We start from the raw sequence: 59,462 nt of genomic DNA, 5'->3' as shown, positions 1-59,462 counted from the left end.
CCGTCGTGCCGATCGTCTTCGCAACAAGTACCGTGAGCAGTACATGGCGTGGAGTCGTGACTCGGTTTCATCTAGTGCTTCCGGCGTGTCATTCATTCGTCCCGAGTTGCTTTTGGAGCCGTCGAAGCCGTGGTACCCCATTGAAAACTTGCCATTCGCACCTCAGACATCTGACTGGCTTTCCGAAGTTCCGGCTCTCGACGCTCGTCAGCCATGGCGTACTGGATGGATGAATGCGCCGCATCAGCACCCGTACAACACCACGTACTTCTCGTGCCAGCGTAATCCGGAGTTCTTCAATCCTCGTGGTACGCGTTTCGTGGATGTGTACCGAAGCGTGATCGTTGACCCGTCTCTCGATTCAACCGAGCTTATTTCGACCTGGCGTTCGTTGTTTGACTCGCCACCGGGTACTCCACGTCCTGCTCTGGCTGCTGCTCCTGTTGAAGCTGGTACCGAGGATTCGCAGGGTCCGGCTTCAGCTCCAGCTGCCGAGGCTCAGGTTCTTGATGAAGAGGAGAAGGAGAGTGGTGACTCGGCTTCGTTGACACTCTTGGCCACCGCGGCCAGACACTTGGAATCGATTTGAATCCTCGCTGCACGTTCTACGACGTTCTCCAGCATCTCAGCTAACTGTTGAGGTGTCCCGCGTGACTTCGTTTTCAGTGATCGCTCCGCGGTCGGCATTCATGTTTTCTTATTCTTAATCCACTTCCACAGCGTAATCATGTTCATGTTGTTCTTCAAATGCATATACAATTTGTTGTTGCAGTAACGTTCTTCGTCGGTTACCACAGGCTGCATCGCCCTGTGGACAGTACATACGTGATCAAGTCACGCTAGTCTTCGTCCGCCACTTGCGCCATCTGCAGCCGATTCTCGCTCTTCTTGGCTCGCAATAGTCGTACAGCAGACCTCCACATGACAAGTTTGATGAAGGTTCCCAAGTTGTATCTTAATAGCTCACCCACTTGACTTTGAACTCGCGTACAGCACGCTCCGTGCTCGTCGACAGGGGTGTTCTGTCGTCGAGGATGGCCTCGACCTCATATTCACCGGCAACTTGATCTGGTTCCCAGCTGTCCTCAGGCAGTAGTTCCTCATCGAAGTCGAGTCTTGCTTCATTAGTCGCGTCAAGTACCAACCGAGTGTTCGGTCGACTGTTGAATTCGTTGACAGCCTTGAGTCTCGACACATGCACTACTGGGTAAAAGCGATACCCACTTCGATCAGGCAGTTCCAGCTCGTACGCAAACTCTTCCACCTTGCGCTTGATCCGAAAAGGTCCATGCCATCGGTGAGCTAATTTCTTCGTCAAGCCCGGTTTGACGCGCTCCATGTACAACCACGCCCGGCTCCCAATCTCGAAAAGAGATCTCGGTGGGGCTCTTGCAGGATCTTCTATCTCTTCTGAAGCTTCTAGAGGGTCTGCCGAGTGTTCGTTTCCACTTGGTTGAGGTACAGCGGCTTTTTCCAGTCGACTCAGAGCATCATTATGCTTTTTAGCCCTTCGCTCCTTTTCTACAGCCTGATAATCCTTGGCCATAGTGAGGGCGACCTCATGTTGTCGATTGATCTCACGCCGCCACGCCAGTGCGTCTGACTGCTTGCCGAGTCCTCGTTTGAGTGATGACGACATTGCCCGCAACGTCGACTGCGCATCCCAACCATGAACGAGGTAGAACGGCGTTTCCTTCCTCGTAGTGTCTTGAGAAGTATTGATAGCAAATACTAGCTTCTCCGCGATTTCGTCCCAATCTTGTTGTAGAGGGTCTTCTGCGTACACCCGTACGGACCCCATCACTGACTTCACCGAACGTTCCTGCTGTCCATTAGCCTGTGGCCGATAGCTCAAAGTCGCTCTTGATCTTGACTGCATCATCTCTGCGAGCGCTTGGAACACCTCGCTCATGAAGCGTGGGTCGCGCTCATGCCTTATTAATGATGGGGCTCCGAACCGTCGGTACACACATTCTTCGAACACTTGGGCAACACTCAGTGCAGTCGTATCTGACATAGCCTTGGCAATAACGAATCCCGTGAACGAGCACTGAAATAGGAGCAACGCCGTGTTGCCCCTACGAGATTTCGGTAGTGGGATCACAAAATCCATCGAGACGATCTGGAAAGGTCGTTCGGCTAGCACGTTACCAGGTGAGTATCCACGAAGTTGTGGACGGCTTTTACTCGAGCTGCAATCTGGACATGACTTCACATGCTTCTCCACGTCAGCGTACAAGCCGATCCAATAATAATCGGACTTAACGCGTTGGAACGTTCTCACCACACCTTGATGTCCTCCTTCCAGCGAGTCGTGACAATTCTGCAAGACCTCTTAAATCATCGTTGTTGGGATCTCGAGCTTCTTTGTAACTCAGCTCTTGTGCTTGGCCCTGAAGCACCTTCTTGATGTTAAACCACTTCTGTTCCTCGTCTTGTGCCACTAGTATCCGTCTGCGTCGCTCCCGCTGTATCGCTACCGGGTCAACATCTTCCGCATCGGGAAATGCCGCTGGTACAGTCTTGTGAGGATGGTCTGGCAAATCCTGGCCGATTGAATCTTCGGTGGACGTCTCTCGTCGTTCTTCATTCTGTTCTTGAGCTTTTGAGACATCCTCCGAGTGTTCATCTGCAAACCTGACTCGTTTGTTGGCTTTCGTCTGTCGCCGAGTCATCACTGCTATATTACCATAATCGCACTTTGGTAAGCTGTAATCAACCACGAAATTTTCGAAAGTTTTCCACTTTGAAGACTCGCTGCCTGACAGTACATGTACTTGACGCTCTGCTCCTTGTGACGATTCATCTACCGAGTCTTCATCCGGCTCGTAGATCATTTCCTGGATGCGGTTCAGCGATGCCAATTCCGACCTGCGAGTTTCAGCCAAGATTACTCGACTGACCTTCGATTCCAGCGCTTCAGTGGCTAACGAATCCGCGGCCGCGTTGTATTCTCGTACAACGTGAAGATATTTAACTGATCGAAGCTTGGCCGTGAGCTCCTTGTGAGTATTCAGCAGCACTAGCAAAGTTTCCTTCCTGCATGCGATCACCCTTAGTGATTGTTGAATCGCGAGCCTTGAGTCACCAACGATGACTAAATCCTCGGCACCGTGCGCAATAGCAGCCTTGACACCGTTGATCATACCTTTATACTCTGCCTCATTCACCGTGGTAGCCGAGAGGTAAGCGTTTGCAGCAATCACTACCTTCCACTCAGGAAGGCTCCACAGCACCCATGAACAACTCCCGTAGCCACCGTACTTCTCTGTCTTCGCTGATCCGTCAAAAGACATGCCGAATCCGCTGTAATTACGGGAAAGCCTGGCGTACAGCAACGCGGGGTCCATTCGAATAGTCGGGGAACCCTTGTTTGGAGGCGCCACCGGCGCGAGCGAGTCTTCCAGGTCAACGAAGCTCGTGATGCTTGACTGCAGTAGCTGCGCAAAAGGCGACATCCTTCTCCTTTCACGCGCTGCACCTTTAAGGTGCCACTGCGATAGCAGCACTGCGAACTGGACCGGCGCGTTCCGAAGAGAGACCTCGACTTATGCACCCACTCTAACGTCGAGAATCGTGTATAGACATGTAGCGTCTTTCCTGCCAGCTGGACGTAACAGATCTTCAACAGCAGAAGTAACGCCAAAACTTCCTTCTCAGCAGGATGATAGTTCATCTCGGCCTCCTTGAGCACCCGACCGAGGAACCGTACGGGGTGTAACTTGCCGTCATGTTCTTGCATTAGCGTAGTGCTCAATGCCCATTCATTCGCAAAGAGCATGACGTGAACTTCTTTTGACCGATCGACGTGCCTGAGGATGGGTGAATGTGAAACACTCGTCTTCAATTTTTTGAAGGAACGACGTGCCACAGAAAGGCCACCTTCAACGACAAAGTCTTCATCCTTGAGCTGGTATAGCGCCGCACCGTAGACCGCGAAGTCTTGAATGAAGCGGCTGTAGTAATTAACCGCTCCAAGAAACGACTGCATGCCCTTCTTACTCGTTTGAAACGAAAGCTCGGTGATAGCCGCAAGCTTCTTGGGGTCAGCTCTGATACCTTCTGGCGAAATTTTATGCGACAGAAAGTCCACCTTGGGTTGGCAAAAGATGTTCTTGGTGAAGCTAATGCTGATCCGACACTGTGCAAATCTTGCCAGCAATCGGTCCAGCGTCGCCAGGCAGCTGTCGAAATCCTCGCCACCGAAGCAAATGTCATCCACAAACGACCGTCGACCAAATACAGGTATCAGCGATGATTCATCTGATTCCCCGTTCGTAAACATGTCAGCGACGGGGCTGTTGACGAGTTGTAGTACAGGGTCGGTCTCTACCGGTGCTTCGCGGTCTGCCGCGAACTTCGTTTGAAACGAATTCTCGGCGCTTGGCCCACGACGTTCCTTGGCCTGTTCTTCAGCTAAACGCATCCTCTCCGAGTATTCAAACCAACCTCCTTTAGGTTGAACGAACCCCCAGAGTGCGTTGTCAATCATACGCTGGTAGATCATCGGCGCGTTCTTTAACCCAAAGGGCATGCGTAACCACTCAAAATGTCCTAGTGCGCAGACGAACGCCGATACTTTACGCGCTCGCAAGGTCATCATGACCGCCCAGAAGCCGCTTGCTGCATCCAGCGAGCAGAACCATAGGTAGCGCTCGAGATCTGCTAACAGGTCGTCGACTAGCGGCATTGCATATTCCATGATCGCGGTGATAGCATTCACCATCTTGTAATCAATGCAGAGCCGGATGTCCAGCCCGTTCTTTTTCATCACAATCACGATCGGCGATGCCCATGGACTGTCTGAAAAGACGATCAGTCCTGCACGCAATAAAGCGCGCAGCAGCTCGTACAGCCTGCCGAGAAATCGCAGCGGCACGCGCCGGGCACGCTGTTTAATTGGGGCGTGCCCCTGTGTGTCGATATCGCATACCGCTCCGTAGGCTGGCGGCGGCAGTGCGTTACCACTATCAATCAGGATGTGCTCGTGGTTCTTTAGCGTCGCGACTAGACGTTCTCGGCGTTCAGTCGACAGCTCAGGATCAGCAACATTAGGCGCAGTGTAGTCAATTGTCGTGTTGATCTCTTCGCTCAGGTCCGGCAGGAATGCCAGCTCCTTCGCGTAGTCGTCCAAGCCAATGTTGTTAGCTGGGTGTTCGTAGAAATCATTTCTCGTATTCTCCGTTGCTTCGTTTCCTTCGGTCGTTAACACTCGAGCAACCGAGATGTATGTTCCGTCCAACGCCGCTACGGATTCTTCCCTTGACTCAACATTGGCATCCGCTTTGATTTCAACAGTCGGTACTTGGTCCATCTCCTTCCCATCCTGGTTTCCCATCTCTGGGCCATCTGCCGAGTCGTCGTTCGCAATATTGAATGCGTGGGCCGCCGACGTATTGGGTTGTTGACTTTTGTTCAGCTCCTCGTTCTGCCGCTGTCTTGACATTTCGGAATTCGCACCAATCTTGCAATGAATACTCGGTGCCGTACTCAACACCTTCTGCGCGATGCCTGTATCCTCTGGATCAACCACCGATGGCCCGTTCGCAGATTTGGTGACACACAAGGCCGGGACAGCTTCGTCAAAACGGGTGACTCCATTCATTCCAGTGCCGTTGCTTCTCGCTTCCGTGGTCACCCCTGACTGGACACTAACACTCGTTGGCGTATGTACCACGTTTACCGGCCTCAGTAGTTCGTGTGTACGCACTACCGAGGCTTCGTTCGCGTTATTGCCTCCGCCATGGGATGTCGTGTACGTGTCCAAAGGTTCTGCGGAAGGCTGACCGTCGGTCGAATCCCCGGCTGTCACCCCAGACGCCAGACAGGCTTCCACTTGTTCACGTTCTTCCAGGATCAGTGCCCAGCGCTCTGCACATGTCAGACGATCACTAGAATCCACTAGCGAGTCTTGTAGAGGTCGTGGTAGCACTCCACTGGGCTCTGGGTAGTCTGGTCGACCAACTGCCGAAGGCTGAGTTGCAAGCCATTGTTCGTAGATTTCGCATTCACGCTGAAAGAGCTCGCGGTCTCTACAACCTTCGTAGGCCAACACTTGCCAGTCTTGGTACTTCTTGGACTCCAGACGCACAAAGCCGTCACCTCGTGGCAAAACCCCCATCTGGAATCCACATCGCGATCGAGTCGTGTGCTGGTAGGTACACAGTTCGATCAGACACGTTGGTCAATCGAATGCTCTGAGGCCGTCCACGTCGAAACCTCGTCACTGACGGGATTAGCTTGTTCGTTCGACGAAGCCACAGTACGTGTTCTTCCAGCCCGACTTGACGCTTCGCTAGTCGATATTCTCGCCACTCGTGCGCTTGAATGTCCAACCGCTCGGTGGCCCGGCGTTAACATGGGAGCCGTATTCCTCGCTATCGATCATATTCTTGGTCTTGATCAGTGAGATTTGAGCTTCGTGCGGTAATTGCGCCGCGCCGTGAAACAGGTCCAACCGGATCCCAGCTGGGATCATAAAGTCGGTCCCGAGTACCACGTCGACGCCTGCACTATGCGCCATTACCCACATCTCGAACTCGTACACCATCTTTCATCCAAGCGTAATCTTGACGTACGCTCGTCGCGTCGTAGACACCTTGCCTTCGTTAATTCCTTGAATGTCAATGCGGCGTCCGTGATCGGGTACATCTCGGAGTCGCAACTTCTTGGCAAAGGCGTCAGTGATCACACTAACGTTCGCTCCCGTGTCGAGGAGGATCCTCGTTCGCTGGTCGTTCACCGCGCCTTGCACCAGAGCTCTCATTCTGATCCGTCGGTCGAATTTCTTGGCCGACCACCACCCCTGTCTCTCGCCAGGGTTCAACTTCATCATCTTGGAGTGACCCTTGGGCTCGTCTCGCGCTGCACTCGAAACCAAGCCGAATGAACCCTCGCTGGTGCCCTCATCAGCATCAGCACACTCCACTCTCTCTCCAGCACCTCCACCGAGGATCCTACTCCTCTCCTTTTCATTTTCCGTCGCGTTCACACTTGTTACGTAATTATCAGGCCATTCACTCTGCCCCATGAAAGCAAAGATACACTCTGCTTCCATTGAAGGCTCGGTTAACTGTGGCAGCCCGATAGGGACCAACTCAGTTGTAGTTGGCGGGCTGCCTAGCTTAAATGACGTTCTTGAACGACGGCCTTGAGCTCTGGCGGGAGTTCCTCCTTCGTGCCTTTAGTGCGCACGAATTTGGCAAGGTCTTGGAAGTTGCGGAGAAGTTCGCATTGTCCAGCATCGTAGAGCTGCTTGCAGAACTTGCATCGCTTGTTGCAGTAGTGGGCGGAGTGACTCATGCCACCGCACACCGCGCATGGTCCGTACTGTGGGCGTCGGTTGTCGCGGTTGAAGTCACGTCGACCGCGTTGGTCCTGATTGAACCCACGGTCACCACCTCGGCGATCTTGATTGAAGCCATTATCGCGATCAGGCATGTTTCCACGTGGTTGACGGTTGTCTGAACGTGCGTAGGTGCCTTCAGCAGCTGCACGGCGCTCATTTTCGTTAGCAGCGGCGAGGTATCGGTCGTTTTCGTCCAATGAGAAATCACCGTCCGTATTATCAGGCTGAAAGTCGTTGTACTCATCTTGGACATCGTCGTAAGCGTTCGGATCTTCGTTTGAATACTCGGTGCCTCCCTGAGCAGCTTCACGACCTTCTAATTTAGCTAGTAGGTCGTCCACCGTGGCTTCGATGAGTGTCACTCTTGGTTTGTTGCGGTTGTCATCGCGGCGGCGGTCATCACGCCGGTTGTTGCGGGCGAATCCATCGTCGCGTCGCGTATCACGACTCTTGGAGTATCGGTACTCACTGTCACGCTTGGCCATCCTCTCCTTGCCCTTGAGAACATCTTCGATGATCTCTTCGAGCTCGTGAATGTCGGCGACTCGAGCGTGGTAGAGACTCTCCGCCAGCTTGTCATCATCGCATGTTGCCAGGAACTGCTGTACGTGTTCTTTCGCGTCGCGACCACTCTTCTCGAAGTGTAGACGGGCGGTACGAGCATAGCCATTCAGCCTGTTTATGTAGTCGCACAGATTTTCATTACGTTCCCGCTTGGCGGAGTAGTAACGCGACAGTGCCGTCTGCGTGAACTGCGAGCAGTAGTAGCGGATGAACGCGTCGCTCAGCAGCTTCCACTTGCGCTTCGTCTTCCTTGGAAGTTGACGGAACCAATGAATGGCTCCGTCCCGGAGACTTAGCTCAAATGGAATGCACCATTTATCGGCATCTGTGTGGGTTCCAGTCATTTCATAGACGAACCCACGGAGCCACTGCATACAGTTCTCGCTCTTGTTGCGAGAGCCTGAGAACGGCGTGATGCGATCCAGCGGTCGGTGCGAAGCCATTTCAATCCTCGGTGTTGGGTCCACGTCGTTCAGCGTCGCTAGCTCATCATCTGACGCATCAACTCGAGTTGAGGATCTTCCTCGTCGAATGTACGCACCAAAATGTCATCGTCACTGGACGAACCATCGCTGTCGACTTGACGACGTCCGGCACCACCTTTGGGAGATCGCGCACCGCCTCGGCGACCGAACGAGCCCTCGTTACTTGCGTAAATACGTTGCATACGGCTCTCCGAACGTGGCGTAACCATGTGCGAGTCTTGAAAGTACGGTGAAGCTTCGGTAGTGCCAAAGGCACCACGCTCAGCTCCACGCTTGGTCGGAGGAGTACGAACGAGTCGTTGGGGCGTCGGCGGCAGTGGAATCTTAGACGGATCTTCATCTTGAATCATCGGTCGACTCACAGGCTGCTTTCCGGCATTGATGCCAACGGCGCCAAACGCCTTCCGAAGCTTCTTCTTCCATTTCTGGAGAGCAGCTCCGGCTTCATGTGGACTCCAATCCTGGAGCGACATCGTCGATGGGTACGTCTCGTTCTCGAGCCCCAGCGACAACAGTAGCGGAACTGAATCCTCGGCAACTTGACTAGTCGAAACCGAGTTGACTGGGTATTGAAGTTCCTGCGCAAGCGCAGGCCAGTCGGCTTTTTTCTTGGGGATGGGCTTGAACAGCTGCATCCACTCATCATCCTGCATCAGCGCTTGTACGCGGTCGAAAACGCGCTTGGCGGCTGGTGTATCACCGTTGATAGGTGGGCGAGGTGCCTTTAGCAGTGCTGAATGCTTTGCACTCGCCACCGAAGGTTTAAAACCCTCGGTCCCATCGTTATAATCATCATAGGCCGGTTCCGGTCCCGCAACATCATCGAGCTCGTCGGCGAGGTTCCTCGAAAGGGACTTGGTCGCCCCGCTCAGCCCCGATAATAGCGTGGCCGTCTCCGGCGTCGCTGCGCCTGGCTCAGGAGCCGGCGTCTTATCTTCGTAATCTTCATAATCGTGGGCGTCAGGACCGATGTCCGCTTCGTCGTCGAAGCTCACTGAAAGCTCGGTGGCGGCTGCAAAGCGCGCAGCCGGGCTTGAACTCTCGTTGCGAGCCCCGCCAGACTTGGCAGGCGTAACTGGTACCGTCGGTTGTCCTTTCGCCATATTTCTTGTCTTTTTCTTGTTCTTCTTCTCTTGGTAGCTCGTAAACTGCAAGGCCATACAAACAGTTCACAATGGTCACAATCTGTTCCCGGGTCGCGGCACCAGTTGTGGTGTTGGAAATCCCACGTGAACTCTAGCTACAGATGTAGTTAGGATGTTCCCACAACAATACGTCTACTAGGATAGTAAACGATCGTTCGGGCGGACCTGAAGATCCCAGTTCTGCCCTTGCACCGGGACAAACTGGACCTTGTAAACTACTTATATAGGCCAACCAGTAAAATAAGAACACGCTACTAGCACGAGCAAAGCTAGCAGGTGTTTTGAATCCTCGTGGTCCCAACAGCGGAAGGGTACCAGGCACGGGTAAGCCTTTTACGAGATCACCGAGTGTTCAACACTCGGCTGGAAGAAATAAAGGGGAGGCAATTAAAGCACTCCCAGTCGTGCAAATAGGCAACAATAAGCCGTCACGTAAAACCTCCCGATAATAATCGGCCAATACACAAAGTCTCTTGGCCTTGCCGGATGAACCCTCGCTACAGAGCTTCGAGTTCACCGACAGGCATAACACACTCAACAAGCTTGACCTGACGCTTACCTTGAAGCCGGACGTCGCTCTGTGTGCTTGAGTGGAAATTCTGTTCTGTATTTAAGCTTACCCTTTCGGGTCTATTCCTAATAAGAAGTCCTAATCAAGTATACAAATATCAAGTGAACAATGATCCGTTATGGATCTTCTTGCATGCCAAGCGTCGTCTGCACTGTCGCATGAGCATCTTTAACGGTCCGCGCCCTGTCCCAGACGGTGAACGTGTCTTCCAAAGGTCGCTGAGTATTCCGCGAACTCATCCCAACCGCCACTGAGGGTTCGTACCGTAGATGGTTCGCTGAATGCGAATCCGGCCAGTCCATTATTAATAATAAGGACAGCCTGGATTCAGTGACATAAGGCCGTATCCGATACTTGCTGAAAACTCGGAGGTGACGCCGTCGAGTCCCTTGCACCTTGGCGTCTCCGTACATCCTGACCGAGGGTTCGTCGCTTGAACATCTTGGGCGGTGTCACGTCTTTGTCGACGGGTGATAATCCGCAACTACGGAGAAATCACTACACCACAGTGCTGATCTGTATAGAGGTAGATGTGCTCTCTTTGGTGGCAGAACTACTAGTGCAATTGAGGGGCAGAATAATGCTCTGCTGCTGGAGGGTATTTTTGATTGCCAAGTTTTTGGTGCATTCAAACTCTTCTGTGAAATGGTCGTCGAAATTCTTGCTAACAAGAAGACCAATGCAAACAACGGGATGAGCGAAAAGCACACTGTCACTCTGCGAGCCAAGGACATGTTTGTTAGACGGTGTGGAGTGCTGATGTATGCGGCGTGCGTAAGAGTACAGACTCGGAATACTACGTCAAACTAGCCCCAGAAATCAACAGATCGCCCCAACGGTAGCCGTTTGCCTCATCTTTTCACTACACCGATACCGACCGCAGCTTCCATCCTTGACACGATCGATAATATCTAAAGCAAAACTCCAATATCAGTATCGCTTGGCGAAACATTCTTTCTTTCGTTCATAAAATTAGTAGCCTTGACAGGTTTGCCCTGCATGGGGTGTCCACAATCTCCGGTCGCAACAACTTACATCCTTCTCATACATCGCATTCTCGCACGGCAACCCCTTCGTCACGCAGCGTCTCGCTTTTAACGAGCCCAGTGCGCAGATTAGGATACCGGTAAGTGGGGTATAGCATGGCTAGTTAGTGAAAAATTTGTAGTGAGAGAAACTTGTAGGTCGTCAGCGATCTACTTGATGGAATAAGATTCATGCACAAAAAAGCGTGCAATATCCTGTCGCACAGTATTCGCGATCTTTCTGTATCCTGTCCCGGCCTAAGCAACTTTTACGGCGAGTCATGAAAATTTTGATGTTTTTAAGGTCGGTAGTGATAATAATCCTCAATCGACCTCTACGTCTGACTTTCATGTTAATATTCACCCTATGATTCGTTTTCGCTTTAGCAAACTGATCGCTTTTTGTAGTCCCTAGAGTCCAAAAATGTTTTATTGGTGTCATTTCCAGCGTATCCCGAAGCTGTCTGTACTGCAACGAGTGCCGCTTTTGAGAGTTTGTTGGCTAAAAAAAAACTACCAATCGTCTAACATGATTGGAGAAGTCTAGAGCAACAGAATATCCACACTACAGAAACAGCATATTCGGTTTGGTTCTGTATGATTTCGGTATTTTTCAAAATACACGGAGTAACAGATCCCCAGCTGCTATAACGCAGTTGCGCAAGACAAATAAATAACTTCGGCCTGCCGTGTCAGCAAAATTGAGACATTCAAAAATTTGAAAGTCTGTGAGGCCGTTTGGACCGCTCATTCGAAGATTTTCCCGCTCCCAGACAACCCACTCAAATCGATGGTAAGCCGTGATATATGGCTCCTTGCAGTGCTCTTAACTGTCTAACGTATTGTTGTGTAATGCACAGCCACCAGAAGAAGAGCTTCTACCTTATTCTGGCCACAGCAAGCAGCGCAAGACCCCTTCCCGGGATCCCGTCGTGCTGTCGCGCCAGCAGCAAGCGGAAGCAAACCGCGTGAAGATTCGGTCCGCCAGTCGCGCTGCGCAAGAAGACGTTGAGCCACCAGCGAGACGACTTCCCCCTCTCGCTCAAGCCGTAAGACACGGCGGGAAGAAAATGAAGCCGCGCCAGGAGCGTGTGCTAGGCGCGAGGTACGGTGATCGCTTTCCAAATTAACGCAAGACGAACTCACCGCTTGCAGCCCCGGGCGAAGAATTCAGATGGGAAGCGGAGGTTATGAAGACATTGCAAGCCGATGAAAGCACGCATTCGGACTATGTTGCCAGCGAGGAGATAACGGACATGGATGCTTTGGGCGCAAGTTTGGATGGTGCTGGAAATAACAATGCGCTGGCGGAGGTGCTCGACCAGCTGGATGAGGAAGATGAGCTTGCCTCGGATGGTGACAGTAATGACGGCGACTACGAAGAAGATGGTGCGATGGAAGACGTGTCCAGTGAAAGCGCAGAGTCCAGTGTAAATCACGAAGAGGAAAGACAAACAGAATTTAATACAGAAGATGAACCAAAACCCACTAGATGACATCGCATCTATGCTTGGAGGGCAATTTTTCTAATTCGGAGGATATGCCGGTTGCTGGGTCTTTCCTAGAAGGTTTTCCCGTCTTTTGGAGCTCGTGGGATAAATTTTACGAGGTGTTTTCAGAGTTCCAGGAGGCTACATTCCAGCTTTTTTCCTGCCGTACGAGCACATCAGTCGCTGCAAGAAACCGGAAGATTTCTGCCGAGCAGAAGAAGGCGAAGAAGAAAGACCCTAAGAAGACGAAGGGAAGGCGAGCGACTGACGGCTCACTGCTTCCTGATGATTGGGAATTGTATAGCAGAACATACCTATGTACGCATGGAATGCCGTTCGACAGCAAGGGCACTGGTCAACGCGAGCACACTACTGTGCGTTCAGCAGGCTGTACGGCGCGTGTGAATGCTCGTGTGCGACTTAGACCTGGTGGAAAAGGATTTTATTTGGTGGTGAAAGCAACTGGCATCCACAATCACAACTTGACACACCACCAGTGGTTTAACTACGCTGAGAACCGACGTATTGATAACCCGCAACTTCGCGAAGACGTCGCTGTGATGGCCAAGGCTGGTGCAAAACCAAGAGGTATACTAGAGTATCTTCGTTCAAAGACATGTACCGTATTCGTTTGTAAATCTTCGGTGTATATTTTGTTGAACTAACTCTGATTTGGCTGTCTAGGCAAGCGCACAACTTTGAAAGACGTACATAACATGACTCAGACAGCGAAGCAGGTTTTCCGCGGTGGAGAAAGTGATGCAGAGCGCGCGCTGTCGGTGCTGGATGAATTCATTTAAAGCGCCCCAGGAAAATACGGCTGAATTCATAGTGGACAGCGAGAGTAACGTGGTTCAAGTCGTGACGTTTCAGTCTGCAAGGCAAAAGCGGTTGCTTGCAGCGTTTCCCGAAGTTGTTCTGGTTGATGCGACGCATGGAACCTAACGCAAACCGCAACAAACCCTTTAGTTTCGCAGTTTCGGGAAGGTAATAACTGAGTGAAGAGTACTACCAAAAAAAAAAATTAACTTATATTCTGTTTTGTGTGTTGGTAGGGCCAGTATGTGCAGCATGCGCTGGTACTGACAGAAGAGAAACCAAATTTAGCTCTAGCTGTGAGCGTTTTCAAGAAAAACAATCCGGATTGGCCCAAGATCAGAGTGGTAATGACGGACAAGGCTCTCCACAAAAAGGAAGTGCTAAATGAGGGGTGGCCTAATGCAACGCTGTTGCTATGTCGCTGGCACGTGGAAACTTGGTTGAAGAAGCAGTGCTCTCGTTTGGGTGGAGTTTGCAGACTGGAGACTAAGCAGTTGGAGGTGATCATGAAAGGACTGGTAAACGCGGAATCTCAACAGAAATACGATGACTTTAAGGACGCGCTTCTGGAGACGGTCGGCAAAGATGAAGAAAATCTGCTGTACAAAAGTTTTATGAAACACTGGGACACGACTACCGAAGAATGGGTGATGTACAAGCGTGGCGGTGTGCCGCACTTGAAGAACAATACTAACAACCGGTTGGAGTCGAAGTGGGGACGAGTCAAGGAGATTGTGGACGGCAATTTCACGATTGACGAGCTGGTCTCCATGTTGATTACGATGCAGAATTATGCGGAGGAACGGTATTTAGCTGAGTTCCATCGCGTTGGCAGCCGGCCTCCAATGTCCGAAGACCCGGAGCTGACGGCTTTAGCAATGCAGCTGAGCAACTACGCATTTAAGATGGTGGAAGAGCAGCACAAATTGGCCTTGGGTTTGAATGCGTCCTACGACATTGAAGTGGACGGTATGAGGACGACGCTGACAAATCCTGCAACAGGTAAAACATACCAAATTAATGCGAGGGTACGTGTTTTGTGTATTTTCGGTTTATGGTATTATGTTCTGTTTGGAAATTGACACTTGTTTTCTGTTGTAGCTCTGTACGTGTGACTGTATTTTCAGGCAGACGTGTCTTCTACCATGCAGACACATCATGTTCCTTCGCAGTAAAGCAAACTACGAGACAGTGGTTCCGCCGATGAGGACTTTTTCGTCGAGGTGGATCGTACAGAGTCCAGCAGACAGCCTTGAAACAGGAGACGTCTCTGCTGGTGGCCTCATCCGGGTGAACTGCCAACCCATCCGAGCTCTACCGGCAATTGACAGAGATACCAAGTACAGCCGCAGCAAGCAGCTCTCCGAGAAAATCATCGACGTGATGTCTCTACAGCCGTCCACGACCTTTTGACTAGCGATGAAGTGGCTCGAGGGCTTTCATACTGCTCTACACACCGGTCAACTAGAAGACTTCGTGGGTATTGAGCCAGAAGCAACACCCAGCGTTTCCCCTAATCTGTCGCAAGTTTCCGTCACCAACAGCGTCACTATTTCTCAACTGTCTTTTGGAGAACCGAGCGGGAACAAGATACTTGACGAAGACCAGCCCATTACGTCAACGCCGGACCAAGAGGAGGAAGACCCGGCTCGTAAAGCTACCACCTCTGAAGTCTCGAAGGAAACGGAGGCCGAAACAGAAATTGTACAAAAAAAACCAAGCTCAGCACCGAAGAAGAAGCTAGCGGCGAATAATGCTGGCAGCGCCGCCGCCCCGATTGTGTTTGGCTCCCCACCGAAACGGAGAGGATTATCTAAGCGAGCTGAGAAGAAAGAAGTGTCGAAGAAGGAGCTGAAAGAAGCGAAGCGCATCCAGACGTGCATCAGGGAAGGAAAGAAGGCGCGCGCGGTGAAGCTGTGCCACATGGAGATCCTCGGCGGGCCTTATAGCAGCAGCACAACAAGACCTCTTCTGGACAGACTGGAGCTACCACGTGTGGAAGTGATGGGCCCATTGGTGGTGCGCAAGTACAACGTCGTCCAACCGGTCCCTGCCATTAAGGCAATTCCTCAAGGTGAGAAGATCCGAGAGGCCATCCAAGCAATTGATGACAAAGGCGATCAAGACTTACTTGCGCGTTGGGATGAATACGGATGTGCAACCTACGGGCAGTTGAAGCTGATAGATTTGGTAGTGCAAGCCCAGAACAACTTCAAGATGGTGACGGCAACTATCGAGTGGATCGACAAAGTGGAGTTTCAAGTGGATTCCATTGTGGAACCATTTAAAGACTCAGTGGACATCACGAAGGTAACCAGACTCAAAAACCAAAGTTACACAGAACCTGTACAAAACTGACACAAAGTGAATATTGTTATGATGTTTGGTCAGGCGTACCACAAAAAAGCCGTTGAGGACATAAATTTGGGGAGGTGGTACGTTGGAAAACACGCCCAGTTTGGCAGTGAGCTCCTCGATTTTCGAGAAAATGTGTGGTTGCACTCTGGATCAATTATTGGGTCGTTGTTGATGATGCGATCGACTTATGAAGATGTCGGCATCGTCAACCCCCGCTTCCTAGACTTTGCTATGTCGGAGCAGAGGGAGCGGATCGCTCGCTCGTATGGTGCTGCTGAACCAGGGGTCAAGAAACTTATTAGTGCGGTCAATCTCGGATATCATTGGGGTGCTTTTTACGTTGATGTGGAGAGAAAGCAATGCTTCTTGTTCGACCCGATGCAGTTGAAGAGCAACATCACGTCGCTCAGAACGGCGGTGTGCACTCGTAGAGCCAATGCTGAAGATGACGGAACAGATCCAGTACGAAACTATCACTGGCTGTGAGCAGCAGGATAGCTCGTCCTGCGGCCTCTGGTGCTTGGTCGTGTTAAAGCTACTGCTCTTTGGAGCAACTCACGATAAGTGGAGCAACTATTGGAGCGACTCGTTGGACGAAGCAGTCGGCTATTTGCGCATGCGGTACTTGCACAAGGTGATCAAGCTGCAGAGCCACTTTCCAGTTGAAGACGAACCGGAAGAGGAGAAGTAAGTGCAGACATTAGCTACTGGTAACTTCAACACGAATTGATTTTGGTATCACTTTGAAGCCAAACAGAGCCAAACCAAAATTATACAGAACCCGTGGGACTTAGAGTTTTTTGCGAGGTGTTCCTGCTCCAGGGAAGCCCAGTCAAGTCTATATTTTGAAAAACGGCTGTGCGTTCAATTTTTCATACTCAGCGCCATATTATTGTATAGGACACATAAGCAAACGACGAGATTTGATTCGCTAGAAACTATGTAGACTATAAAAGGCGACATGTACACTATAAACGACATCAAACTTACGCACTTACCGAGCACTTACCGCGTAAATTACTGCCACTTCGTCATTTATTTGAAAGCCCATTTTCTGTTGCACACAGAAAAAATACGTTACCCACGCGTGTGTGAGAGACCTTATTTTCGTCTATCAATTTTCTGTTGGACTAGCACGATCCAACATGATTACTCTGCGGAGATCCTGATTCCTGACATTTTTTTAAGAACGATGTTAGAGTCACACAATGGTTATGTGACTTCGTACTTAAGTGCGTATAAATGTCACCATATTCGGTTGTGTACCTACGACAAAGGCACAAAGCCACACAAAGAGAATAAAATACCGAATATATTTCCAAAATTTTATCGTTTGTAGACATTATTGAGGCCATCCAAGTGTGTGGACGTGGTTGCGCAATCATCAAATGTCGTGCGAATGTAAAAAAAAATACGATGAAGTCTGCGTGTTGCCAGATTGTACACATGACTTAGCATTTTTTCGCAAGTGAGTCCGTGAGTCCGATGTGGAAGTAAGGAAATCAACGTGAGTCCGTGAGTCCGATGTGGAAGTAATGAGATCAACGGAGGCCCTAATGGCATTCTGATGTATAGCTTCATGTACCAGAAAGTGTTGAACATCGTAAAGAAACCCGGTTGATGCATGAACTGCGTGAATTACGCAACTTTTGCAGTGTGCTAACGTCTCTCCTAAACATGCAGTGACTTCAGTAGATATCTCATCCTGTAGTACCATAGGAGTGCCTTCGATGGCGACTTCGGGAGAACGACGTCACGCACAATGCTCTCAAAAAACAGGAGAACAAGAGGTCCGCAATTGTTTCCATATGTCTGCTTCAGCCACACTTCTCGTTTCCAGTCCATTTTGGCTACTATCTCTGGAAAGATTTTCTTGACAACGTCTTCACACGTTTCAAGTTGCTTTGGCTTCTGTTGGGGGTCAAATACTGTGATCCGGTTTGGTGTGGACTTGAAGTCAAAGAATGCACCGCACCAGTGGTTTCTTTTGATATGAATTGGCAGCAACACATGCGTGTTGTGCTCTTGGAATGGATCAGAGCCGCTGATGACCTTCTCCTGCGTTTCAGGGTCATCCGTACCGGTAACGCCTGGCGAAATAATACCAACGTGTGCATGCTCTTCTTGGATCGTCGTCATTACGTGCATCATGCAGTCGTCGCTCAGCCATAGGTCTTCTCTTAGCAGCAGAACGGATTCATTCGAGACCATTCCGAACGGTGTCAAGCGTGAGATTGGCAAGACAATCTGCTGCAGCACTTTGGTAGCCTTGGTCTTATCTAGTTCAACATACTGATTGAGACCTTCTGGAATATCCAGTCTGTTTAGCGACGTAGCTGCTATCCACTCAGCTGTATCAGACACTGCCTCCAAAGACTTCATCGTGTGATAGTACTCCACCATTACTTGCACTTGGTCCTCGCTGATGACCCCGATCTTAGCGAGACGAGCACCTACGGGTGACTTCGGATCTGGTAGTGCCTCTCTGTACGTTTCCAAAACATTTCTGCATTTATGCGTGAATTGCTCGGTGAACACGAACTTGACGCTGCTCAGGGCCTCACTGGGGGCTACCATCTTCGCTATTACTTGTTTCCTGGGGCCCACCGTCTTTACCGATAATTTGGAGAGGAACTCGTATGCGGATTCGTAACTGTATGTCGACTTCAACACTCTGGCCACATTGCTTAGCGTGATAACCGGCGTCAACGTCCCTTGCACGAGCTGTTTGGCTTCCTTCAGAGAGTTCACCATTCGTTGCTTCTTCACTTGTTGTTTCTGGTTCTTTCGTATCTTGGGCCGACCGCGGCTTTTGGTGCTTTTCGAGACGAAGAATGAGCATTCCTCACTTGAGCTGGAACTGGGATGTCCGCTATCTGAAAGCACTCTCTTTGCTAAGGTGCTACTTGTTTTGTCTCGTCATAGCTCGAATGTGATAGCCCCACAACACTCCGCTCGTCCCGCATCTCAGATTGATCGGGGAACCTTGCGCATCACTCGTCACTTTCGTCGGAGTGACTGGCGCCTCCAGAGTGACTGTTGCTATCCGTCACCTCTATCGTGCGACCCGTGTGACTTGAACAAGGTGACACATCACGTGCGTGACTTGGTGATTGAGCCACCATAGGCCCACCGCGACCCAAAGCATCGTCAGGTTCCTCAAGGTCGCCCTCACGCTGTATCTCATCCTCGTTGTTGTAGATAGTGGCGTCGGCGATTGCAGTTGGAGGCTCACTGGTGTCATCGGAATTTGCTGCTCCACCATCATGTATCTCAGAAATCTGCGAACGAGGATCCAGTTGAGAGAGCCGATCTGGCCATACAGAAACGAAAGGTGCCTCTCCATCCGTTGCAATGGCCTCAAAGCGCTTAGGACTTTCCAGCATCTGGATAAGCACGGGAGTTCCATTTCGGCTCATGATATCTGCTATTCGCGTCGCTACAGCGTGTGATGCTCGGAACTTGTTAGTCCCGTTGAGCACTTTGTGGCGTACCGCTGTCAAAGCGGAGTCTCGCACCCGAAATGATCCACTCGTTGCTTCTCCGTCTTCTGCATCCTCATCTTCTTCAACGGGAATGTTCAGCGGGGATGACAGACTCCAACGAGGGTGGATGTGCTTGACTGGAATGGGGCTTTTTCCACAAAGTAAACGCCAGTATATATGATGACAGGGAAGCAGCTCTGTCCTCATGAAAATACACGAACAGTGATACGTCTGTCAAGTCAGAATAACCATTCAATAAGTATTGATACCATTCAGCCATTATGGACAAAACAATTCACGCACCCTAGTATCAAGATGGTACTTTCGACTCGTGTCAACTGCTGACACCATCTCGATCATGTAAGATGGTAGTTCGCGCGTTGTATACGTAGTCTTGCGATCATTAGCAACGCGATACTGCTTATCCACCAGTTCGTAGGCGTGCTGATTAACCTCTTTTGATAGCTTCGTCAACTCAGCATCAGCTCCAGCGTAACGCATGTGTCCAACGTCTGTCATTTTTTCTTCGCATACTCCATCTCCGCAATTGACAGCAAGAACGGCAGAGTATCCACGCACTCATCGAGCGCCATCGTAGACTTCAGCACGTCCTTCAAGTGGCCCCATGCCGCCTCCAACCTAAGTCGTTATACAAGTCAACAGTTAGCAACTAGAACTTGAGACAGCACAAAAACGCCTCAGTACCTGTTATTTGTCGTGTTTCCTAAATGAGGGACGTCTATACGACCAAATCCACTCCACATGTGTCTGCAATTGTGCCAATTCTCGTGGAAGTACTTCAGAAATGGGTGTGTTGAGTCCTCTGGAATATCTTCTCCGAGTGTAATTTGCTTTCCGTCAACCACGTATTACAGATATCTACGACTCGTTTCGTACTCAAGCTCCGTCTTGGTGTTCACCATCATGTGAACGGCGTCCTCAACCTTATCCCGATCTTCAATATTATACTCCCTCTTTGCCATTTCTCCCCGAAGATACTTCACCACATGAAAGACACAGAGCAGAATTCTTGCTGCAGGAAAAGCCACCTGCAAAAGCGCAATTTCTCCAAAGTCTTTGTCCACGATAATCACTCAACTTGGTCCCAGGTTGAGTTAAATGATTTGAGCGATTTCACTGTATCCCCCAAACAATCAGCACTTTCGTTCTCCATGAGTGCATGCTGCACGTATTGCCCCTGTACACAAGCAACCACAAAGAGGTACACAATTGTAGCAATGGCACACAACCACAGTAAAGTCACATAGAGGCACACAAATGTAGTTGGACACACGGGCACAGTAGAGTCACACAAACCAACACAGAGGTACAATTAGAGTCACACAATCGACACAGCCACCAAGAGAGTACTTACATGGCCGAAGACATCGTGAATCATGAAACTGAAGAGCTTGTATCGAGCATCGTTGGTGTTGTGAGTGGCGTCCACCATCAACACCTGTGGGAACGCCTTAAAGAATCTTCGCATCTGGTGGGCTTGAAAAGTGATCGTCTGCGCTAGCTTCTTGTCATCCACATAAATGGTCGCCGTATTATCCTTTCGAGAGCGGAAATCGCGCAAACCAGACTCCAGTCTTGCCTCGACGGCTGTAGCTCCACGCCGCGCCTCTTTCAGCTTCGCCACAAGATTGTGCATATCACGCAGGGTAACATGATTGCCTATTAACCAGGCATTAGAACCAAAACAAGCATAATAACAAGGATACAATCATGTAGCGTACCAGTTTTCTTCCTCAGAAACTGCAGAATCAGCTTTTTCTTCGCCCCGGCAGCTTGAAGCTCATCCACGAAGTCAATCACGTCTTCGTCTACAACGCGTCGATTTGAGGGGTGATTTCCATCAGATCCTGAGCTTAGTGAGTGGCCTGTGCCGCTGTCTCCTGGTGCGTAAGCTTCCACTTGAAAACCCTGAGCAGCATCCCAAATTACGACGACCGTCATCTGCGCTTGACATCCGGTAGACTTCACGAAGTAGTTATGCCTCTTGCCCTCGAACGGCTGGGCCTTGACCAACTATGCGTGCACACCAACTTTCGGTAGTACTTGTCGAAAGCGTCTGGTATAATGGTCTGCGGGGTGTCCATACCACGGTCTCGGAGATCCGCGTTCCTCGCCGTGGCGCCTGTAGAGGTCTGTGGTGTAGTGATTTCTCCGTAGTTGCGGATTATCACCCGTCGACAAAGACGTGACACCGCCCAAGATGTTCAAGCGACGAACCCTCGGTCAGGATGTACGGAGACGCCAAGGTGCAAGGGACTCGACGGCGTCACCTCCGAGTTTTCAGCAAGTATCGGATACGGCCTTATGTCACTGAATCCAGGCTGTCCTTATTATTAATAATGGACTGGCCGGATTCGCATTCAGCGGACCATCTACGGTACGAACCCTCAGTGGCGGTTGGGATGAGTTCGCGGAATACTCAGCGACCTTTGGAAGACACGTTCACCGTCTGGGACAGGGCGCGGACCGTTAAAGATGCTCATGCGACAGTGCAGACGACGCTTGGCATGCAAGAAGATCCATAACGGATCATTGTTCACTTGATATTTGTATACTTGATTAGGACTTCTTATTAGGAATAGACCCGAAAGGGTAAGCTTAAATACAGAACAGAATTTCCACTCAAGCACACAGAGCGACGTCCGGCTTCAAGGTAAGCGTCAGGTCAAGCTTGTTTGAGTGTGTTATGCCTGTCGGTGAACTCGAAGCTCTGTAGCGAGGGTTCATCCGGCAAGGCCAAGAGACTTTGTGTATTGGCCGATTATTATCGGGAGGTTTTACGTGACGGCTTATTGTTGCCTATTTGCACGACTGGGAGTGCTTTAATTGCCTCCCCTTTATTTCTTCCAGCCGAGTGTTGAACACTCGGTGATCTCGTAAGAGGCTTACCCGTGCCTGGTACCCTTCCGCTGTTGGGACCACGAGGATTCAAAACACCTGCTAGCTTTGCTCGTGCTAGTAGCGTGTTCTTATTTTACTGGTTGGCCTATATAAGTAGTTTACAAGGTCCAGTTTGTCCCGGTGCAAGGGCAGAACTGGGGTCTTCAGGTCCGCCCGAACGATCGTTTACTATCCTAGTAGGCGTATTGTTGTGGGAACATCCTAACTACATTTGTAGCTAGAGTTCACGTGGGAATTCCAACACCCCAACTGGTGCCGCGACCCGGGAACAGATTGTGACCATTGTGAACTGTTTGTATGGGCCTTCCAGTTTACGAGCTACCAAGAGAAGAAGACAAGAAAAAGACAGGAAACATGGCGAAAGGACAACCGACGGTACCAGTTACGCCTGCAAGTCTGGCGGGGCTCGCAACGAGAGTTCAAGCCCGGCTGCGCGCTTTGCAGCCGCCACCGAGCTTTCAGTGAGCTTCGACGACGAAGCGGACATCGGTCCTGACGCCCACGATTATGAAGATTACGAAGACAAGACGCCGGCTCCAGAGCCAGGCGCAGCGACGCCGGAGACGGCCACGCTATCATCGGGGCTGAGCGGGGCGACCAGGTCCCTTTCGAGGAGCCTCGCCGACGAGCTCGATGATGTTGCGGGACCAGAACCAGCCTACGATGATTATGACGATGGGACCGAGGGTTCTAAACCTTCGGTGGCAAGTGCAAAGCATTCAGCGCTGCTGAAGGCACCTCGCCCACCTATCAACGGTGATACACCAGCCGCCAAGCGCGTTTTCGACCGCGTACAAGAGCTGATGCAGAATGATGAGTGGATGCAGCTGTTCAAGCCCATCCCCAAGAAAAAAGCCGACTGGCCTGCGCTTGCGCAGGAACTTCAATACCCAGTCAACTCGGTTTCGACTAGTCAAGTTGCCGAGGATTCAGTTTCGCTACTGTTGTCGCTGGGGTTCGAGAACGAGACGTACCCATCGACGATGTCGCTCCAGGATTGGAGTCCACATGAAGCCGGAGCTGCTCTCCAGAAATGGAAGGAGAAGCTTCGGAAGGCGTTTGGCACCGTTGGCATCAATACCGGAAAGCAGCCTGTGAGTCGACCGATGATTCAAGATGAAGATCCGTCTAAGATTCCTCTGCCGCCGACGCCCCAACGACTCGTTCGTACTCCTCCGACCAAGCGTGGAGCTGAGCGTGGTGCCTTTGGCACTACCGAAGCTTAACCGTACTTTCAAGACTCGCACATGGTTACGCCACGTTCGCAGAGCCGTATGCAACGTATTTACGCAAGTAACGAGGGTTCGTTCGGTCGCCGAGGCGGTGCGCGAGCTTCCAAAGGTGGTGCCGGACGTCGTCAAGTCGACAGCGATGGTTCGTCCAGTGACGATGACATTTTGGTGCGTACATTCGACGAGGAAGATCCTCAACTCGAGTTGATGCGTCAGATGATGAGCTAGCGACGCTGAACGACGTGGACCCAACACCGAGGATTGAAATGGCTTCGCACCGACCGCTGGATCGCATCACGCCGTTCTCAGGCTCTCGCAACAAGAGCGAGAACTGTATGCAGTGGCTCCGTGGGTTCGTCTATGAAATGACTGGAACCCACACAGATGCCGATAAATGGTGCATTCCATTTGAGCTAAGTCTCCGGGACGGAGCCATTCATTGGTTCCGTCAACTTCCGAAGAAGACGAAGCACAAGTGGAAGCTGCTGAGCGACGCGTTCATCCGCTACTACTGCTCGCAGTTCACGCAGACGGCACTGTAGTAATACTACTCCGCCAAGCGGGAACGTAATGAACATCTGTGCGACTACATAAACAGGCTGAACGGCTATGCTCGGACCGCCCGTCTACACTTCGAGAAGAGTGGTCGCGACGCGAAAGAACACGTACAGCAGTTCCTGGCAACATGCGATGATGACAAGCTGGCGGAGAGTCTCTACCACGCTCGAGTCGCCGACATTCACGAGCTCGAAGAGATCATCGAAGATGTTCTCAAGGGCAAGGAGAGGATGGCCAAGCGTGACAGTGAGTACCGATACTCCAAGAGTCGTGATACGCGACGCGACGATGGATTCGCCCGCAACAACCGGCGTGATGACCGCCGCCGCGATGACAACCGCAGCAAACCAAGAGTGACACTCATCGAAGCCACGGTGGACGACCTACTAGCTGAATTAGAAGGTCGTGAAGCTGCTCAGGGAGGCACCGAGTATTCAAACGAAGATCCGAACGCTTACGACGATGTCCAAGATGAGTACAACGACTTTCAGCCTGATAATACGGACGGTGATTTCTCATTGGACGAAAACGACCGATACCTCGCCGCTGCTAACGAAAATGAGCGCCGTGCAGCTGCTGAAGGCACCTACGCACGTTCAGACAACCGTCAACCACGTGGAAACGTGCCTGATCGCGAGAATGGCTTCAATCAAGATCGCCGAAGTAGTGACCGTGGGTTCAATCAGGACCAACGCGGTCGACGTGACTTCAACCGCGACAACCGACGCCCACAGTACGGACCATGCGCGGTGTGCGGTGGCATGAGTCACTCCGCCCACTACTGTAACAAGTGATGCAAGTTCTGCAAGCAGCTCCACGATGCTGGACAATGCGAACTTTTCCGCAACTTCCAAGACCTTGCCAAATTCGTGCGCACTAAAGGCACGAAGGAGGAACTCCCGCCAGAGCTCAAGGCCGTCGTTCAAGAACGTCATTTAAACTAGGCAGCCCACCAACTACAACTGGGTTGGTCCCTATCGGGCTGCCACAGCTAACCGAGCCTTCAATGGAAGCAGAGTGTATCTTTGCTTTCATGGGGCAGGGTGAATGGCCTGATAATTACGTAACAAGTGTGAACGCGACGGAAAATGAAAAAGGAGAGGAGTAGAATCCTCGGTGGAGGTGTTGGAGAGAGAGTGGAGTGTGCTGATGCTGATGAGGGCACCAGCGAGGGTTCGCTCGGCTTGGTTTCGAGTGCAGCGCGAGACGAGCCCAAGGGTCACTCCAAGATGATGAAGTTGAACCCTGGCGAGAGACAGGGGTGGTGGTCGGCCAAGAAATTCGACCGACGGATCAGAATGAGAGCTCTGGTGCAAGGCGCTGTGAACGACCAGCGAACGAGGATCCTCCTCGACACAGGAGCGAACGTTAGTGTGATCACTGACGCCTTTGCCAAGAAGTTGCGACTCCGAGATGTACCTGATCACGGACGCCGCATTGACATTCAAGGAATCAACGAAGGCAAGGTGTCTACGACGCGACGAGCGTGCGTCAAGATTACACTCGGATGGGAGATGGTGTACGAGTTTGAGATGTGGGTAATGGCGCATAGTGCAGGCGTCGACGTAGTACTCGGGACCGACTTTATGATCCCAGCTGGGATCCGGTTGGACCTGTTCCACGGCGCGGCGCAATTACCGCACGAAGTCCAAATCCCGCTGATAAAGACCAAGAACATAATCGCCAGCGAAGAATACGGCTCCCATGTTAACGCCGGGCCACCCGAGCGGTTGGACATTCAAGCGCACGAGTGGCGAGAATATCGACTAGCGAAGCGTCAAGTCGGGCTGGAAGAACACGTACTGTGGCTTCGTCGAACGAACAAGCTAATCCCGTCAGTGACGAGGTTTCGACGTGGACGGCCTCAGAGCATATGATTGACCAACGTGTCTGATCGAACTGTGTACCTACCAGCACACGACTCGATCGCGATGTGGATTCCAGATGGGGATTTGCCACGAGGTGACGGCTTTGTGCGTCTGGAGTCCAAGAAGTACCAAGACTGGCAAGTGTTGGCCTACGAAGGTTGTAGAGACCGCGAGCTCTTTCAGCGTGAATGCGAAATCTACGAACAATGGCTTGCAACTCAGCCTTCAGCAGTTGATCGACCATACTACCCAGAACCCGGAGGGGTGCTAGCACAACCTCTAGAAGACTCGCTAGTGGATTCTAGTGATCGTCCGACATGTGCAGAGCGCTGGGCACTGATCCTGGAAGAACGTGAACGAGTGGAAGCCTGTCTGGCGTCTGGGGTGACAGCCGGGGATTTGGCCGACGGTCAGCCTTCCGCAGAACCTTTGGACACTTACACGACAGCCCATGGCGGAGGCAATAACGCGAACGAAGCCTCGGTAGTGCGTACACACGAACTACTGAGGCCGGTAAACGTGGTACATACGCCAACGAGTGTTAGTGTCCAGTCAGGGGTAACCACGGAAGCGACAAGTCACGGCACTGGATTGAATGGAGTCACCCGTTTTGACGAAGCTGTCCCGGCCTTGTGTGTCGCCAAATCTGCGAACGAGCCACCGGTGGTTGATCCAGAGGATACAGGCATCGCGCAGAAGGTGTTGAGTACGGCACCGAGTATTCATTGCAAGATTGGTGCGAATTCCGAAATGTCAAGACAGCGGCAGAACGAGCACCGGAACAAAAATCAACAACCCAATATGTCGACGGCCCACGCATTCAATATTGCGAACGACGACTCGGCAGATGGCCCAGAGATGGGAAACCAGGATGGGAAGGAGATGGACCAAGTACCGACTGTTGAAATCAAAGCGGATGCCAATGTTGAGTCAAGGGAAGAATCCGTAACGGCGTTGGACGGAACATACATCTCGGTTGCTCGAGTGTTAACAACCGAGGGAAATGAAGCAACGGAGGATACGAGAAATGATTTCTACGAACACCCAGCTAACAACATTGGCTTGGACGACTACGCGAAGGAGCTGGCATTCCTGCCGGACCTGACCGAAGAGATCAACACGACAATTGACTACACTGCGCCTAATGTTGCTGATCCTGAGCTGTCGACTGAACGCCGAGAACGTCTAGTCGCGACGCTAAAGAACCACGAGCACATCCTGATTGCTAGTGGTAACGCACTGCCGCCGCCAGCCTACGGAGCGGTATGCGATATCGACACACAGGGGCACGCCCCAATTAAACAGCGTGCCCGGCGCGTGCCGCTGCGATTTCTCGGCAAGCTGTACGAGCTGCTGCGCGCTTTATTGCGTGCAGGACTGATCGTCTTTTCAGACAGTCCATGGGCATCGCCGATCGTGATGTGATGAAAAAGAACGGGCTGGACATCCGGCTCTGCATTGATTACAAGATGGTAAATGCTATCACCGCGATCATGGAGTATGCAATGCCGCTAGTCGACGACCTGTTAACAGATCTCGAGCGCTACCTATGGTTCTGCTCGCTGGATGCAGCAAGCGGCTTCTGGGCGGTCATGATGACCTTGCGAGCGCGTAAAGTGTCAGCGTTCGTCTGCGCACTAGGACATTTTGAGTGGTTACGCATGCCCTTTGGGTTAAAGAACGCGCCGATGATCTACCAGCGTATGATTGACAACGCACTCTGGGGGTTTGTTCAACCTAAAGGAGGTTGGTTTGAATACTCGGAGAGGATGCGTTTAGCTGAAGAACAGGCCAAGGAACGTCGTGGACCAAGCACCGAGGGTTCGTTTCAAACGAAGTTCGCGGCAGACCGCGAAGCACCGGTAGAGACCGACCCTGTACTACAACTCGTCAACAGCCCCGTCGCTGACATGTTTACGAACGGGGAATCAGACGAATCATCGCTGGTACCTGTATTTGGTCGACGGTCGTTTGTGGATGACATTTGCTTCGGTGGCGAGGATTTCGACAGCTGCCTGGCGACGCTGGACCGATTGCTGGCAAGATTTGCACAGTGTCGGATCAGCATTAGCTTCACCAAGAGCATCTTCTGCCAGTCCAAGGTGGACTTTCTGTCGCATAAAATTTCGCCAGAAGGTATCAGGGCTGATCCTAAGAAGCTTGCTGCCATCACCGAGCTTTCGTTTCCAACGATCAAGAAGGGCATGCAGTCGTTTCTTGGAGCGGTTAATTACTACAGCCGCTTCATTCAAGACTTCGCGGTCTACGGTGCGGCGCTGTACCAGCTCAAGGATGAAGACTTTGTCGTTGAAGGTGGCCTTTCTGTGGCACGTCGTTCCTTCAAAAAATTGAAGACGAGTGTTTTACATTCACCCATCCTCAGGCACTTCGATCGGTCGAAAGAAGTTCACGTCATGCTCTTTGCGAATGAATGGGCGTTGAGCACTACGCTAATGCAAGAACATGAAGGCAAGTTACACCCCGTACGGTTCCTCGGTCGGGTGCTCAAAAAGGCCGAGATGAACTATCATCCTGCTGAGAAGGAGGTTTTGGCGTTACTTCTGCTGTTGAAGATCTGTTACGTCCAGCTGGCAGGAAAGACGCTACATGTCTATACACGATTCTCGACGTTAGAGTGGGTGCATAAGTCGAAGTCTCTCTTCGGACGCGCGGTCCAGTTCGCAGTGCTGCTATCGCAGTGGCACCTTAAGGTGCAGCGCGTGAAGGAGAAGGATGTCGCCTTTGCGCAGCTACTGCAGTCAAGCATCACGAGCTTCGTTGACCTGGAAGACTCGCTCGCGCCGGTGGCGCCTCCAAACAAGGGTTCCCCGACTATTCGAATGGACCCCGCGTTGCTGTACGCCAGGCTTTCCCGTAATTACAGCGGATTCGTCATGTCTTTTGACGGATCAGCGAAGACAGAGAAGTACGGTGGCTACGGGAGTTGTTCATGGGTGCTGTGGAGCCTTCCTGAGTGGAAGGTAGTGATTGCTGCAAACGCTTACCTCTCGGCTACCACGGTGAATGAGGCAGAGTATAAAGGTATGATCAACGGTGTCAAGGCTGCTATTGCGCACGGTGCCGAGGATTTAGTCATCGTTGGTGACTCAAGGCTCGCGATTCAACAATCACTAGGGGTGATAGCATGCAGGAAGGAAACTTTGCTAGCGCTGCTGAATACTCACAAGGAACTCACGGCCAAGCTTCGATCAGTTAAATATCTTCACGTTGTACGAGAATACAACGCGGCCGCGGATTCGTTAGCCACTGAAGCGCTGGAATCGAAGGTCAGTCGAGTAATCTTGGCTGAAACTCGCAAGTCGGAATTGGCATCGCTGAACGGCATCCAGGAAATGATCTACGAGCCGGATGAAGACTCGGTAGATGTTTCGTCACACGGAGCAGAGCGTCAAGTACATGTACTGTCAGGCAGCGAGTCTTCAAAGTGGAAAACTTTCGAAAATTTCGTGGTTGATTACAGCTTACCAAAGTGCGATTATGGTAATATAGCAGTGAGGACTCGGCGACAGACGAAAGCCAAGAAACGAGTCAGGTTTGCAGATGAACACTCGGAGGATGTCTCAAAAGCTCAAAAACAGAATGAAGAACGACGAGAGACGTCCACCGAAGATTCATTCGGCGAAGATTTGCCAGACCATCCTCACAAGACTGTACCAGCGGCATTTCCCGATGCGGAAGATGTTGATCCGGTAGCGATACAGCGGGAACGACGCAGACGGATACAGGTGGCACAAGACGAGGAGCAGAAGTGGTTTAGTATCAAGAAGGTGCTCCAGGGCCAAGCACAAGAGCTGAGTTACAAAGAAGCTCGAAATGCCTGGAAATACGCTGACCGGTTCGTGTTATCAGAAGACGGCGTGCTTCACTATCTTGGATTGAATCGTCGGTACGACCACGGTTGGCAAGAGGAGACCAAGCTGCGGCTTGTGGTACCGACAACGATGATTCAAGAGGTCTTGCAGAACTGTCACGACTCGCTGGAAGGAGGACATCAAGGCGTGGTGAGAACGTTCCACCGCGTTAAGTCCGATTATTATTGGATCGGCTTGTACGCCGACGTGGAGAAGCATGTGAAGTCATGTCCAGATTGCAGCTCGAGTAAAAGCCGTCCACAACTTCGTGGATACTCACCTGGTAACGTGCTAGCCGAACGACCTTTCCAGATCGTCTCGATGGATTTTGTGATCCCACTACCGAAATCTCGTAGGGGCAACACGGCGTTGCTCCTATTTCAGTGCTCGTTCACGGGATTCGTTATTGCCAAGGCTATGTCAGATACGACTGCACTGAGTGTTGCCCAAGTGTTCGAGGAATGTGTGTACCGACGGTTCGGAACCCCATCATTAATAAGGCATGACCGCGACCCACGCTTCATGAGCGAGGTGTTCCAAGCGCTCGCAGAGATGATGCAGTCAAGATCAAGAGCGACTTTGAGCTATCGGCCACAGGCTAATGGACAGCAGGAACGTTCGGTGAAGTCAGTGATGGGGTCCGTACGGGTGTACGCGGAAGACCCTTTACAGTAAGATTGGGACGAAATCGCGGAGAAGCTAGTATTTGCTATTAATACTTCTCAAGACACTACGAGGAAGGAAACGCCGTTCTACCTCGTTCATGGTTGGGATGCGCAGTCGACGTTGCGGGCAATGTCGTCATCACTCAAACGAGGACTCGGCAAGCAGTCAGACGCACTGGCGTGGCGGCGTGAGATCAATCGACAACATGAGGTCGCCCTCACTATGGCCAAGGATTATCAGGCTGTAGAAAAGGAGCGAAGGGCAAAAAAGCATAATGATGCTCTGAGTCGACTGGTAAAAGCTGCTGTACCTCAACCAAGTGGAAACGAAGACTCGGCGGACCCTCCAGAAGCTTCGGAAGAGATGGAAGATCCTGCAAGAGCCCCACCGAGATCTCTTTTCGAGATTGGGAGCCGGGCGTGGCTGTACATGGAACGCGTCAAACCGGGCTTGACTAGGAAATTAGCTCACCGATGGCATGGACCTTTTCGGATCAAGCGCAAGGTGGAAGAGTTTGCGTACGAGCTGGAACTGCCTGATCGAAGTGGGTATCGCTTTTACCCAGTAGTGCATGTGTCAAGACTCAAAGCTGTCAACGAATTCAACAGTCGACCGAGCACTCGGTTGGTACTTGACGCGACTAATGAAGCAAGACTCGACTTCGATGAGGAACTACTGCCTGAGGACAGCTGGGAGCAGACCAAGTTGCCGGTGAATATGAAGTCGAGGCCATCCTCGACGACAGAACACCACTAACGACGAGCACGGAGCGTGCTGTACGCGAGTTCAAAGTCAAGTGGGTTGGCTATGAAGATACAACTTGGGGACCATCATCAAACTTGTCATGTGGAGGTCTGCTGTACGACTATTTGCGAGCCAAGAAGAGCGAGAATCGGCTGCAGATGGCGCAGGTGGCGGACGAAGACTAGCGTGACTGGATCACGTGTGAACTGTCCACAGGGCGATGCAGCCTGTGGTAACAGACGAAAAACGTTACTGCAACAACAAATTGTATATGCATTTGAAGAACAACATGAACATGATTACGCTGTGGAAGTGGATTAAGAATAAGAAAACGTGAATGCCGACTGGAGAGCGGCCACTGAAAACGAAGTCACGTGGGATACCTCAACAGTTGGCTGAGATGCTGGAGAACGTCGTGGAACACGCAGCGAGGACATCATCGAAACCAACAGCAGTCTCGAGGCGACGCTGAGTGTGCATATCGCCGTGGAGAGGAGGCGCAACGCTGAGCTGCACTTGGTGACGAGCCATTGCAGTCAAGTACGGGATTATCGAGGTCATCATGTGATCGACCGATGCCTCCGTACTTTCAGCCAGCATGGCGTGCAGCGAATCTTCGGTGAGTGGTGGTGGACCACCAGCTGGGGCAGGAGGAGCAGCAGGAGCCATCTCCGCGGATTCAGCGACGACGGGGAGTGCTGCAGGAGCTACCGCAGGGAGTGAAGAGTCCGGGGCAGGAAGCGCCGAAGGACCAGTCGATGACGCCGTTGTCGGAGGAAGTGCAGCAGACTGAAGGGCGTTCGAACCCTCGGTCTTGCCCTCCTGAGAAACAAGTCGAGTAATGCGAGGTGATGAGCAAGGTACCGATGATTCAAGGGAAGGATGAGCTGACGTACCTCCAGCTGTTCACGTTCGCGACGTCTACGGGGATTGAGACGCTGAAATGCGTCGGACACGACTCGATTCAGGCGCTTGGACATACGGTGGCGAGATGGTGAATTGGAGAATGAAGAAATGTCACAACGGGCACCAGTACCGTGGCTTCCATTGCGACAGGGGCAGTTGTGGTGTAGTGATTTCTCCGTAGTTGCGAATTATCACCCGTCGACAAAGACGTGACACCGCCCAAGATGTTCAAGCGACGAACCCTCGGTCAGGATGTACGGAGACGCCAAGGTGCAAGGGACTCGACGGCGTCACCTCCGAGTTTTCAGCAAGTATCGGATACGGCCTTATGTCACTGAATCCAGGCTGTCCTTATTATTAATAATGGACTGGCCGGATTCGCATTCAGCGGACCATCTACGGTACGAGCCCTCAGTGGCGGTTGGGATGAGTTCGCGGAATACTCAGCGACCTTTGGAAGACACGTTCACCGTCTGGGACAGGGCGCGGACCGTTAAAGATGCTCATGCGACAGTGCAGACGACGCTTGGCATGCAAGAAGATCCATAACGGATCATTGTTCACTTGATATTTGTATACTTGATTAGGACTTCTTATTAGGAATAGACCCGAAAGGGTAAGCTTAAATACAGAACAGAATTTCCACTCAAGCACACAGAGCGACGTCCGGCTTCAAGGTAAGCGTCAGGTCAAGCTTGTTTGAGCGTGTTATGCCTGTCGGTAGACTCGAAGCTCTGTAGCGAGGGTTCATCCGGCAAGGCCAAGAGACTTTGTGTATTGGCCGATTATTATCGGGAGGTTTTACGTGACGGCTTATTGTTGCCTATTTGCACGACTGGGAGTGCTTTAATTGCCTCCCCTTTATTTCTTCCAGCCGAGTGTTGAACACTCGGTGATCTCGTAAAAGGCTTACCCGTGCCTGGTACCCTTCCGCTGTTGGGACAACGAGGATTCAAAACACCTGCTAGCTTTGCTCGTGCTAGTAGCGTGTTCTTTTTTTTACTGGTTGGCCTATATAAGTAGTTTACAAGGTCCAGTTTGTCCCGGTGCAAGGGCAGAACTGGGGTCTTCAGGTCCGCCCGAACGATCGTTTACTATCCTAGTAGGCGTATTGTTGTGGGAACATCCTAACTACATTTGTAGCTAGAGTTCACGTGGGAATTCCAACACCACAGGTCCTCCTCTGGAATATCTGGTGGGTTTTGTGCTGATATGCGTAAAAATACTCGAAAAACGCACCCCAACTCCCGAACGTCTCCTCATCCATACGTGGGGCTCGGGCAACAACGACGGCAGATGTGGGGACGTGGACCTCCGGGGATTTAGCTTCAGTGGTCTCGGCGTCGGGCTCGGATGCCGACGCGGCGCTCGCCATGCTGCTTGTCCAGCTTTTCGCGCCTCTTTTGAAATGAAAGGCCCAGAATGAGTTGGGAGGGGTGAAAGGGGGGGAGGGGTGTTTTTCTACTTTTGATGCTGACTGATTTGTCGGGATTTTATCCGTCAGGAATATTTTTCTTGCCGGTATCCAGTTCCTTTTTTTAATGCCAGTCGCCGCAGGTTTTTCCTCGAGTAAAGCCAGTACCGGTAAACTGTCTAGTTCAGCTTCGTTTTTTTTCACTTAAAGAATCAAACGGTTTTGCAATTCCGACCGAGAAAGTGTTTTTTTGGGCTGCAGTGCTCGTAACTTAGAAGTGTACTCCTCCAGAAATTTTATCTCTTTTTCAATCCGCTGTGGTGTAGTGTTTGTCACTTTTCCGTGACGCCCTCAAGCTCGACCCGTCCCTGTCCTGAGAAGTGACCGCGGTGGGGTTCGCATTCGTAGGTTATAATATTTAAATTTTAGCTTTTACATACAATCCATACCTTTTGACCCATACTTTATTGACTTATCAACCTGTTTACATGTATAAACCTGCTCCAACCCTTATAAAGAATAGCCTTTTTCTATAAAGTCAGCCTGTCCAACAGCATCGTGCTTTAATATTTATGTAGACCAGCTTGTGAGTCACGCTCGTTACAAAAGTACACCACCATCTGTACAGAAGCCACCACAGATAGCTTGGGTCGTCATTCATTCCCGTCAGTAACAATGAGCGCCAGCGAGGCAGAGGCAGCTGTGATCTCCACGGGCGTCACCGCCGGTAACTATGCGCTATATGGATGATACTTCTTCTCCACCTTCCTCTCACTCACTTCCTCATCATTATCGATGCTTTCTGCGCAGTGGAAGACGCAGCCAAGCGCCATGCGGAACTTTTCGTCGAGTTCCCGGAGTTGGAGGTCAAGAAAGTGTCAAGTCTGGAGCGTGAGAAGAAGGAGCTGGCCAACCGCTCGCTGGTCTACGGCGAGATTCCGTTTGAGACAGTGGACGCTATTTTTCAGCTGGTAAAGAGGCGCAGGAGGCAGGAATTTGAGAGGCCGAAGAGGACTGACTTTCTGTTGGTAGATGAGAACGCAGTTTGGTGTGCTGCTGGATAAGGGAGGCAGCTTCTACGACATCGGCTCGGGCTGTGGCAAAGTGGTGCGTGTTGGCTACTGGTTTGCTGGTGAGGTGCGGAGCTTTGGCTGAGTTTGATGATGAGCAGGTGATGGCGGCGGCGTTGCTGCACGATTTCTCCAAGTGCTGCGGCGTTGAGGTGAGGGAGGCAGAGTGCGGTACTGATGACGAAGTCTAGCTGACTGTGAAGGATGTTTAATCTGCAGGTGCTGGATGGACTGCACGCAGTAGCGCTGAAGGTTCTGGATCGGTGGCGGTTTGAGATGCTGGACTCGCTGCCAGCGACCAAAGTGGACGTAGATGTGGGCTTTGTCAAGGGCGACGCTGTCAAGCGGCCTGACATCTGGCGGGATGCCACTCTCGTGTTTTGCAACTCGACTTGTTTCAGTGACAGCGTACGTTTTTTTCTTAAAGTTCCTTCGTGTCGTGTGGAAATTTTGCTTACTGTTTGCCTTGAGTTGACCGGATTCGTTGCAGCTTATTCAAGCGATTTCAACGGAAGCAGGTACGACGGATGGCTTGGTAATGAGACTGAAAGATGCGGAATTGTTTAATGTTTTTGACTGGCTGCAGACCAATTAGCTGTGGGTAGCTACTTCGTGACGGTGACCAAGCCTTTGCTGTCGACGCGGTGGCAAGCGATGCATGAGGAGAAGTTTCACATGAGCTGGGGTCGCGCAACTGTTATTTTCCAGAAGAAAATGTTCTAGTTCGAAAAGATGTTGATCGTTTCCAGAGTTTTGATTGAGCACACTGGACACATACTACGTGATAGGAAGCAACTTCGATTGGGTACTTGTGTGCTGTGAATTGTGCTCGCGGAAAGGCCAACTAAGCCCAATTGAAGCATATTAATGGCTTCTGGGTGTGAAATCTCAAACGGACAGGAAAGGCCAAACCTGTTGACAGCCTTGTTGAAGACCAAGCCGATGCTGGCCCCGTCTTTCTGGTCTCTTGCTGCGACGGCAACATCAACAGGAGCAGCGCCCCGAGCGGGCAAGCCACAGGACTAAATAGCCGACGTCGACGTTGCTGATCTGTTTCTCCCGTGACTGCAGCAAAACTGGCGGTGGTGACCCAATGGAATGAGTTCACAGACTTACTGGATCCAAGTCTTAGCTGCCCTGCCATGACTGATTCAATACCCAAGCTGTTTACTCCTGCTGTGCTGTCCGATTACCGGGTACCGTAAGCGTATCAAAGTCTCTCTCGTTGGCCACGAGCTGCCAGTCACGAGCAGCTAAACTGCTCCTGATCCCAGAATCCACTGCGTCACCAGCACCCCCACCGACGGTCGGTGGAGCCGACCGCAACGAACAAATGTATTACCATCTCAACGCCCCCCAACCATCGCCATTCCACCTCCACGAACCACCCAAAGCCAGCGCTGCTCACTCCAGCCTTCAAGTCCTCTCCAAGAAGTCTCAAGCTTCCACCGTCTTCGTCGTCGTTGTCTTCCAGTATTCCGTATTAGCAATATCTCTTCAAAATAAGCAACCGGCATGTGCAAAGTCTAATAACAGGAGAGAGCCAGCACTTCAACTACAGTTCAGTCTCTTTCTCATTGGATGGTCTCCTTTAAGTCCGATTAGTCATATGCCGCCTGGCGAGCGGGAGAGCTCCATCCTTCTTCTCCGACGCGCGCATTCTCTGGTCGATTTCTCCATCCACAGAGACCGCCATGAGCCCCCGCCAAGTGCACCCGATGCGTTTTCGTCATGTCTTCCTGTTAATACCGTTTTTATTATTTGGGACGCTCTGCTCCGCCCACATGCACGTTTCCGAGCGGCGTCATCTCCAGCAGCAGGCGCGTGACATGTTTTACCACGGTTACCGCAATTACATGGAGCACGCGTACCCGTGGGATGAACTTAAGCCTCTGAGCTGCTCCGGACGCCGCTGGGATCGTCGTGAACGTGGAGATCTGGACGACGTACTAGGAGGTTTCTCGTTGACGCTTGTAGACTCGCTGGATATGCTGGCGGTACTGGGGGACCGCGACGAGTTCGCACGCGCTGTCAAGCTCATATCTAGTAGCGTTTCTTTCGACCGGGACGTGACAGTGTCGGTATTCGAGTCTACTATTCGAGTTATTGGTGGACTAGTGTCAGCGCACATGTTGGCGTCTCCAGAGTATTTCGGAATGATGGACGAGAGCGAGTACAATGGAGAACTACTGGACCTTGCAGAGGAGTTGGGACGAAGATTACTACCCGCTTTTGAGACCCCCACGGGGATTCCTGTACATAGAATTAATTTACGTCATGGCGTACTACCCAGAGATCGAGCAGCCAACTTGACGTGTCCGGCGGCTGCTGGATCGTTGCTGGTGGAAATGGCCTATTTGTCGAGACTAACAGGGGACGAGAGCTTCGAAGAGAGGGCGAAACAGGCCGTTGTGGCGATCTGGGACCGACGATCAGATCTAGATTTACTGGGGAGCTCTATTGAGGTGGGGTCGGGGAAATGGATCTACTCGCATGGAGGCATTGGGGCTGGACTGGACTCGTTTTTTGAATATTTACTGAAGTATCATCTTATCAGTGGGGATTCCGAGTGGCTGGCGATGTTTAATGCCAGCTACCACGCGGTAGAAACTCACGTGAATCATAACAACGTGTATATTGAGGTTGATATGAACGGAGGCAGGAACCAAGTGCGTGCTCGTCGCGTTTCAGCGTTGCAAGCTTTCTGGCCGGGACTTCAGGTGCTTGCAGGCGATGTATCGGGTGCCATTCGCACTCATGAGCACAAGTTCCCACTCTGGGACGAATACGGCGCCATGCCCGAGCTATTAGACTTGGCGCCGCATGGCAAATCCAAGCCTGGGAACCGCGGGACTGTGATTAGCTGGGCGCGTACGTCTCCACTTCGTCCGGAGCTGATTGAAAGTACTTATCATTTGTTTCAAGCCACAAAGGACCACAAGTATCTCAAAATGGGGCGACAAATGCTGCAGGACATTCGTCGTGTGTCAGAAGTGCCTTGCGGTTATGCCGCTGTGGGAGACATCCACACACTCGATGTCGAAGATCGCATGGACAGCTACTTCCTTTCAGAGACTGTAAAATATTTATACTTACTCTTCAGCGACGACCCACATGTGATCGTCCCAGGCCCAGCACGACGGCGCAATACTACAGTATCAACGAATCGGACCTGCTCTGCAACGATATCAGACGAGAAACTCACGCTTGGGTCAGCAGTATCTTGCAACAACCGCTCAGCCAACGCGAGCTCGACTTTGGAGCAGTTTTCCTGCGTCAGAAGGAACAGGAAGCCTCTCAAGGCATCCGACGTTGTTTTCAGTACGGAAGGCCACATCTTGATGCTCGACTCGCATCTTTTCCGGCACACAACGAAGCAGAAGGCATCGTCTGCTTCACCAAAGTGCGAGAACGGGAAGCTGCAAGGTCACAGACGTAACGTGGAGCTGGAAGTGGCACGACAAGTCCAGCTAACGCCTCCAGTTATCCCCGTGGGAGTGGCTGTACGCGCTGGTGGCGTTCACGTGACGACGCTTGTGGCTTCTCCTGCCAAGTTTGGACTGCAGGTCACGACTCCATCTGCAGTGGAAGCTCCGCTGCAGCTCTTTGTCCCGGATATTGGCGAGGCCTGTGGGTCAATAGACTCCGAGCGTGTGCGTGGCAAGATTGTCATGGTAGCTCGCGGTACGTGCACGTTTGCAGAGAAGGCGATGAGACTGCAAAGCGCTGGTGCAGTGGGTGCTGTGGTTATCAACTCGAAGGCGACTTCCAGCAGATATCCGAACCGCAAGTACTCGCTGGCTGATGACGCTCGTGGCCTCGGGCAGTTCGTGACGATCCCCGTTCTTCTTGTATCTCGAGAAGATGCCTCACAACTGCACAGACACGCCAGCCTCAAGTGGCCTCTAGACGATTCAGACGCAGAAAGCCACGTTCAAAGCGGTGGCGATGTACTTATTGGCTCGCTCTCGCCTTGGCTCTACTGATCCAGATGGGTAGATGGGTATTATGATAGAAAGTAAAATGCAAAGATGTATATACTGATGAGGACGAGCCTAAATGTCTTCGTCGAAAACGGTGAGATCCACACGCACTTGGTTGCCTTTGGCCATTTCTTCGTCGTCATCGTCTGCGATGAGGTGCACGATCTTGTTGACGATGAAGCTCGAGCGTTGTTTCTGCAGAGTGACGTCGTGCGGCTCGTCGTCCACTACGAGCATCAGCACGTACTTGAGCAAGATCAGTCCGTGCTCAACACACACAAACAGCCACAGTCGCTCGTGGTCCGTCAAGTTGGTAGTCGTGCGTCGAGACGTAAAGCAAACGAGCGCCACGTTGGTCACCATGGCGATGGAGCCCATCAGATCGATGATCGTCCCCCAAGTACCGATGTCCTGTGCACCTCGAGGATCTGGACGGCGCGTAGCGTTCACGAGCTTGTGCGCGTCAATGCGAATCTCAAAGAAATTGTTGAACAGAGCGAACGCTGGAGCCAGCGGGAAGGACACGACGAACAGCGTCACGTAGCCGAACTGGATGATCATCTCGTTGTAGTCATCGAACGTCCCCTTCTCGTCGTACACGTCCAGCTCCAGTTGCTTCTCGATGGCTGAAGGCTCACGATACACGCTGTTTTCTTTCTTGTTCCTCTTGAGCTTCTTCATGATCCACGGCAGACCCGCTTCGAAGAAATTCCCAGAGGTGAGTCGCAAGATGAAGATGATCCCCAGACTCATCATCAGTTCGTCCATGCAGCCGTGACCTTCTGGTTTGCACGACTCGTGGCCTTCCACGGACGTTTTGATGAACGCCACGTAGAACAGACTTGCATACGAGTTGACGAACTGGAAGAGGAACGTCTTGCCGATCAGATGATCCTCGTACTCAGTGTCGGTTCGGTGGTTCTCAAACTGATTGAGTTTCGCGGCGACAGTACTGTACACGTTGTTCATCACCATGATCTGAATGGCGTTCACTGTAGACGCTGCTGGTCCCCCCAGTTGCGTACCGTTCACTGTGAACATGTCCTTCCACTTGCCGGACGTGGCTGCGTACCGGAACACGAAGATGCCAGCCACGACGGCAACAACCAGCAGGATGAGCATACTGATGAAGAACTACAGTAGTGGGCAAAAACGACGAGCTGAATCATTGTGTCTTCCTGCTTGGTCTCAGATTTCATTCCTCACAGTAGTGTAAGACGTACCAGTGAGCCCATAACGCGTCGGGAACGCGTCTGTGGACTGAAGTAGCGGATCTCCGAGCCGTCAATAGGGGAAACCGTTGGCTGTCCCTCGAACTCCGGTCGTTCCACTTCTTCTTCCTCGAAAGTTGACATCCCCCACTCGAGGGCTAACGCTGAGTTGTAGCGCTTCCAGTATTCGTAGTAGAAACTGTAAGAAAGAGAAAAAAAGAAGACTGAGGTTGGTAGCTCCTCATAATGTGAAGCATCCACGACAGTTAAGCTGCAGCTTACATCGACCAGAGAGCCATGAAGAGCCCAAAGTACGGTACCAACGCGGAATCGGCGGTATCTTCGACCAAAACGTCGGCAAACAGCAAACATCCGACAATTGCTGGTGCGATGAGCCACGTCGTGTAGTGGCCTGGACAATAAGACAAGTGAGCAGCAGCACATCACAGCAGCAAAGGTAGAGCATACTACACTCACCTAGCCACGCGAAGTAGAGCCCCACTTTCTCGCCGAAGTAGTCCTTAATATCCCACAACGGCTGTTGCCAAGGTGCAAACTTCCAGCTGAACCACTTGTCTCGGAGCTTGTTCAGCTCCGCTGGTTCGTGCAGTGGGAAGGCTGCAACAAGGCACTTGTCGCGCAGTAGATCACTCAAATCCAAGCCGCAGCCGCCCTCTCCTTTCGTTTTGATGATGTTGAGCAGTAGCTTAATGCTAAAAAAAAACCAACAATGAGTCCCAATGTCCCTTTAACCCATTTTGCAGCATGTTTAAACCATACCGATCAACTCCGCGGAACGGAATCTGCTTGTGTCCGTGCTTGCGATAGGCTGGATACAGTCGCGGCTCGACGTCAAACTTGGCAAAGATGTTCTGGAACGGGTCTCGATGCGAGATCTGGTGCTCGTCCTTGATGACGATCTTCTTAATGTTCTGCTCTTCATAGCCCGTCTCAGCGACCCTGCGTAGCTCTGTGGGGTCGAATTCGACCTTGTAATCGATGCGATCGGCCTCTTTCGACAGCCTTTCCAGTGTTGCGCGTAGTTTACAGAAGACGTGACCTCGATCGGTTGAGTAGAACATTTTGGTCTCGATGCCTCCACGAGCCACGTGCTGCAATATAGTGCGCATACTGAACTTCTTCTGCTGCTCCGAGAGCTCAGCAGCCTCGTCGTGCACCTGGAAGACCAGCACATAGTCGAACGAGTAGCCGTTCTCCTTTTCAAACTCCTCGTCCAATTGGATGCGAACGTCTTTAGCTTTGAGTGAGGCGTTGAGTGAAGACCCACGACGGGAGACTCCCATCTTGAGCACCTGCAGCTTGCCGGCCGCCGACATGACCGAGTCGATCTCTTCTGCAACAGTCTGCGATGAAGTCGGCAATGGGTTCAAAAGTGTCGATTAACAGACTGAGATGATGCACAAGTGCCTTTTGAGTCGCGCCGTTACAAAAGTGTAGCATGTACCCACTTGACGCAAGAATTTGATTGGTCGAGACGCAAAAAAACGAAAATCGCTTCGATACCTTCAACTACATGTACCGGTTACCGTTAAAAGGGCACTCGTTAAGCACAACGTGCCGTGTCGAGTCCCATGTCGCGACAGAATTCGTTCTCCATTTGCTTGAAGACGTCGTCGTCTGCTCCAGCGGGTGCAGAGCGCGTCGGATCTGCCTCTTTACCTGGCATCGACGACAAGTTGTTCGCAGCTGCTGTTCCTGGAGGAGCGCCGTCCTCCCCGCGGTTCTGCCGTAAGCTCGGAGCGCCAGCATCCGAGAGACCCGATTTCAAGGCACGTGCAGCTTTCATCCGTTCACTCTCACGCTTAAAGTAGGCTTCCATAGCTGCTCGTTCGCCACTTGTTGGTCGTGACAACGTCCGAGGCACCTCCAAAATGTGCAAGTTGCCAATCTGATCCCCGACGGCGACGAGTTGCTGCTTGATGTTCGTCGTGGCGTTAGCTGGAGCATTTTGGCCTGCGTTAGTACGCCCTCGTGCACCTGCAGCGTCCGTTGCCTTGCCTTTGCCAGTCCCAGCTCCCGTACCGCTAGAATTGGTGGCATTGGCTGAATTTCCACTTGGATTGGGCACAAGTTGCGGCCTGAACTCAATAGACGTAAGCGCACACGCCGTGACGCCGATGGACAAACTCGATCGATGCGACTGGTCCAAAAAGTCCCAAACCTCCAGCATTCCGTCGGCTTTCCCCAAGAAAATCACACCGGGGCGTGACGGAGAGAACGCTACACACGTGATGACCGACGGGGTGAGTGGCGACACAAAGATGGGCCCATTAGATGCAGTACTTGAGTCGTCTTTAGCTCCCCCTTCGTGCTGTTGGGAAACATTCCAGAGGTGGAAATGCGACTCACTTGCAGATAAAAAGATACTCGGGAAGAAAGGAGAAGCGCAAAGACCCAAAATTGGTCGAGAATGGTCTCGACACAGCCACTGCACGTACTCGACGCCCTCGTCTCCACCTCTTCCTCCATCATCCCCCTTGTTGCCGCCTTTTGCAGGAGCGTGAGGACGCCAGTCTGCGTACACGAACTCTCCTTCCTCGGTGCCACAGTAGAATTTACTTGTGAGTGGCAACACGCCTCCACTACCTCCGTCGCCACTGCCAGGACCAGTTTCTTCGCGTGTCTTCTCTAGCCAAAGCGTTTGCAGTGTCAACTCTCCGGGACTGTCCAGCTTGGCCAACGAAATGGAGTAGATGGGCACAAAATGCACATCGGGTGTCGTGCCGTCCTTAGCGCCAGCAGTGCCAGCTTTATCAACCTTGGCTCGCGTCATCCCGCGGTACTTGGGGTCTTTGAATCGTAGATCCCAGAAGGAAACTTGGCCGTCGGCTGCGATCGTGACGAACTGATTGACAGCGCCAGCATCAGCCTCAGAAGAAGCCACAACGTGGCCTCGACTGTTGACTTCAACCCCTGCTGGTAGCCACTGGAGATCTGCTACGGGTCTGCGGTGACTCACATCAATGTACGACACGAACAGAGGCTTGACAGGAGGCACTTGTTTGTGCGCATCGTCAACTCTCTTTGACGAAGAGGAAGCACTCGTTCCAGCTGCCGGTCCGGACGGGGTTTTGGTCGTTTTCATTTTACTGAGCAAGTGTTCCGCCTTGGAGAAGTCCCAGACGAGCACTTGACCGTTGTACAGACCTGCAGCGACGAGATGTGGAGCTGCAGGGTTGAAGCGCATTGATAAAACGTCCTGAGGCGACTCGAGCATGATCTGCGGATGGATGAGGTCGACGAAGTTCCAGATGAGGATGAACGAACTTTCAACGGTATCCAGCAGATCTAAACGACGTGCAAATGAAGCGTTAGCTGCCGCTGCAACAGCCACGACGCCGTGTCGTCTCGGATGCCAGTCGACTGCGGGCAACGTCTTGTTCTTGCTGTACACGAGATCCGTGAAGCTTCTCAGTTCTCTCATGACGTTTTCATTGTTCTTGTTGCCCAGCGAAGCGTCCTCTTCTTCCAGTAGATGAGCGAATGGGTCCAAAAACACATCCAGCGTCTCGTTTTGTTGCAGTGCACGCTCCACACGAGGCAAGACATGCGCTAAGAAGGCCTGGATCTTATCACTGTCCATCTCGGCTTGCCGTTGTGCCGGCTCCATGACAATCGGTTCGTATTGGAGCGCACTGTTCACTGAACGGAACCAGCTCGTCTGTGTAGTGCCGTCCACCAACGGCGGTGTACCCTGAAGCCCAACATCTTGCTCTAAGCGTGTGAGCTCGTAGTTGGGGTCCTTGTGCTGTCTCCACTCTACAAAACCTGAAGTGAAATCCAGGATAAACTTTTAGAAAGGAAAACACCTGCACTTGATAACCTGATTACACCCGTACATTGGTCTGCGTCACGATCGCTAAACTTGTAGTCTGCGTTAAGTTCGTCCGACATTTTCGTCACCGACATGGTTATCTGCAAGCACACAGCTCAGCATTACCGGTAAATGGTGGCTCGAACTACAGCATTACGAACCAGAGGACGAGACGGCACCACACTGAGTGCTTCAACATCATCATGCGTCTCACGAGCAGTGACCGACGTCCAAGGACGCGAAAGCATCGGTCTGTCCTCGTACACAATCTTGGACACATCGTTGGCATCTGCTGCATTGGCCTCTTTCTCCTGAGCTGCGAGAGCATCCAGTCGATCCTGTTCGCGACGGTTGATCAGCTCCATCTGCGAGTCGAACGCGCGACGGGTGAGACAGAGCAACCAGTTCTCTCCAAACATCTCGTTCGGGTCAGCTACGATGAGAATGTCGCCCCCTGCCGGCATCTTGGCGATCTCGGCTCGGAATTCGTGGAACGGACACATGAAGCCTACTTGGGCGATCTGATCGAGCACCTCCTGTCGCGTGAACACCTTGAACTCGACGGTCTCACGTAACCCGCTGCCGGTTTTGAGTCCTAATGTCTCCATTTCTCGCATCGAGATCATCATGGGGCGTGTGCCCGCCGGCGCTGGCTCCACTTCCTTTGCCCCCATCTGTCCACCGCGTACGGTTAATGGGAAGTGCCAAAGAGACTGGTGCAGTTTAGATTCGTTACTAGAACCGACCTTTCATCCACTCAAATGTAAAGCTTAATTAACACAAGATGCCGGCCGATAGGCATCAAAACCTCGAGCAAAAAGGAGCACAGCGAGCGTCAGAGCAAAGCATGTGGATGACAGTACTTTATATCATCTGTCTATACTCGTCTTCCACACTCTTCACCTTCATCTACGCTTGTTAAAAGTTCTCGAGCCAGTCGAGGTCTCCGCTATGAGGCGAGACGGGCTCTAGCATTGGCATTTCTGTACTAGCGGCAGATGTGAGCTGTTCCTCCATGAGCTTCGTTAGCGCGTCGGCATGCTCTTGATCCGCAGTCTTAGACGCCAATACGACCCAGTCGATGTCTCGGAACCACGGGTGAGCACGGATAGCGGAACCTCCTTTAACAATGTCGACAAGACCTTGGCCTCCTAAACGATCATCCGGGAACGGGTCGAGAAGCTGCTGAACAAGGTCGCAGGCTTCTCGTGACAAGTCGTCGCGTGTGATCTTGAGTGCTCCTTTGTTGTGGCGCGAGATCTTCGAGTACACCGCCATCGTCACGTCCTTTTCATTGGTAAGACGCGTCGTCGGGCTGGCTTCGGATCCGAAGCTTGTATCTGCTGTATTGGGGTCTTCTCCGTTCGTTCGGATGGAAAAGGGCGTACGACCGCATAGCATCTCGTAGACGAGGATTCCAAGCGACCAAATGTCTGCACTAGCCGTGTGACCACGCGCTGAGACCATCTCCGGCGCCATGTATTCAGGAGTACCACAGATTGTGTACGTTCGCGTCTCATCAGGTAAGCGCTTCATGTGCCGGAAGTCGTGGAGTTGCAGATACCCACGTGTGTCGACCAGGACATTATCGCTGCTGAGGTTTCGGTACGCGTAGCCAGCTTGATGGATGTACTCGAGCATCAGCAGAGCCTGTGCTGCAAAGCCGCGTACTGTCGATTCGTTCTCGAACCGACCGGTTGGTTCGTCTGCCAGCATCGTTCCCAAGTCCGTGACCATGGCCGTGTCGAACGACAGATACAAGGCACGATCATCTCGCCAGAACGCCACCATCTCCGGTAACATGGGGGTGTCCAGACGGATGGTCTTGTGCGTCATCACGTAGCGCGCAGCTTCGTCGCCACGGCGATCAGCTGCTACCTGCTGGAAGGAGAAGACGTTGACTGTGAAGAATCTCTTCGTGTCACTCACGCCCTGATAGACTGCCAGGAAGCCAAAGTCCGTCTGCTGTACAACGTAGCGGAAGCGCATGTCTTGAGGTCGCAACGGCACCATGACCATCGAGTTGCGTCTTGCCCCATGCGCGGCTGGACTGTAGATTAAATTCTTAACCGCAGTCTCAAAGTTGTGTCGAGCCTCACGCTGTAGCCGGTCAGCTTCAATCATATCCTGTAACGACCCCAACACTTCCTCGAACTCGCGTCGGCCAACTTGCAGCAGCTTCGTACGCCCCACTGAGATAACGTTAGCAGCTCTCGGTGCATCGTTCAACAGCGCGCGTTCGCCAAAGTACTGGTTCTTCTTGAGCCTCAGCACCTCTCGTGACGTTCTCTTCTTGCCAGGACCTGCTGACGCATCGTCTTCCCAGATCGTACAGATCACAGCTCCCTCCTGGATCACGTAGAACGTATCACCAACGTCTCCCTGGTTGATGATGTAGTCGCCGTCATGATACACGACTTCCGTCAGGTTGTTGGCCAAGCGCTCGAGCTGAGCTTTGGTCAGTGTCTTAAGCACGTCCACCTTCTTCAGTGTTTGAACCAGCACCGATGTCGGCGCCTTAATAAATACGCGTCGGAACGCACGACAGTCAATGGCCCAGAGCACGCCGGCCGACAACGCCTTGACCGAGGACGACCGAGGACTGTTGTGCATCAGAGCTAGCTCACCGAATGATGCTGGTTGGAGGTCTCCGCAGTGATCCGGGTTCACAGGTGGCTGCGTGTACGTGTGTACAATACTCTCTGGACCCCCGTCGTCCCCACGCACACTAACCTGGTAATCTCCACACTCGACGATGTAGAATTTGTCGCCTGGGTCACCCTGGCGAATCACCATGTCGCCTTCACGAACACTGATACGCTCCATGACAGCAAATATGTCGTCCTTCTGAGCCTGTGTGAGCTGTCGGAACAGCCCAGTTGTTCTTCGTCAAGGGCCTCAGGCAAACGCAGCTCCGTGGACGACTTGAGATGACGTGGTCGCTCACCACGGTACGCCAGATCTCCCTCTTGACGAGCTGTGCCATATCCTTGCGCATCTGAGCACGACGCTTCTCTTTGGACATTCCACGACGCACGGGACGAAGCTGCTGCGAGACATCCTTCTCACTTGTCTGTCCAGGCAACCTCCTGGCCATCGAGTTGGTCCTCGGGGTCGTTCCAAGCGCAGCTCCACTGGTCGTGGCAGCGCCCTCACTGAAGTGGAAGTACACGCAAATAATGGTAATGTCATCTGTCCGCAACTCGTACGTCAGCCAGAGATGGTAAGACTCTGCGGCCACCTTGTGACACGCCTCCAAAGGGTCTTCGTACTGAGCCACCATATCCACAACAGCTTGGCTCGTGAGGAATTCGAACACCCCGTCACTGGCAATAACAATGAAGCGGTCGTCCTCCGTTAATTGGAGTGACGTGATCTCAGGGACTCCAATAACACCCAGTGTCTCTGCGATTTCATCACCGAGACTTCGCGTGAACGCTGTGCCAGGGAAAGCACCATACGGCGACCAAATACGCGGCGGATCACCGTCTTCATCCACTTGGTCATTCAAGTTGGCCGCCCAGTTCTACAAACCAAGCTAGTATTGGTATCAAATCGACTCTGTAGAGCGAATAATGCGACGTACGTCATGCACAGGGGCGATTCCCTCAAGCTGATCCATGGTGAGCACGCGCGCTCCAGATCTTTTTACACGCTCACGTTCATCCTGCAAAGAAGTTATAGCCATATAAAAACAATATTTCACTGTCACTGGCATGGCCCAAATCGTTCTTACCGATCGGTAGGGTGTTTGGTCGACAGAAAGCGGCTGTGCGACTAGTTTTCCTTCACTCATAGTCGCAATAACTGCTCGGGAGTCGCCAACATTGGCAACATGAATTGTTTCCCCGTCTAGAAACATGCAGATCGCTGTGGTGCCGCTCAAACTGTCATCAATACGCGACGCATGCAGCCGCGCGTTCGTCTCCTCGAAGGACTTGGAATAAGCCTCCAAAGAGGAGCAGTTCTTCCGATCCAGAATGCGAACGAGTCGTTCGGGACACTCCTTGCGAACAAATGAAGCGCACAAGTCTCCAGTCGTGCCGTGGCCGTCGAACACACCAAAGTACATTTTCGCAGCGTCGCCCATGAAGGCTGGGAGGATCGTGCAGCTGTCTTGGTTCGGCTTGTCGAGAGCTGCAAGTTCACACGTCAGCAAGCGGCCCACTAGAGGAAGATAGCGATGGTCTTGAGAACTCACCGTCTGGATAGTATCCGCGTTGCGAGACGAAAGCGTACTGTGCGCTCAGCTTGGACGTCACTTTGGATTTCATTGTTTTCGGCGAGCAAACGATGCGGGAGTTGATCTGCTCCTTCGTAAGCGGCGAGCGAGCAGGTTTACTGGGACCAGTTCCATTGCTGTTGCCCAGTTGGGCCAGGATCGTGGATTCCCCATCGGGGCGCTGCATGATGGAGGCGCCGCAGCCCATGGTCAATGGCTTGGAAACCGACGCCAGACTAACCTGCAGTGCACGTTTCTTCACAAGCTTTCACGTTGTCAAAATAGCTCCTCTTAAGCGCCTAGAAAAAAGTGTCACCCAATTTTAGCTGCTCGGTAAGTATCACACATCGCATGCCTGCCCCCCCCCCCTATCCCAAGACACCTTGCTTCAATTCCTTACTGCGATCAATAGCGCACCCTGACACATGCAGAGCCTCATCGATTGAGATGCCGCATTTCCATTGACGCTGCCTCTCATTGTCTGGAGCTGTAAGCGCCGCTGCCTGCCAGATCCACCACGGTGCGAAACTCGCCGTCACTGCGATATATGCGTCTAAAAAGCTATATTTTCCAGCCTGTGAAGTCATCTAAACATCTCGATAGTATGTGTCATCATACAGCGTCCTGTTTTGCCGGCTCCTGGTCCGACTGGAGACGGCGCACCATGTCGCCGTGTTCCCTCTGCGGAGGAAGTTCGTCCCTGCCTAATAAGATCGTATCTTCTCGTATCTCGGCCGACGCGCCCTTCTTCATCTTGATATGTGCGTTGGGCGAGTACACTTCTTCGTTGTTAAACCACTTGCAGCTCACGTACTGCACCTTGCAGCGGTTGTAGTGGATCATCTTGCCCACTGTCTTGTCCTCGCCATAGTCGAGTCCGTCCAGCTCGACGAAAATGGGTTTCTCCAGCATGCACTTCAATAGCGCACTACCTACAAAGTACGAGCCTCCCGTGGCGAACACGTACGAGTTGGTGTTGGCCACATCGCCGAGATTCACGTGCATGTCGCCGGCGTAGCACGAGTCCAAGTCGGTGCATTTCTTGAGACATAGATAGTAGTGTGGCCAATAGATGATAGCCTCGTCGTCCTGTTTCATTAGATGATTGCGCGGATCTGCGGCGTGTACGTGGCTCATGATGGTCACTGTCTTGTTGTGTAGGTTCATGTAGCTGTCCACGCCCGAGTGACGCACCACTCGCAGACTCTCCTCGAGTGCAGAGGGCACCGCCACACCGTCGTGTGCGAACAGGATTGTGTGTGGACTAGCGATGAAGCCTATGAAGTCCCAGTTGGTCTTTTTGCACACGAACACGACGCGTTGTGTGTGCTCGATGAGTGACGCCGTGAGCTTCTCCACCAGCGTCACCTCCGTTGTGGGGAGCACCTCCGCCGTGTAGCCCAGTCGCACGTGGCAGAAGAACAGCAGCAACTGGGCATAGTAGCCCAGTACGAAACCTACAGCCAGCAGTCCTAACAGTGCCGGGACGCGGCGCAGTGCCCGTTGACGTGGAAGTGCACGAGCGGCCGCAGCCTTCTCCCGCTCCTTGAACCGCGTACGTGGCGAGTCTGGCGTGTCTGCATGAGTCTCCGGGAAGCTGCCGGTGCTGGCGTTGCGCGTACGGCGGTGCGCCGTCGGCAGCAGCGGCGACGTGCCCTCCCACACCATAGCGATTCACGATTCGCGAAGATGGCTCCACGACGTAAGTTACTTACGCTTCCCCTGTACAAACAAATAATGTGTCTGCAAACTCGAAACCCTGTTCAAAGCCATCTTGTTTATTTCAGTACATATGTATGATACATGATGTATCTCCATTTTCAGAATTCTCAGTGGCTCTGCCGGTAGGAAACCGGTTTCATTTTGAGGTATGCAAAAAGGCGATCTCGCTATTTATATGAAGGCTTTGTTTCCAGTAAGTGCCGAAGTATTAATACCAGCAACAAGGGTCCAGTATACCGGTAGTATGAAAGGACTTATTAAGTTCTACCCATACACTTTCTCAGTATCACATGTTCTTTTATTACTGTATTAGTACATGAATGCCTTAAATTGGTCTTTGAGTAGTACCTTTTGTTTAGTTTTTTTAATAATAATACTTACTGTATTTATTATTTGACAACATTTGGCGGCACCATTCATTTTGACACTCGACGGACATGGTGAAGTCGTACCTGCGCTACGAGCGCGCGTGCTCTTTCGGCGTGATCGCCTCCGTGGAGGGCAATGTCATTTATGATGCCAGCGGGCGCTTCGCCATTGCGCCAGCGCTGCAGGACGTGGCCGTGTGGAACGTGCGTCAGGGCAACAAGGTGCGCGACCTTCTGGCGCCCGAGAGCGGTGGTGGCCAGGTCACAGCATTGGCACTGAGCCCCGACGGCAACGATGTAGCCTGCGGCTACTCGACCGGAGCTGTGCGCGTGTTCAAGCTGGCTACAGGTGCGCTGGTGGTGACGTTGGATGGACACAAGGGAGCAGTGGAGGCGCTGGCGTACCGCGCGGACGGCGCCGAACTAGCCTCGGGCTCGCGCGACACGGATGTGATCGTATGGGACCTGGTGAGCCAGACAGGCCTCTTCCGTCTAAAAGGCCACAAGGACGCCGTCACAGCGCTGGTCTTCCTGACACCCGCGACGCTTGCATCCTGCTCCAAGGATACGCTCCTCAAGGTCTGGGACCTCGAAACGCAGCACTGCGTGCAGACGTGTGTAGGACACCGAAATGAAGTGTGGTCACTAGCTGTGAACCCCAGCGGAAACCGGCTGCTGACCGGCGCGTCCGACAACCAGCTACGTGTGTGGAGCGTGCAGCACGAGGATGAAGAGGAAGGAGAGACGGTCAAGCTCTTGGGCTCCATTTACAGACAGAGCAACGACCGAGCTGCCCGAGTGGCGTACAACCCCAAGGGTGATTTGGTCGGCATACAGAGTGCTGGGAAGACGGTGGAGATCTACCGCGTGCGATCGGCCGACGAGATCAAGAAGAAACGCCAACGTCGTGAGAAACGTCAGCGCGAGAAGGCCAAGAAGAAACAACAACAGGTCGACGAAGCCGGAAAGAACCAGAAGATTGTCATTCCAAAGACTCAGGATGCGGACGAGGAGGATGCCGCGGACAACTCGGCCACGGATGAGCTGGAGCTGCTCTGTGTGGTGCGATCGTCGCACCGCGTCAAGTCGTTCTCCTTCTCTCCTGATGTCGCAAAGGATGGCACCACGTCGCTGATGCTTGGTCTGCAGAACAACAGCATCGAGACGTACACACTGTCTCCCAGTGCAGCAGCGCTCGAGGACCGATACGGCAAGTCGCATGCGCTCACACTCAGTGGACACCGATCGGATGTGCGCCAAGTTGCTATCAGCTCGGACGACCAGCTCATCTTGTCGCTGTCAGGCGCGTCTGTGAAGATCTGGAACGCTCGCTCGTTGCAGTGTATCCGCACACTGAGCGACGGTCTGTCGCTGGCCTTGTCGGCGGTGTTCGCGCCGGGTAACATGCACGTTGTTGCGGGAACGAAGCTGGGCCAGCTGCTGCTGCTCGACCTGAACTCGGGCGAGTGCATCTGGAAGGACGAGGAGGCGCACAACGGCAGCGCTGTGTGGTCCATCGACGTGCGTCCCGATGGACGTGGCATTGTTACTGGTGGTGCTGACCAGCATGTCAACTTCTGGGACTTTGAGATGCTCCGCCCGAACGACGCGGAACCCAAAAGTGCGTTGCGTCTTGGTCTATCACACGCGCGTATGCTCAAGATGTCGGACGACGTGCTGTGCGTGCGCTTCAGCAACACGAAGGACCCGAAGAAACTGGTCGTGGCGGTGGCTCTGCTGGACTGCACGGTCAAGGTGTTCCACGACGACTCGCTCAAGTTCTTCGTGAGTCTGTACGGCCACAAGCTTCCGGTGATGTCTATGGACATTTCGTCGGACGATGCCATGCTCGTGACTGCGTCTGCGGACAAGAACGTCAAGCTGTGGGGTCTGGACTTCGGTGACTGCCACAAGTCGATCTTCGCGCACCAGGACAGCATCATGTGCGTCCGCTTCGTGCGCAAGACCCACTACTTCTTCACTGCATCCAAGGACAAGTCGATCTGCTACTGGGACGGCGACCACTTTGAGCGCATTCTAAAGATCGATCGCCAGCATTTCGGCGAAGTGTGGGGTCTCGCAGTCAGCGGCGATGGGAGTTTTGTAGTGAGCTGCTCACAGGATCGTTCGCTGTGCAAATATGTTCGCACAGAGGACCAGGTGTTCACCGAGGAAGAGAAGGAGAAAGAGATGGAGCAGCTCTTCGAGGACGAACTGGTCAAGAACAGCAACAACAAGGCCCCCGCCATGGGCAAGGAGAAGGGAGGGGAGGACGAGGGGGACAACGAGAACTCGGCATCCGCTGCTAAGCGCACCATCGAGTCGGTTCGTGCCGGTGAGAGCCTGATGGAGGCCATCGATCTTGCCGAGACCGAGCTGCAAGCCATTGCAGACTTTGAGCGTGTGCAGAGGAAGAAGGCGAAGGAGACTGCAGCCGCCGCGAAGAAGCGTAAACAGGAGAAGAAGAAAGCTGCCGAGAAGGCCTTGCCTGGCACTGAAGACGAGAAGATTGAGACTGAAGAGGCTTCCAGCAAGCCCGAGAAGGCGGCGAAGCGTCCACCCAACATGCTGCTATTGGGCTACTCGCCGCTCAAGTACGTGCTGCACACTCTGCGACGTATTCGACCGCACGACATGGAGGAGGCGCTTATCGTGCTGCCGTTCGACTACGTGGAGCGGCTGATCCGACTGCTGCTGCAGCTGATCTCGAGCCACTTGGAAGTGGAGTTTTGCTGTCGCGTGCTGCTCTTCTTGCTCAAGCTGCACAATTCAGCCATCTGTGCGCGGGTGGGTCTGTTCAACGAGCTGGAACTGCTGTGGCAGCGACTGCGCTCGCAGCTCGTGGAGAGCAAGAGCCGCATCGGCTTTAACTTGGCCGGCCTCAAGTATTTAAAACGCACGATCGACGAGGAGCGGACCGGGTTCGTGCAGGAAATTGCTGCCGCGCCTGCGAGCGGTGCTGGCCGCAACAAGAAGAAGCGCAAGGTCGAAGCGTAAATCTGACACATCGTAGGGAAGTTAAACTCGATTCAACTCGGAACTGTAGCGACCGGGGTCAATAGACGAATACACTTGTATACCATACGACTTTTGTTCTTTGTTCTGCAAAAAGTGTCCTTCGTTTGTCGTCTAGAACGCGTCCTCATTGAGCTCTTCCCCGATCTCTTCGGCATCGGAGTCATCTGCTGTTGAATCCGATGCAAACTTTAATGAGAGTTCAGAAGTTGCCCTCAACAAGCGTATGGAGTCGTCTAATTATTACTTCCTCTGGTCGGTAATGATCACGCGAAACCGACACAATGACCAATCGCTTCAGCTCTATTTATCCAATACGGCATCTGATTGGACCAAACGGAAGCCCTGCACCTCCTCTTTTTAAAGCCACCGGTTGTGCGCAGAACGGACTTCTATAGCCTCTGCAATTTCAGTTTTAGCTCTCAAGGTTTCAAGCCTCGCCTGGAGTGCGACCCGCCACGCCTGCGCTACGCTGTTTCTTCCTCTATAAACATGCCGAAGTCCAACCTTATCGACAACGAGGGCAAAAGCCGTCATTGACGAGCTTCTAAAGATTAGCAACAACAAGAGAACTACCCCGTGAAGCGTTTGATGTTCTTATGAGCCGACTTCCGGACACCGTGAAGTTAATTGGAACTGTATAGCTCTGCAATGACGGCTGGTGTCGTAGGGGTGAGTGACCTAACCGGCTTAAGAAGAACAGCGGCAGAAAGCGGAAGAATCGAGACGAAGTACGTGACAAACTGAAGAGCATTCCTATCGGGGATGAAAGACGTGTCAGTTAGAATGATAGGTTTTTTCAAATTTCTTTCGAGGATTGAACAGTTGAAAGACCTATCATACTAACTTCGCGTGATCATTTCCGACCAGAGGAAGTACTAATAACTAATATTAAGTAAAAAGTTACATGTAGTAGCATCATTTTGTTTCTGAGAAAAAATTAAGTAATATTTTTATGAGCTGGTCAACCTGGTGATAATGAGTGGTTATCTTCTTAGGGGTAGGGTATCCTATACTTGGCTGCACTAAGTGTTGGGGACGAGGTCCGTGAATAGGTAAAACCTATGCTACGGAATAATTATATGTTAAGTGTGCGGTCTACACTAACGTTGTAGAGACACCATGGAGCCACCAGGACTGCAGGTCGAACTCGAAGAGAGCGCGCATGCGACCCTGGACCGCTGTCGTGAAGCACGACCGGCCAACACGATACGAGCGTATGCACCGAAACAGCGAGAATTTAAGGCATGGTGTGAAAGAAAAGGTTTCCACGAGACTACCCGGTACCAGGTTACTGCAGCCAAAATGCACTTGTTTCTTCAAGAAGAAGTGGTCGAATTCGCACCCGCATCCTCGCAACAGTCTCATTAAAGGGTTGTTGACGTCGCTGAAGCGGGAAAGCCACGCCAAGAACAAGCGAGAGTATGCGGATCGCGGAGTTGGTTCGCTGTTAGATGGATATTGCACGACGAATGATCTCGTTTCCATATCTCGTTACTATATGAACCTAAATACTGGCAGTGACTTGCGCAACAGAATGAGCCATTTCCTTTGCCACGCGTGTCTTCTAAGAGGTGAATCTGCGCGTAATTTAGATTTACCAGACTTGTTCAGCGTGATATTGGAACATGAAGGATTTACAGAGTGTCGAGCGTTAGTGATGATCATGGAACAAGGCAAGACAAATCAGTTTGGGCGACGCGAATTTGGGTCTTGTATTAGACATCGCAATGTGGAGGTGTGTCCTGTAGGTGCCCTCGCTCTGTATCTCTTCTGGCGGTGGTCTGTACAAAAGGAAGCGGTTCCAGATTTTTTAGTGCCTGAACGATGGTACGACATTAAGCTACTCAAGTCAAACAAAGACATCACAACTCCAATGACATACCGTGCGCATTACGACGCTACCGTTAAAGCGTTTTCTGCGCTAGGGATGCGCTCGAAGGCCAAGACCCATGCCGCTCGAGGGTCAGGTGCCCGAATGGCTGAACTGGCTGGTGCCACGGAATCACAGATTAGACGATTAGGAAGATGGAATGCATCTGCAATGGAGGGATGCTACCTGAGCGCTTTACCACGCGAAGCTATGCGGTCTCTTGCTGGATTCCCTCCGGATAGGCGCACATTTTTCTTGGATCGAGCGGCAATCGATCCCCCAGAATGTCTCCTGCGCGACGTGTTTTCGTTTGTTGAAACCTACATGGCAGCTTACATGCAACAGTCAGCACCACACGTAGCAACCGGAGGGTTTCTGGAGTTGTTACTATACCTTCGGGTGGTGCTTCTTCAAGACGCGGTTCAGCTGCGCGACCTTCACCCCACACACAAGATATGGATGCACCCACCGTTTAACTCGACAGGATTTGACTCATTTGCATTGGAATTAAAAGCAAATCATATTATCGGAAGTGGACGAGGGATGCCGTCCCTTGCTGCGTCACCATCTCATATTATCGGAAGTGGACGAGGGATGCCGTCCCTTGCTGCGTCACCATCTCGTCCCTGTCCCGTCCCTCCAGATAGGCAACTATCTGAAGTGGATGGCAGTTGATAACAGCAGTTATCCGGATTGCATCCGGACTGACAGAAAAAAAGAAACAACATAAAAAATTCCGACGTGGCGAAAGACTCCGTCGTTCTTGTGGGAGGTGATGGCCCCTTGGGCGGCGGATGGTGGCTGCGACGGTGGCGGCTACGGTAGCACTGGCGGTAGCGACGACACTGACGGGGACTGTGGCGAAACCTACGGGTGTAATTGAAGAAACGATAGGTGCTGTCGAGACAGAGCCGGAAATGGGCGCGGAAGGAGACGAGCTCTTGCAGGTATCAAGGGTGCCGGACGCGCCCGAACCCGTCGTGGAGGCTGTGTCGGTGGAGGTCGGATCCGTCGCTGCAGAGGTGGTGGAGACCGTCGCCGTGGTAGAAGAGATCGTAGATGCAGTGAGTGCGATGAAAAACGCTGCAATCAGCGTGTACGAACCGGAGGTTTTGGATCCAGCGACCGAGACGATCGTGGCAGACCCGGACGTGGAGGCGGCCATGGAGAATCTGGTCACCGACGTGGTGAGTGGTGCAGCGATTGCCATGGAGCCCGTGGTGAGTGATGATAGCCGTGCAGCGGAGACAACGGAGACGGCACCTGACGTGCTGGAGGAGGCTGCTGTGCCTGCGGAGACGAAGCTTCAGACAGACGACATCGACACGTCGGTGGAGGTCGGATCCGTCGCTGCAGAGGTGGTGGAGACAGCTGCTCAAGCTCAACATGGAGAGTACGAGACGGGAGGCTACTTCGCTCTGGTAGGTGATAACCAAGAAAGCGATTGAGTCGTTGGGGCACTGTGCGGTCGACATGACATGCAGTACACCAAGAAAGGCATACACGAAGGTAAATTAGGGAGTTATGTATGGCGTTAAAGGTTTGAGTTTGTGGTATCCCGCTGACGCGTACAAATGTTATTTTAATCAAATTACTGTATGTATTCCTGCCTTTTACAGATTACTGCCGGCCTTTTAAATTCTCACTCAACGCGTTCAGAGTAAGCTGAGACTGTGTACGTTGGCCCTCGAGAATGCACACTGCCTGTGCTTCACTAACATGCTGTTGTTGTGCCACCAGAGTAACACGATCAATAATTCGCTTACGACGAAAGAAGAAACGTTTTTCTGCGGGGCTGTTGCGCCAGTTTGAGCCGTAGCGCTCCTCCAGGTCGCGTACCGCTGGACCTCCATGGATACCGGTCGTCCATTCTTGCCAAACTTGTTGCACTGTTTTTATGGATCTCACTAACTTGTAAGTTGGAGGCAATGGTGCATGCTGAGACGCAGCAACAGGGGTAGAAGTTGATGATTGTGCTGATCCCCAGTCAACAGTAAGACGGACCGCTGAAGACCCCGATGTAAGTCGTGAAAATGCTGTCGCTATATGGTTAATTGATGTACTGATCTCGTTGATCTTGTTGTCGATGTGCGCTATTGTTTGCTGCTGCTGCTGCTTTAGGTGGTCCATCAAGTCTGGAACAACTTCGTGTAAATGCGTTGTCTGTGGCGACTTTTCAGTGAGCATTTTTGCTTTTAATTCCAATGCAAATGAGTCAAATCCTGTCGAGTTAAACGGTGGGTGCATCCATATCTTGTGTGTGGGGTGAAGGTCGCGCAGCTGAACCGCGTCTTGAAGAAGCTCCACCCGAAGGTATAGTAACAACTCCAGAAACCCTCCGGTTGCTACGTGTGGTGCTGACTGTTGCATGTAAGCTGCCATGTAGGTTTCAACAAACGGAAACACGTCGCGCAGGAGACATTCTGGGGGATCGATTGCCGCTCGATCCAAGAAAAATGTGCGCCTATCCGGAGGGAATCCAGCAAGAGACCGCATAGCTTCGCGTGGTAGTTTCCATTGAAGGCGGGTCTGTTGCAACTACATGTAGAACAGGTGAGTAGTAATAATTGTGTCTTTTCTTAACACGACTACTCGTATTATACATGTACTACAAATAAACGGTAAAACGACCGGTTTTTCTTCCACTTGTACTACATGTAGTATATTTTGACTGTGTTTTAAAAGGCTGATAAACAAGAAGCACGTTGCATTTGCCGGCTAACTGCGTGTAAATGTACTGTAGATAGAAAGCTCAGCTTGTCAGTGTACCCTCCCCCTTTTCAAGCCATTTAGCTGCGCGTGGCGTCGAGCTCAGGTAGCATCCCTCCATTGCAGATGCATTCCATCTTCCTAATCGTCTAATCTGTGATTCCGTAGCACCAGCCAGTTCAGCCATTCTGGCACCTGACCCTCGAGCGGCATGGGTCTTGGCCTTCGAGCGCATCCCTAGCGCAGAAAACGCTTTAACGGTAGCGTCGTAATGCGCACGGTATGTCATTGGAGTTGTGATGTCTTTGTTTGACTTGAGTAGCTTAATGTCGTACCATCGTTCAGGCACTAAAAAATCTGGAACCGCTTCCTTTTGTACAGACCACCGCCAGAAGAGATACAGAGCGAGGGCACCTACAGGACACACCTCCACATTGCGATGTCTAATACAAGACCCAAATTCACGTCGCCCAAACTGATTTGTCTTGCCTTGTTCCATGATCATCACTAACGCTCGACACTCTGTAAATCCTTCATGTTCCAATATCACGCTGAACAAGTCTGGTAAATCTAAATTACGCGCAGATTCACCTCTTAGAAGACACGCGTGGCAAAGGAAATGGCTCATTCTGTTGCGCAAGTCACTGCCAGTATTTAGGTTCATATAGTAACGAGATATGGAAACGAGATCATTCGTCGTGCAATATCCATCTAACAGCGAACCAACTCCGCGATCCGCATACTCTCGCTTGTTCTTGGCGTGGCTTTCCCGCTTCAGCGACGTCAACAACCCTTTAATGAGACTGTTGCGAGGATGCGGGTGCGAATTCGCCCCTCGGCTTTGCTGATCGCTGTACAAATCTGAGACTGCATTCACGTACATTTCTACTGTAGCAACACTAACTTTGCGGGCTGAACCTTTGGTGCGGACTTGTCGATCGACCACTTCTTCTTGAAGAAACAAGTGCATTTTGGCTGCAGTAACCTGGTACCGAGTAGTCTCGTGGAAACCTTTTCTTTCACACCATGCCTTAAATTCTCGCTGTTTCGGTGCATACGCTCGTATCGTGTTGGCCGGTCGTGCTTCACGACAGCGGTCCAGGGTCGCATGCGCGCTCTCTTCGAGTTCGACCTGCAGTCCTGGTGGCTCCATGGTGTCTCTACAACGTTAGTGTAGACCGCACACTTAACATATAATTATTCCGTAGCATAGGTTTTACCTATTCACGACGGTCCGTCTTCACAGAGGGACCTCGTCCCCAACACTTAGTGCAACCAAGTATAGGATACCCTACCCCTAAGAAGATAACCACTCATTATCGGAAGTGGACGAGGGATGCCGTCCCTTGCTGCGTCACCATCTCGTCCCTGTCCCGTCCCTCCAGATAGGCAACTATCTGAAGTGGATGGCAGTTGATAACAGCAGTTATCCGGATTGCATCCGGACTGACAGAAAAAAAGAAACAACATAAAAAATTCCGACGTGGCGAAAGACTCCGTCGTTCTTGTGGGAGGTGATGGCCCCTTGGGCGGCGGATGGTGGCTGCGACGGTGGCGGCTACGGTAGCACTGGCGGTAGCGACGACACTGACGGGGACTGTGGCGAAACCTACGGGTGTAATTGAAGAAACGATAGGTGCTGTCGAGACAGAGCCGGAAATGGGCGCGGAAGGAGACGAGCTCTTGCAGGTATCAAGGGTGCCCGCACGCGCCCGAACCCGTCGTGGAGGCTGTGTCGGTGGAGGTCGGATCCGTCGCTGCAGAGGTGGTGGAGACCGTCGCCGTGATAGAAGAGATCGTAGATGCAGTGAGTGCGATGAAAAACGCTGCAATCAGCGTGTACGGACCGGAGTTTTTGGGATCCAGCGACCGAGACGATCGTTGCAGACCCGGACGTGGAGGCGGCCATGCAGATTCTGGTCACCGACGTTGTTGAGTGGTGCAGCGATTGCCATGGAGCTCGTGGTGAGTGATGATAGCCG

At 52.1% G+C, this 59,462-nt stretch overlaps 5 protein-coding genes across 5 annotated transcripts; 3 read left to right on the top strand and 2 right to left on the bottom strand.

Moving 5' to 3' along the window:
• Positions 1–34,147: 34,147 nt before the first annotated feature.
• PITG_09378 (uncharacterized protein) lies at positions 34,148–35,265 on the top strand (the record flags this gene model as incomplete). The annotated part of the gene is made up of 7 exons (XM_002903596.1): positions 34,148–34,199; positions 34,283–34,443; positions 34,505–34,609; positions 34,644–34,694; positions 34,762–34,950; positions 35,033–35,060; positions 35,129–35,265. 7 exons carry the CDS (start codon positions 34,148–34,150, stop codon positions 35,263–35,265), a joined length of 723 nt encoding a protein of 240 aa, XP_002903642.1.
• A 1,061-nt stretch (positions 35,266–36,326) lies between these two features.
• PITG_09377 (ER degradation-enhancing alpha-mannosidase-like protein) lies at positions 36,327–38,528 on the top strand (the record flags this gene model as incomplete). Its single annotated transcript, XM_002903595.1, has 2 exons — positions 36,327–38,440; positions 38,483–38,528. The coding sequence occupies 2 exons, from the start codon at positions 36,327–36,329 to the stop codon at positions 38,526–38,528; spliced, it is 2,160 nt and encodes a 719-aa protein (XP_002903641.1).
• A 69-nt stretch (positions 38,529–38,597) lies between these two features.
• PITG_09376 (uncharacterized protein) lies at positions 38,598–44,200 on the bottom strand (the record flags this gene model as incomplete). Its single annotated transcript, XM_002903594.1, has 8 exons — positions 38,598–39,659; positions 39,749–39,935; positions 40,019–40,148; positions 40,214–40,449; positions 40,517–41,090; positions 41,417–42,039; positions 42,196–43,516; positions 43,786–44,200. 8 exons carry the CDS (start codon positions 44,198–44,200, stop codon positions 38,598–38,600), a joined length of 4,548 nt encoding a protein of 1,515 aa, XP_002903640.1.
• Positions 44,201–44,489: 289 nt separating this feature from the next.
• PITG_09375 (cGMP-dependent protein kinase, putative) lies at positions 44,490–49,461 on the bottom strand (the record flags this gene model as incomplete). Its single annotated transcript, XM_002903593.1, has 6 exons — positions 44,490–46,433; positions 46,519–47,097; positions 47,158–47,238; positions 47,308–47,708; positions 47,773–48,034; positions 48,457–49,461. The coding sequence occupies 6 exons, from the start codon at positions 49,459–49,461 to the stop codon at positions 44,490–44,492; spliced, it is 4,272 nt and encodes a 1,423-aa protein (XP_002903639.1).
• Positions 49,462–49,952: 491 nt separating this feature from the next.
• Positions 49,953–52,949, top strand: PITG_09374 (uncharacterized protein; the record flags this gene model as incomplete). The annotated part of the gene is made up of 1 exon (XM_002903592.1): positions 49,953–52,949. One exon carries the CDS (start codon positions 49,953–49,955, stop codon positions 52,878–52,880), a length of 2,928 nt encoding a protein of 975 aa, XP_002903638.1.
• Between the last annotated feature and the right edge of the window lie 6,513 nt (positions 52,950–59,462).

The sequence above is a fragment of the Phytophthora infestans genome, genomic scaffold, assembly GCF_000142945.1.
Source record: "Phytophthora infestans T30-4 supercont1.14 genomic scaffold, whole genome shotgun sequence".
NCBI classification, from domain to species: Eukaryota; Oomycota; class Peronosporomycetes; order Peronosporales; family Peronosporaceae; genus Phytophthora; species Phytophthora infestans.
This window is presented reverse-complemented; position numbering and strand designations above follow the sequence as displayed.